Source organism: Dermacentor albipictus, unplaced genomic scaffold (genome assembly GCF_038994185.2).
Source record: "Dermacentor albipictus isolate Rhodes 1998 colony unplaced genomic scaffold, USDA_Dalb.pri_finalv2 scaffold_33, whole genome shotgun sequence".
NCBI classification, from domain to species: Eukaryota; Metazoa; Arthropoda; class Arachnida; order Ixodida; family Ixodidae; genus Dermacentor; species Dermacentor albipictus.
The window spans coordinates 1718463-1779410 of record NW_027225587.1 but is presented as its reverse complement, the minus strand read 5'-3'; the positions used below and the strand labels follow the sequence as shown (position 1 = coordinate 1779410).

General features: G+C 46.0%; 1 protein-coding gene and 1 long non-coding RNA gene across 2 annotated transcripts in view; one reads left to right on the top strand and one right to left on the bottom strand.

Annotated features, from left to right (window-relative positions):
• Positions 1-9910: 9910 nt before the first annotated feature.
• LOC139052771 (cytochrome P450 4V2-like) lies at positions 9911-38126 on the top strand. The gene is made up of 11 exons (XM_070529850.1): positions 9911-10004; positions 14304-14413; positions 15345-15433; positions 16160-16359; positions 22734-22803; positions 24242-24368; positions 27643-27831; positions 29982-30155; positions 33490-33556; positions 34890-35069; positions 37759-38126. Exons 1-11 carry the CDS (start codon positions 9971-9973, stop codon positions 37917-37919), a joined length of 1401 nt encoding a protein of 466 aa, XP_070385951.1. The 5' UTR covers positions 9911-9970; the 3' UTR covers positions 37920-38126.
• A 20578-nt stretch (positions 38127-58704) lies between these two features.
• LOC139052778 (uncharacterized) overlaps positions 58705-60948 on the bottom strand; it is an 11372-nt gene continuing 9128 nt past the window's right edge. Inside the window, exon 3 of the long non-coding RNA XR_011510055.1 lies at positions 58705-60948. This exon is cut by the window's right edge and continues 3079 nt beyond it. This is a non-coding gene — a long non-coding RNA (uncharacterized lncRNA).

Genomic DNA, 60948 nt, shown 5'->3' with positions numbered 1-60948 from the left:
TTTTGTTAATCAAGAACAAGTTTGTAGTAGAATACGATGCGGGCAAAAGGAATCGAATTGATCTTAAGAAACATTGGATAATAGTCTGTGATGTCACTAGTAAGAATGCCTACTTCGGGCGGGACTAAAGGGTTAGATAATGCGTGATAAATTAGTGAGCTCGCACCATCGTGAGAGTAACGTGTTGGTTGAGTAATTAGGCATTCATACCGGAAACTATGATAACTGGAATGCAGTTAAGGGACGTTGTGTCATTCAAATTTACGTCCATGTCATCCATAATTATCATGCTCTTGTTTTCAGATGATAATGATTTTGATACATTATCTAAGGCTCTACAGAAACTGCTGATGGAAGTGGAAGGTGAATGATAAATGCAACCGAAAATAAAATTCCTGCTGTCAATGTTAAGCAATGAATGATAGAATTTTACCCACACAGTCTCACAGTTATACAAGTTTAGTGCGAGATCGTGTCGTCGTTTGAATGCTAGGTTTGCCGAAATATAGATGGCTGCTCCGCCATAACTACTTGATTACCTATGTGTGTATTCTCATGTGTAATTGGGGAAGCAGAATATATCTTTGTCATAGTCACAGAGCCAAGTTTCTGTGACACAAATGATGGAAAATGATTTGGTGAACGTAGAAAGAAGAATCTGAATAGCATCATAATGATTTCGCATACTGCGCACGTTGCAATGAATAAGCGAACATGAACTGTTAGATATAAATTGTTATAAATCGGTTGGTGATATGTACGATCACATACTGATTCAAAATCAGTAATAAACGAAAGAGAAAAGGTGTGTCTACATGATAAAAGAGAGGTCGGATTCGCTGGCGATGCGGCAGACTTGGCTATCGGAAGTTTCCCTGGCCTTCCTTAGACAATTGTCACTCTACTGGAACTTCCAATGGTTGGCTTTCTTTAGAGCCAGAGGCTTCGTTAACAGTGACTTGTTTTTCGGCGTCAAGTGATTATTTACGTAGACTGCGCTGTTGATTGCGGCTCTGATGACAAGAACGCTGAGACATAGCTTAGCTTTACGTTCCTATCTGATGAATTCGTTCTTTTTTTAAACGAGCAGAACCGAGCAGTTACGTTTTTTTAATCCTTTACTTTCGTGGGATCGCGGCGCACAATGCCAAGTTCGGAAAACATAAGAGGGCATTCAGTTTTTTCCCCTACTTTCTGCAACATTGCTATAGAGTTTTTTCCCTGCGTGCAGGGAATGCCCTTGATTTCTACATTTTTAATTCTCGAGTACTGTTTGAGGTATTTGACCTTCTTCGAGAGAGCGCACTTGTCGCACTTCAGTTTTTTGTTGTCGGGGGCGAGCACAGCCTTTTCAGAATGTAATGTATCGACAAAGCCATTTACATTTTCATGCTGTGTTTTAAATCATCAATCTCGTTTTCGAGCTCCTTAACCTCAATCCCTGAAAACTGCATGCTTAACAAAACCTTACCGAAGACATCCTTAGCCAAGCGATCAGTCTCCTTGCTGAGTTTCCCTTCGATTTCCTCAATTTTTTTTCGCGAGAGCGGCATTCGTAGGCATACCCTAGCAGGTTCCTCTCAGACAAAAATGTAAGCACCCCGATAAAATTGCACTGGGATAGCAGCAGCGACAGCGAACTCTATAGGAGGGATAACTGAGAAGATAATACCACTAACCTGGGCAGAGGACAGGAATTTTCGTCAAGATGTGTCCGGTGTGCTGTCGCGGCTGCTAATGGAACACTGCCGAAGTCGGTAGCTTTGTAAATGACATTTGGGGGAGTGAGCGAACACCATGGGATCGCAGGTAGCTCCTTCTGGTGGCGCCTGGCTGCCTTCCACGTGTCGACACATTGGGCAAAATGATTCGTTGCGATATCTGCACAGAGGACAGGAATTTTCGTCAAGATGTGTCCGTTACGCTGTCGCTGCTTCTCACAGGAACCTGATTAGACGTAGGAAAGACTCTCGCATATTGATGCAACCATTGGTAAGCATACGTGATGATCACTTTTGTCTTTTACGGAATTATTTAAAAAGTTGCCTGTTGCAGATAACATAATTCTAGTCGTTAAGCTAGGTTATCCAGAGAAGCGGGCATTACTTGCTAGAGAATTGGAAACACGTGCTCAATTAATTAACAAAAAACTCTATTTATATACTTAAATGATTACTATAAAGCACGTATTGCAATTTACGAATTGCAGCCGGTGAGTTTTCAAGGCGTATCCACTTGAAATTAATTTACAAATTGACACCAATTAAGAAATATGGGTCCTCAAACTCGCCGCAATAATGCAATCTCGTTCCATTTACTTTTTTTCCACAAACTGCGCTTTATTCATTCAAACACAAAAGTAACTGGAACGCCCATGTCCCATCCCACACTTTGGGAAACAGTATCTTGAAACTGGTACGGTATAGCCTAGTCAAACTTTATTGAAGTCCTGCAGATCGCGAGTCTTCATGAAGCGGGCCACTCCCACGCGGGAACCGGAAGGCCGAGCCTCTCGACCGCATTGTGGGCTGCGGAGAACCGCCTCCCATCTAGCCGAGCTGTTATCGATGATAGAGCGTGACCGGGTACACAGCCAGAGCATGTGTTCTAACGTAGCTATTTTTCCACAATCGCGGCAAGTACCATCGGTGGAAGTATCCGAATAGATTTTATGTAAGATCGACGGGGATTGAGATACGTACTCGTTTGTAGTTGACGGAGCATTAGTGCTTGAGCTCTATTGAGCCGCGGATGAGGAATGAAGTAGGTTCTACGGCTGAGATAGTAGTGTTTAGTAATTTCGTTGTAGGCGGAGGGCATGTCCCTGTTCTCTGGGGAGTCGGCTTCCGATTGGTCGTGGGTAGCGCGGCGGGCAAGTTCACGCGCAGCCCCGGGAGCCGACTCGTTGAGGTTGGGTGGAGCACCCTTTGTCTTTCCCTGATGTGCGGGAAACCAATAAATGAAGTGGTGAGTGATTGCCTTGCCCCCCAAAAGTCTGACGTCCTGTTTGGAAACGGTGCCTTTTTCAAAATGTTGTAACTGCAGATTTTGAATCACTATAGATGACATTTCGTGAGCTATCCAGCAGGGCTCGGGCAATAGCCATTTGTTCAGCAATTTAGGAGTCCCTCGTCCGAACCGAGGCAGCATTGGTGATTCCTTGCCGACCAACGGCAGCGATGATGGTGAACGCCCGACGTCGCTTACAAGAAGTGGCATCCACAAAGCTGACCTGTCGCTGATCCCTGTGTATTTGCCTAAGGACGTTGGCCGTCCTTGCCCTCATTCTACCACAATTATGATCGGCGTGCATGTTCCTAGGCATGGGCGCGACCATAATGTTCTCACGAATCGACAGAGGAACATCAGAGAACTCTTCCGCTACTCTATCGGGGTATCGGGAAGATATCCGAGTTCCTACAAGATGGATCTCTCTGCCTTCGTTGTAGTGAGGCGAGTTAGCTGTGCGCGCTCCTGGGCCTCTGCAATCTCTTCCAGAGTATTATGAATGCCAAGCTGCGTTTAGCGTTCTGTACAAGTGTATACGGGTAACCTGAGCACCCGCTTAGTAATCTTCCTAAGCTGTGCATTCAATTTATCTCGCTCTGCCCGTTTGCATTGATGCATGGCTGCCATGTATGTAAAGTGGCACAGAACGAAGGCATGAATTAGCCGAATGAGGTTATCCTCCTTGAGCCCATGATGCCGATTTGATACCCTCCGAACTAAACGAATGGCACTTTCAGTTTTAGTAATTAGTCTGCCTATAGTCTTTCCATTTGTACCCCCCTGACTCAAGGATCATGCCCAAGACCTTGATTGAATCGACTCTGGCTATGCGGTAACCGATTCTTGCATATAGGTGAATGTCTCTGTCTTCTAACGATGTCCACCCCTTGTGCCTTGGACCGCGTTTCTTGGGACTACACACTAAGAGTTTCGGCTTCAAGGGCGAGCATCTGAGACCGATGGGTTCATGATAGGTTTCGATAGTGTCTATTGCCTCCTGCAAGGCTCCCTCAACCTGACGATCATTGCATCCTGTACACCATATAGTTATAACATCAGCATACATGGTGTGTTTGATGCCTTCAAGCTCGAGAAGTTTTCTACTAAGGCGAACCATGGCTATATTAAATAAAGAGGGGGAAGTGACTGCCCCTTGTGGCCTGCTCCTTTCGCCAATTTCCAGCAGATGAGATTCAATATCGGCCACGCGGATGGCAGCCTTCCTATTCGAAAGGAACGATCTAACATACTTGTAAAATCTCTCACCCAGATTGAGCCGACATATCGAGGCTAGGATATACGAAAGTAGAACGTTGTCGAAGGCCTTCTCAAGATGAAGTCCCAAAACGGCCCGAGTGTCGCTAGAGTCATTGTCTATGATTTGATGCTTAATCAGTTTCATAGTATCCTGGGTGGATAGGCCTGCTCTGAATCGTACCATACTATGGGGGTAAATGTCGTTATTCTCCAAGAACCGGGAGAGTGGATTGAGGACCGTGTGCTTCGCTACTTACCTACACAAGATGTAAGCGAGATGGGCCTCAACGTGCCCACGCTAAGGTGTTTTGTCAGGTTTGGCGATGAGTACTGCGAGAGCAGTCTTCCAGGCAGTGGGACGGTTCTATTTCTCCGAATTTCATTAATTTCCTCTGTGAGGTATGCGATTGATTGATCGTCCAGATTTCACAACGTCTTGTTGGAGATATCATCCGGCCTTTGTGCGGATCTACCATTGAGTCCAGTAGAGCCCTACGAGTCTCCTCAACGCCAAACTCTGCATCCAGGTAGGAATTGACCGGGCCCTGGTAATCGAGATGTACAGGAGACCACCCTGATCCGACTGGAAGATATTTGTCAGCAAGCGTGAGGATTAACTCATCGTCAGAGGTCATTCCTGCGGCCTCACGTATGGTTCTCGAATGACATGCCTCTGATTATTGGTCTCGTTAAGCAGATGCTTAAGCAATTTCCAATTTTTACTATTACGCATTTGGCCGTCTATGGAATGACAAACCTCGTCCAACTGCTGTTAAGAGAGGGTTATACAATGCTCCTCAATATGTTTGTTAATCTCAGACATTCCTTTGCGTAGCCTACGATTAGGTCGTTGACACTTCCATCTGTTGAGCAACGACTGTTTGTCCTCTAACAGATGCGCTAACCTACTGTCCGTTTTCTCAAGAGGAAGGTCGGTGCAGACCTTAGAAGTTGCACGCCGAACATCCTCTTGGGCCTGACTGATCGATTGCTCTATGGTAGGTCGGGAATCTGAGGGAGACCTCTCCTCCCGAAACTTGCGGAATTTATCCCAGTCCATGTGCTGAAATTTGCGCTGTTTTTTGCCCACGATAGGAAGCTGGGCCTCAAAAATATAATGGTCACTACCAAGGTTCTCAACCAAATTACTCCATTTGGCCTCAGTCACGTTCTTGACAAAGATGAGATCAGTGGTAGAGTCTGGTCGGAAAGTTAGGATCAGTGATCAGCGTCAGGTCCAGATCCATGGCATTCTGCCAGAGGTGATCACCCTTACTGGTATCATATTTATAACCCTAGACATGAAGCAGGGCATTAAAGTCCCCTGGGACAATAAGAGGGCTTGAGCCTGCCAGGTCTACAGCCTTGCGGAGCAGACACTTAAACAGTTGCCTTCTATCGTTAGGACTGCTGTAGATGTTAAGAACATATATGCTGCCTCTGTTGACCCTAACAGGTATGATCTCTACCATGACATACTCAATATTACGACCAGCCATTTTGAGATCATGTGTTAAATGAGTGAGTTTCTTACTAACGAGAGTACATACCCCCCTCCTCTCCGACTGCACGGCGACCGAGCAAAACCCAGTCACCGAGATGCCAGGCGAGAGGGTTTCCTGTAATAAGATAACCTGGGGCTTCCTTTCACAACTGCGCAGATATTGTTGTAGGGAAGTCTTCTTCCTAGAGAAGCCACGACAGTTCCACTGCCAAATTCGGAACGTCTCAAGGGATGGGGCCATCTCTTACGAGTTGGACACCCATCCTAGGTGGTGCTAGAATCGTGGCTACATTGTTAGCTGCTGGGTCAGAAAGACGTATCGGTGGGTTCGGTGGAGCTACCGGGCCCACAAAAAACTCGAGAAAGGATTCCATTTTGGCCAACTGCTGCTTGGTGTTTGGTTCTAACGTCGTCATCTTGCTTTGCATCTCAGTGATCCTTTCACCTAAATGTTTCATACTTTCGTTGAGAGCACCTGTGATTTAGCTTTACGTGACACGTTCTCCTGATCGCAAGCTATTGCCTTCTTCTTCAGGGGTCGTGACTCGTCGTTACCCTCGGCCATCGCGACTTCCAGAATTTCCGCGTATACGATAGCGGTGGGTTTCGAGTGCCTAGCGCCCTTATTCTATATCTCAGCCATTAGCCTATTAATGTTCTACCTCATGAACGCGTTCTTGCTCTCTAATCTCGTGATCTTTTCCAAACTATCATCACGCTCTGGCAGCGACCTCGACATCACCTCCAACGGTCCTCCACGGACCTGATCTACCCAAGTGGGGCGGTCCTCCTTGTGGACGACCTGCTGCTGCTGATGGTGTCCCAGGACTCTGGATCTGGACCTGGATCGGCTTCTGGGCTCGAAGCGAGCCACAGAAGCAGATTGTCCCCTGAAGCGAACACGGGAACGGCTGCGGCATAAATTCCTGGAATGGTGGCGACTCCTAGACCGCGATCTGGAGTGGCGGCGACCTCCCTCTTGGGCTGGTTGCGGGGGGCGATGCTGGTCGAGCTCCGGGAACTGGAGCTGGGCACCGCGGTAATCCGGGGTAGGGCTTCTCATCCGGCTACTTTCGGCTCTGGCTCGTTCTTTTCGACGACGTCGAACGACCTATGGAATTTTATAGAGTTGTCTGCATTCTTTCCCTGCCGTGAGATGCCTCTCACCGCACAACTTTCATTTAGGCATACACTGATGCTGCTCGTCTAGGTTCGAGGCTCCAAATCCTCTGCATATGGCTTCGCTGGGCGTCGGACATACGGCGGCTTGATGGCCGAGCCTTCCGCAAAGGTAGCAGATGTCGATCTGCTTACGATATAAAGTACATCTGACCAATGCATTGCCATACCTGACGTAGTTGGGTACCCAGTATCCGTCAAAGGTAATTATGATGGTCCTTGATCTGCCAGCGACAGGGGGTTTCTTGCATTAACAAACTTGCGCTGCAACACCTCTGGCCCGTCACAACGGGCAACGTCTCGTATTACACCTTTGCGCGTAGCATATGGTGTCTTGCGGTATGCCGCTACCTCGTGCAGACGATCCGCGACCAAAATATTCTTGATCTTGACATACTTGGTTGCATTCTCCTCTTCGGGGGCGCTGACCACGACGATATTCTGTTGATAGTAAGGGCCGATCGTGTCCGCTGCACGCTTCGAATCCTCGATGCAAGCTGTGATGTTGATTGCATCCGCCACCACAGTCGGACCTATCGTGGATATATTCAGGCCACCCCTCACTCTGATCACAATTACGATGTCCTCCCTGGGAAGCGGTGGCATTTTTCCACGACGAATAATGCGGCTCTTGACACCAGCTCGGGTCCTACCACAGTCGTTCAGCCCGGGTACCGCGCTAAGCCTAGCTCCATTGCTGGGCCTTCCTTTCAACGATTTCGTCAAATGGTGTCTTTGGCCGGCTCATTGCCAGCCGGAATCCTCTAGAAAATCGTCGGTGGGAAGTAACTCCCCTTGCACAGTGTATTCTATAGGAAGAAGTCTTACCGAGTGGCCAAAAGGCCGGAAGCGGCTTCCCGCGACGAACTATTGTCGTCCGCCTGCGGCGCGGTCGAAGTGAAAAAGAGCCGTAAAATTTGAAAACGTCCGCTCGTTGGCAACAGTCTGGTATCCAGTTGTAGCTCACAACTTCCCGGATCCGTCGGTAATGAAGTTAGGCACCCACAAGCAAAAAATTCAGTGAGAAACTTCCCCAAAAAACATGAGCTGATGAGGAGAAAGCATTGTGTGTTTTCGTCTTATTTTTCCACAATTTTGTACTGGTGTCTCCTGAAAATTCATTTCAAGCGGATATATCTTGCAATCTCATCAACTGCTATTCGTAAGTTGCAGTATGTGCCGCAAAGTAATCAGTTAAGAAATTATTTAGTTATTTTTGGTAATTCGTCAAACATGTGTCTCCATTTCTCGTGCTAGGAGTCTATACCTCTTCAAATAATCTATCTCAAGGAGAATTATGCTATTTGATACAGGCGATTTTTAAAAATTTCGTAAAACTTAAAATCACTACTCCATTTATCAAGAAAATTCCACGCAGTCTCTCCCCCTCCTCTCTTCCCTTCAACTCCGTGCATCAAACCATTTCTCATTTCTCTACAGAACCGTACCCACGTGTCGGCGTAACGTCAGACTCACTACATCTCAGCAATTGCGCTTCCGACTATGACGCATGCAAATCCACCTGCGCTTGCTTCGACGCCTTAGTTTGCTCAAACTACGCTGCCTTAGTCTACTGAAACCACTGAATAATGTTGTTTATTTTTCCTAGAGACAAGTATCAAGCCGATAGTTATTGCCGTTATCTCACAGTGATGATCTGGAAATTTCGGAGACACTCTAGAGCTCCTCAAACTGTACTTTTGCGATTTTTCAAGATTCAGCTACTCCTAATGACGATTACAATTTAATCAGGTAAACTTTACAATTCCGACTAGTAGCTACGCATACTTCTGTCGAACTACAGCAGCTTCCACGCTGATCTCTTGTTTTGTTCTCTCATGGGAACGGTTAAGCATCGCACATATTAACCTCGAACTTGCCACGTCGCACACTTGGTGGACACAACACCCTAACATGACATTTTTGCAGCTAACGTCATTCAAATGATACGAAGATAGCGGCTAAGTACTTTGCAGCTAACTACCGTTAATGAGCACGATCAGCATCAGCAGCCAAATTCGCAAAGCAATTAATTCGTTTCAGCAGAATGGTTCGCAAGAACAAGCGCAGGCAACTCGTGACTGTTAGCGGAGGACTAATGACCAACGACTCTATTACGAACGGAAAAGCTTGTGGTATCCTGTGTTGGCTTCTGGTTTCGGTTTGGGGTCGTTAACACGAAGGCGCCACTCAGCGCCAAACTCTGTAAGTTGTCTGCAGCGTTTCCCCTCGCGGAAATATAATGATTCTTGGCCTGGTCCGCGACAGGAACATTCCTGCTTTTTCTTGCGGCGCTGCGCGTCCCGGTCGTTTAGGTCTCATGCCGTAGATGCCGTAGATCCTCCGTCCAGCAGCCCCGCCGAAGATACAACAAACTGGCGACGAGGTAAACCATTACTCCGCTTCCTACGTGCCCTTGCCGTACTACTTCTGCTCCACCTTCTGCTTCCGGCATGCAAGACGCCGCAACTACGTCTCCTCCTTCAACCGCTACTCCTCCGCCTTTGTTCTTGATGCCCAGCATGGCGTTCGTACCCCCCATGCCGCCTTTCCTGGAGCTACCCGGTACTCCTGCGGTACCATGGCTCACTGCTACCGATGTGGTTCACCTCACCACGTACGCAGCTTGTTTTCGCTACATGCCAACAAGTGTCAGGAGTTTCAGCTGACCCAAGCGTTCAGCTTCCGTCTCTTACGCACAACGCTTCCTCGGAGTTTGCCCAGCCGTACTCAGGACAATCGGGACTTGTAAAAGGCTTCATCCACGACGTTCATCTTCGAGCTTCAGTGCAACCAGTCTCGGCGAAACTGCGTCCTCTACCTTGGACTTTGCGTGAGCAAGTCTCCGCAGAACTGCAACGGCTGGAATCAGCTAATATCATCGAACGAGTCTCAGCATCCGAGTGGATTTCTCCGCTTGTGGTTCGAAAGAAGGACAATTCCATTCGACTTCACGTCGATATTAGAGAACCCAACAAGGCTATCGTCCTAGACTGCTTTCCCCTACCGAGGGCTGACGAAATGTTGCATCGACTCGCTGGTGCTACGGTGTTCAGTAAGTTGGACTTACAGTCCGCTTATCATCATGTTTTATTGTCCGAGAAAAGCCGTCAGCTTACTACTTTCATCACTCATGATGATCTCTTTCGCTTCAAGCGTTTGAGTTTCGGATTGGCATCTGCGCCCTTCGCTGTTCAGCTGATAATGTCATCTGTTTTAAAAGACTGTCCAAGTACCTTGTGCTGCCTCAGTGATGTTTTGATTTGGAACTGCACACGCACACAAGCTGAACATGATAAAAATCTGCAAACTGCGCTATCCAGAATCTCAGCTGCTGGCATGGAGCTAAATGCAAAGTGTGTATACAGTGTCCCAGAGCTCACTTTTCTTGGACTTAGGTTCAGTGCAAACGGCATTTTCCCGCTGGCAAACAAAGTTCACTCAATTGTTGATGCAGCGCAACCACCTGATTGGTCGCTGCATTCATATCTTGGTCTCACGCGATACTACTCTAAGCTGATCCCGGATTACAGTGAATTGGCGGAACCACTTAGGAAACTGCTAAAGCAAGGGCAACCGTTTGTCTGGGATCAGGATACTGAATACAGCTTCCAGACTATTAAGGAAGTGGTTGCATGCGAATTCGGCTCTTACGCCAAAAGTGTTAAGACGTACGTGGACCATCGTCGCGCAACGGAATGCTATCAATTTCATCCAGGAGATCTTGTCCGAGTACGTACTTCAGAACGCCTGATCCTAAATACTCGCGTCCATTTAAGATTTACTGTAGGGTACGATGCAATACTTTCAAGCTTGAAAATGGCAAACGTTGGAATGTATCCAAACATGTGAAATGCCCTGCACGACAGGATTTTTTTGAGAACCTCACAGAAAAGAGTCACTCTAGCGACTACCCTTTTCTTGATGATTGTCTCCCACTTTTCCTTCCAGTTACTACTGGTATAGGGGATACATTACGTTTCTTGTAGTGTAATCGTACAGTACGCACATCATTACTACGGTACTGACCGCCATACGAATTGGCCTTTCATGCCAAACAATTTTTGAACATTACTTAGTCCTTTAGCATCCTTACGGGGGGCTATCCCAACTTGGAGTGTAAAGGGCCTTTACGCACAATGTTCACTTCACGACAGCCACAGAGCTGCCTCGAGTGAGGCTCAGGGCGAATGAGCCACCCATCAGTGCTGTCCCAGGGGGTACACAGACGTTTGTACTGTCTACTTTTGTGCTCTGTGAACCCTTTTTCGTGTGTCATCTGTGTGTGCAAGTCTGCATCTCATCGTCTTCCCAAGACGGGTACTGAAACTCCACAGAACTGTAGTGCAATCGTGTTCATTTTCAGTTTTCATGTTGTGTGTTTTTCTTAAAGTGGGGAAGCCAAAGATGTCATTTTCTATTCTATAAAGATGACATCACCAAACACGCGTGTTACAGTGCTAACATGTGTTCTTCTGCAACTCATGACTTCCTTTTGTTGCGAGGGGAGCGAGTAGCGCATTTTCCTCTCAAGGGAGTGGTGATGTGGCATCCTGTGTTGGCTTCTCGTTTCGGTTTTGGGTCGTTTACGTCAGGGCGCCACTCAGCGCCAAACACTGTAAGTTGCCTGCAGCGTTTCCCCTCACCGAAATAAAATTATTCTTGGTCTGGTCCTCGACTGAAGCAGTCCGGCTTTTCCTTGCGGCGCTGCGCGCCCCGGCTGTTTAGGCCTCATGCCGTAGATCCTCCGTCCGGCCGCCCCGTCGAAGCTAGAACAGCTTGTAAATTGTGAATACCATGAAATTATGACGGGTAAAGTTATAAATACTCTCTCACTCGTGCTCACGAACCGGTATAGCGCAGGAAACTACCCACATATTGTTTCCTACGCTAGACCGATTCGTAAGCACAAGCTCCGGCTAGTCGTTATTGCGAAGATATTATCAGTGAAGGCGACACGGAAACGCCTATACTGCCTACACTTCTAGACCCGGTTTGAACGCGAATAACTTCGTTATTTGTCGCTGCGTGTGAGTCGCAATGACATTGAGACACGGGTCGAACGCACTTTCGAGAAAGCTTCTGCGAACGAACGAATGACCACATGCACGCGCTTGACTGGCGTGTAGCAGATATGCATCGCTGCTACTCATCGGTGAGTAAAAAACGCGCCAGAATTCCTTAATAAGAACGGCTTTCAAAGGGACACTAAAGAGAATTGAACGAATAGTTAATGGCCTTTATTGGCGCAAGGGCCAGTTCTGACCACTCTGACGAAAATGACAAACTCAGAATGGATTGATAAACGAACCTTTAAAAACTCTATTTTCGTTAGTATCGTGGCAAGAGTTTGATAAACAGAACATAAAATGAATGCCCAACTTGCATTTCTTGAACTTCGCGCCGAGAACCAAGCGTGAGCATACCATTGTGACGTCATGAACTTCGAGTATTTTTAGAGCGCAGCTCTTTGGCGTCCGTTCCTGGGTTTCGCGTCGTCGTCGGCGTTGTCGTCGGCCTCGTAAGCAGCTCCGCCCCCCTTTCATCCCCCCAGCGCTAGCAGCGACCGACTGATACCGCTGGATGCCGCTGACGCCGCTAGAGAGTCAAGATAACGTGACTGCATAGAACACCGTCGCCGCCATGCAGAAAGAGGAGGAAAGGGTCCCCCCCCCCCCCCCTGTTCTTGTGTGGCGGATAGGGTGCTCTTCAGTTGCCGACGCGCCGGTTATTTCACGTAGGCCCCGGCACGTCGACGAATACGTGACCACCTTCCCACGGCTAGACCTGGTTCTTAGCGCTGCGGAAGCGAGGGTATCATATTGTTTGTGTCGGCATCGGCGGCGTTGTCCCTGAAACCAACTCCGCAGCTGGGGTTGACTCACTATCGGCGTCAGCGGCATCAGTCAGTCGCTGCTATCTCTTCCCTCCTCCTTTTATCGTGTTGTCCGCTTGCTGCGCGCGCTTCTGCCCCCATCGTTTGCCGCTGGGTGTACACGCCGCCCCCCTCCCCCCTCTTCCTGCGAGTCTCCGGTTGTCAAAGCGCCGGCTCGAACTTAATTCCTTTCTTCGCTCCTCCTCCAATGCAATCCCTGTGCGGTGGCAATCAGAGAGCCAGATCGGTGGCGGCGGATCTGTATATGTGCACCGCCCGAGCCGAAATTGCCGCTGCCGTTCGCCCTGTGCGGTGGCAATCAGAGAGCCAGATCGGTGGCGGCGGATCTGTATATGTGCACCGCCCGAGCCGAAATTGCCGCTGCCGTTCGCCACTGCGAAATTATCTGCCAGTTCTTTCTGAGCCATGAGCGAGACGACCGATGGAAGTCCTCCGTCTGCTGCTGCTGCTGCTGCTGCTAAACGAGCTGCCAGAGCAGAGGCCCAGCGCCGTCGCCGTCAGAATCCAGAGGTGCGTGCCGCCGAAGCAGAAGCTTACCGTCGCCGCCGTCGAGATGATCCAGGAGTACGCGTCGCCGAAGCAGAGGCTAAGCGCGGCCGCCGAGAAGACCCTGCCGTTCGCGCCGCCGAAGCGGAGGCTCATCGCCGCCGTCGAGAGCAACCAGCAGTAAGCGAGGCTGAAGCAGAAGCGAATCGCCGCCGCCGAGAAGACCCTGCAGTTCGCGCCGCCGGAGCGGAGGCTCATCGCCGCCGTCGAGAGCAACCAGCAGTAAGCGAGGCTGAAGCAGAAGCTCATCGCCCCCGCCGAGAAGACCCTGCCGTTCGCACCGCCGAAGCGGAGGCTCATCGCCGCCGTCGAGAGCAACCAGCAGTAAGCGAGGCTGAAGCAGAAGCTCATCGCCGTCGCAGAGAAGACTCTACCGTTCGCGCGGCCGAGGCCGAGGCCAAACGCAAACAAAGGCTCGCATTTGCTGCGCTCAAATTTCGCATTAGGAAGTAACGTAATCGTCGGTAATTTCTTTCGTATTTTGGCACTCGCGGCGACAGTAAAAGTTTTCGAAACTTGCCAAGTTCAGCGTCTGGCTCTTCTAGATTAGAACATGTGTTCCAATAGTCGCCGTTGGCGGCTAGATGGACAGTCAAGCAATCAGCGGCCATCTTAAGTATAGTTCCAATTCTGACGAAGCCGGATTAACAGATAGCTTCGCGAAGAGAGTATCAAAGAAAAAAACGAAGCAGGCGACGTTGCCGCACGAACAAGATGGCGGCTGAGCAGAATGGTCGGAAACTCAATGGGAAGGTCGTCTGATGGAAAGGGCGTGATAAGAGACGCCCATCACTGGAAAACTGTGTGTATTCAAAATTAGCATTGCCGTACCCTGGTTCAGGGTCTGATGCTTTACTATATTTGTACCACAACCTAACTGTTGGCAACATAACTGTCCTTCTTCGCTTCCAGCTATCTTCAGCGTTATTACTGAGCTGTCCAAACTATACGAAGGCAAGACGTTCAAGGTGTACCTGGGAATCATTCCTGTCGTGGGAATACACACGCCTGATGCTGTGCAGGTAATTATTTTCGTACTTTTGTTTTTCTTATATGAAGACTTTATTATGCACTTTACACTGCTGATAGGCACTTCATTCAAGAATCCTACGCCCTCCTCAGGGATCCCCAAATGAGACAATATATTGAGTCAGCATTTATAAAACAAATCGCATGTGAAGATGGCTCAATGGTTATAGTGCTGTGCTGTAGAGACCAACGTCGCTGGCTTGATTACCGACAGCAGCATTCCGATGAGGGTGATTGCGATGCCTATGAGATATCAAGACCCAGTATATTTTGTCATCACAGCACCCCACTTGAAACTGCGGCAACACCCGCTATCCCTGTAGTATCCCGGCTGAAACTTCGTCACAGTGATCACCTCCTCCTCTCCTAGTGCGTGGCGTCAACCGCATGCGCGCCAAAGAATTAAGTGCTTTGCTCCCCTCCCTCTCTCCAACTGCGCCCTCTCTATCGTCTCCCTGCTCTCCTCGCGGTTTTTATTGTGCAAGATCGGCCGACGCACATCCAAAGTGAGTGAAAGTCTCACCTTGGCACACCCATTCTGGGGCACTGGCCCAATGACGGGCACACACTGATATCCCATACGCAGAGTCAGAGTTCCCTGTTTGGGCGCATACCCAGTGGCACATACCCAGAGACTCAAGTTGTCTACTAGGCCAGCCAGCAGCAAATTGTGAGCAAGAGCCAAAGCAACCTATCGCTTTATAAATAGCCCTAGATTTACATCTCGAGTGCGGCCCTGATAGAGCTCACTGATGTGGAAATTAAAAAGAAGCTGGTGGGAATTTAGGCCAGTTGGTAATACACTGAAATAAATTGAGGTTGCACTTTACGTTTACGAAGTCTTATTGTTTTTTTTCGGTGGTATACATTTACTAAATGTCTACACGAGGTTTTCCCTACTCTGTCCTTGCTTGTTTATGCCAGGCTGTTCTCACGGGCAAAGTGAAGTCTGACAAGCCCTTCCTGTACAAGTTCCTAAAGCCGTGGCTTGGTCATAAGAGCCTGTTGATGATGTAAGTGACTTCCTGCAATCATCATTATAATTTTCATTTGTTATTGTAAGAAATGGAAGGTAATAAAAACGTGAGAATGTGCACCAAAATACTACACATTCGCTTATTAACCAAAATCACCCACTGGACTTGACGGATGTCTTCCAAAGAGCCAGATAAAATTCCTGTAGTGCTAGTTTCAGTCTCCAGTCTGCCTTAATCGTAGCGCCACACGTGCACCTGGAAAGATGCGTCGACCACCATGGCCATTTCGAGCGCACTTTTCTCCTTTATACTTACGGCTACTTGCAGTGCCAATCGCACTAACTCATTTCACCGCCAGTGGCTTGTGTTCGTGATTCAGTACTATTCGCTCCGCTTACCATTCGCGACGTCACATGGTACGTTATTAACCGCAACACATAAATTCCAGAGTGAAATAAAAGTAAGGCGCTTCATATTGCTAGTCGCAGTCTCATGTTCTTCAGCGATTACTGAATTGCTTCAAAGCAGCTTTCGCAAGCTGGCGATCTCTGTTGTTATTAAATTAACGCAGTAAAAATATCACAGTGAGTCTGGGGATAAGCAAGATAACTACGACACAGTATCGCATATTAGTCAACAGAACAGTGGGGTACGAGAAGGTATCAAAAAAGCACCTAAATAGTCATTGTGAAAGGAAAGCAGAGGGAGGACTGCTGTTGTGGCTTGACTTGAACAATACATCTCCTTCGCATTTCAACGCAGTGGCGGTGATCCATGGAAGTCCAAACGCAAGGTGTTTATGCAAGCTTTCCAAGCAAATGCCACGCAAAACTACTGCGACTTCATCGGGAAGAACGCCGACTGCCTGGTGGCGCGCATAGAGAAGATGCTGAAGGAGGCGCCTGACGAGCCCATACGATGCCTCGACAACGTGCAAATGTGCGCCTTGGACATTATTGGACGTGAGCACGTAATGAGGACACTCTCTATTTAAGCACGCATGTGCAGCCTAAGCGGATTCCTTATTCAGGTGGTCTGCTTACATTATTATCCACCAATTCTCTTGGCTGTCATTGCGCTTCACTTTGCAACTGTCACAATTTAGAAACATGTTTCTGTGCTAACGTTTGCGCTGTTTGAATTGAAATGACACTTCATGCGTGTCATCCTAATTGTGAGTGTAATGGTGGCGATGGACAAATAGATATCAGTGATCAGGAAGATGGGACACTGGTCGATCCAAGAGCATGCCCTGGGGGCCCCGAGTGAGGATATAGAACAGCTCTTCAAAGAAAAAGGAATTAGTTTATTTATTTCTTAATTTAGATCACCACATTTGCCCGGAGGGCATTATTACTACTTTTATCAAATAGCGCGGAGGGCATTAATGTAAAAACAAAACAAAAAGAGAAATAAATAAAACAACAATGGAAGAAGTGATAAAGGTACAAAAAGGAATGCGATGGTGGGAGGGACAGGAGGCAGTAGTTGAACCTAGTTATAATCAAACGGGATATAACAAAACAGACAGAGAAATTTATTATAATAGAAAAGGCTGAGAGTTTAGCCTGAACTTCTATATTCCGGAGACCGCTACTGAACGAATACGTCAAAGTAATAGACATAAAAAGGAAATAACATTTCTGTTCAAATCATCGCAGGAACGCGTGTCTATATTACCTCCCATTATATCCAAAGAAAATTTCTTTCAAACAGTAAACGAACCTTTTTTTTTTTCGCGACACAAACATCAAACCAGACGTTTCGGGGTGTAAATGGCGCCCCACATGAACTCTGACACCGGGACCTGCAGCGATTCCTTGCGCTCTGAGGCTGCATCACCACCAGTCCCGTGAGGCGGTTTTACGGCGATATGCTAGCATTCTTTTTTCCCGTTTGCTTTTTCTGATGCGAAAGCACTAAATGACCCATTGAGCGAGAAATCCCGCGTCCGTAGCAGAGAAACGGCACCTAAATTTCTATTGGCTGCAATTTCACATCACGAGCACGTCTCGACGGAGCATAGCGGGTGAAACGTAACGTCTGGCACGTTAGCGCGCCAGGTGTTGCGTGAGGGAAGCGGGCACCACCACGACGTGGCTGTTTTTCAACCCCAGTTGGCTTAGTTACTGCGTGCGTATGCCGGCCTTGGCGGGTGGCGTTTTTACAATTGCTAGTAGGTACAGCGGGGCGTGGCACTTTTCACGGCACTCGAGGTTTCTGCGCAGGCGCGAGAGAGAAAATCTCGGGGCCTTTGCTCCTTCAATGTGTGAGTCTGCCTAGGCACAACGGAGGATGTTTCTAAACGCGTGTTGTATGCTTTTGTCCCCTAGGCATGCTGGCATTGCGGAGTGCGGTCCAGTTTGTTTACGCTCCGCCGCTGGTTGCCCGCGCGGTGAAGCCATGGGCTCAAACGCCCCATTTGGTGATCGCTGTGTCTGAAAGCGCAAGGTTCTGACTGCGCGGGTCGCTTTTTTAGTCGTGACGATAGATTGCATTTTTTACAAGCACTGCTCCAGGAGGGCATATGTAAACGACAAATGGGGACCCCAGGAGAGTAACTGAGGTTATATTAAAGCAGGCGGCGTAGGATCTCCGGGGCACCCAAGGGGTAGCGGGGGGATCAAAGCTGGAAGCAGGGCGGCCCGTGGGTTGGGGCCGTGGTGGCCGAAGCGTGCCAGGGGATGTTCGCATAAAAAAATTGGCTGTGCGCGATAGCGGACAGCCGATCTTGTACTCCCCTGGCACGCGCAGGCCTCTGCGAGCCCCAACCCACGGACCAGTCCGGGTTCTAGCTTTGATGTCCCCGTTGCTGCTTTGGTGTCCTGGAGCCACCACGAATAATGCGAAATAATGACACGTTGTTTTAATTAGTAAAAAAACACGCTTGAATAAATATAATTCTGTCGAGCCGCCAACTTGCGATGCTACGTTCAGCACTACCGCGCCCAGCGACTTCTACCGGCAGGCCTAGGGACAAGCGCATACAAGACGCACTAAGAAGCTCCTCGGTAATAATGCCTAGGCAGAGTTGTATATTCAAGGAGCAAAAGTCCCTACATTTCATCTCTCGCACCCACTCTTACTCGCGCGCGCGCGCAAACGTCCATCGTCTCCGCAAGTGCCACGCCCCGCTGTACCTACTAGCAATTGTAAGCACGCTGGCGGGTGCTGCTGCTTCCTCGATCTCTCGTCGCGGAGGACGTGGGTGGCATGCACCGATAGCACCGTAGGCTGCTGCTGCTTGGTGGATTGAGCAGCACGTACCGCTATGCATTCTGAAGCATCTACATCGTCGGACGCGGCAACCCTGGCAGTAGCGGAACGTGGCTTTAGAATTCCAGCACACCGTAGACAAAATAAGGGCGCGGAAGAACGCAGCAAAATGAGCGAAGAGGCAGAGGCACATCGCAGCGTTGCCCTCTTCTCTCACGTCACACCTGGCGCGCTGTCATGGCAGCAGACGTTCGGTTTCGCTCTCTCAGCTTCGTCGAGGCTTGTATGTGCGGCCCGTGTTTATCAGGCACCGCATTCAGCGATAAAAGAACGTGTGCATGCGCACTGCCCCTGTGTTGGAATTCGATGCGCTTAAAGTACTCCCCCACGTAGCACGGTGCGAACGTAGAAACTGAATAATAATAATAATAATAATAATAATAATAATAATAATAATAATAATAATAATAATAATAATAATAATAATAATAATAATGACCCACACCAATCTAGTCGCAAAACTTGAATCGGAGTGAAAAACTCGAAGGACCGCTAAGCTGCATTCAATTGTACATAAATGATTTCGCATGACTCGCGACAAAGCGAGTGCATTGAGGTGCTTGGTGAGCGCCTCCTAGACAGCACAAAGCCGGTGCACTTCAATCCGTGAGGTCATGCTACCTTGCCCGACTGCCATATAATCAAATAAGGACGCCCCCGAATAAGCTGCGGTGATTTTTACGTCACCTTTTTCGTCTCGCCGGGCTTGGCAATGGAAATTTCAGACCAGTAGGATGATGTGATAGAGCAGAGTGCATAGGCCTACCGCCTAGGAGGCGCTCTGAGCGTGGGGTAGTAGGTTCGAAGCTCACTTCCACCAACGTTTTAGAGCGCAGTTGTTAGGAACTTGTTCCTGCGGCGAGCGTCGTCGTCGTCGCTCGGTGTTCTCGTAACCGAGCGAACGAGGGAAGTGAAGGATGAAAGAGCGAATGCGTATGAAAGACGGCGATAGTATAGAGAGCGCGAGGAAGCAAGCGGAGCAGGAGGGCATAGTAAAAGCGTGAAAACAAAAGCGTAGTGCCGCGCAAGACTTGCTCTACGGTGACGATGGCTACGAGATGGTGCCAGAGTAGTGCACGTCGTATGATCATCGATGCCGCCAACGATACCATATACGAAAAAACGTTTCGAGGAACGCTAAGCTTCGCCTTTGTGTGGAACGTGATAACATTCAATATCCCTGGCTGCTTCTCACGCTTCCCCGAACTGGAGCGTATGCAACCGTATTGTGTACCGGGAAACGCTGATCGCGAACGCTATGCACGAAGGCGGGCTTTCTGGTAGAAACGCGGCCTCTTGCGTGGGCAGCGATGCAACGGAGGCGAGCGCCAGCTGGAGGTATTGCAAGGAACCGGGCCTACCTCTCCAAGGCCCCCGAGACACCAACGCGCCGGCGCGTGCAAATGGCGCGCGCCGCGGCTGGTTTGTGAATGGTAGAAACGCTGGAAAATTGGTTTCTCTGAGTTTTGGCGAAACAGAATTATGTTTTCTCGTATAGACCAGAACACATTAGTCTCGAACCGGATGGGCTGAGCGCGTACTCCGGAACACAGCGACCGGCCGCCATGTTCCCTGAGCTGCCAAGATGCGTTGGCGTGCATGTAGCGTGTGTGTGTTACGGCGTGTTCAATGTGTAAATATGTCTGTGCCCGCAACATCCAAGTACAGAACACCATCGGGGCGTCACTGTGTCATATATGGATGTGCAAATAACCAGCGAAAACGAAGCAGATTGCAGAGCACCGTTTGCGAGGAACACGATGTACGTCGAGATCTATGCCGCTGTGGCATATTCAGCCGTTCATGTCCTTTTGTCTCTGTATCTGTGTATCTTTGCCTGTCTCTCTATGTGTACGTGTATGTGTATGTCTACGGGTCACAATTATACAAAGACCTGAGGTGGACTTCGTACAGCGGCTCTCGCCATAGAACTACGCAACTGATTCACAAGTAAATGCCGCGACAGTATTCACACCACTATAAAAATCTGACGGTCATGACAATCGAACTCATGCGTAACAGGTTGAATTTGTGCACTGGCGTTAGTCGCCACGGAATTTCGCAATACCTTTCAGCAACTTTTCGAAACCTTTACGTGTGAAAGCTGGTTTCTGTTGCTTATCGTAACTACTGGCCAGAAGGAAAAAGCGGCGATGTTTGTTAAAAAAGTATGCATACATTGCACAGTAGATCCGACACGACTGAACTAATGTTAATTCATTTTTCTGCCATCCCAAGACAAAAAAAAAAACGGACACATCTGGGCATCCGCGCACGTGCGCTACGCTTAGTCCACCCTCCGGCATGCCGCCTGTTTTCAAGGTGCGGACCACGAGATTTTTCTAGGCACTACAACGCGGAGGTAAAGTATATCGCGTGCTGCAAGGCTTTTACTAGTTCATGACGTATTGTCAGACGTGCAAATCAAAGTGGAATAGCCGCAGAACCAATGTTTCCGCATGCAAAGGTAACACGGATTTACCCGAACGATCCGCTCCACCTGCGGACGTTGCGCTTGCCACAGCCATTCCGATTTGCAGCACAATCTTGCCGAGACGCTGAAGTTCGCTGACTAAATTCGCTAGCTAAAATTCACCATCCCGTTCCTTCGTGAGAACTTCAAAGAAATGTCAAAGGGCAAGCAGCGTAAGCGCTGTGTCTACGTGCGGTCGCCTCGCTTGGCAGCTCGGAGCCGTTGGAGCAGCAGGTGGCGCCATCGGGCTTTGAAAATTGTGCCACTCAATTTTTTACTGTGTTCTGTTGTATAGTCCAATTACATCCGAGAGCTATCATGTCTGTAGGTTGTGTGTGAGTCATAGTTTACGATTTTCCCACTTATTTTAGCTTGAGATATTCAATTAGTTCAGTAAATTTCTTGTGTCACATGGACTGCCTGGGTATGCGTGGTACGAAAATCTTTTCACCGAGACGACGTCCGACGCCGACACCGGATTTCTGCGATACAAGCTCCCTAACGCTTTCGCGTTAAAAAGCGCGGCATGAGCGGAGATCTGTCTGCAGCGGCTGCTGTGAATCGCACCCACTTCTCACCCACGCGCTGCCTCACACGATCTCCCTATTAGCGAGGCAGTCGCGCCACATTTCGCTCCGTCTGCAATGTGCCGCACGAGACAGATTGTCCGCGTCAGCCAATAAATATACCGCGAAATGAAAACACGCATATAGCTGCCCTCAAATTTCGCTTTAGGGAGTATCGTAATCGTCAGTAAACTTTTCTTTTCGAATTTGTTCTGTCTTTTACACATTAATTTCTTTATAGCGACTATCGGGGTGAAGTTAGAACGAAGGCGAAAGCTTGCGCGGACAAGGAACGCGCGGATCACGCAGGCTTCTGAGAGCAGGGGTGACGTGGCGTCGGGGCGATGTCCTCTCCCCTCACGCAACATGTGGCGCGCCAGCAGGTGTTCCGTTTCGCTCACTCTGCTATGTCGAGGCGCGCACCTGACGTGGCCTCGCAGCCAATGGGAATTTAGGTGCCATTTCGCTGCTACAGGCGCTGCCTTTCTCGCTCAATGGGCCCTTTGAGGCTTTCGCATCCCAAGTAGCAGTTCCGCCGAAAGGCGAAGTATCGACTGCGATAGCAATTAAATTATCCGACAGCTATATATGGTGGCTAGCCACCACAGCTATACGAAGGACAGTAGCTTTATCGGCCATAGAAACTTGTAAAGATTCGCTTGCTAACTAAATTGACAAGCATGATGTCATGCGCGCACAGGCATACACAGACATATCTCACTCTATGAGCGCGGCCACTCGCTGTAAAAAAAGGCTGAAGTGAGGAAAAACAACAGCAGCAGCGAGCGAGTTGACCTTCGTACTGCCTCTTTCTTCAACCCGAACTAAGCGGCGAGAACAGAGTGAAAACGAAACTATCCACCCTCGACGCATCTAGATTCTGTATCCATTGTATGCAGGTCACATTCAAGATGGGGCCCGCGCTCAGCCGCGCCACATGCGGCCCCCGACGGAGAAGAAAACCCCCTAAAAGAGCTCACTGAGCTCCCTATTTCCTTCTTTTTTTTTTCCTCTTTCGCAGGTGTTGCCCTTGGGGTAGACTTGGGTGTTCAGGGAGAGAAGCACGGAAACTACGGCACCTACTTTCATTTGTGAGCCATTATTTTGTTCACTCTCCTGGTGTATAACTTTATTATGAATTGTAATAGACAACGCATATAAGTGCATACATTAAACAGTTTGATCGCTATGGAGACATGCACAAAAATTAAGCTCTGCCATTCCGAATTCCCCAATAAAAACCCTCACTGAAATATAAATGAAAGGTAGGTAATAAAATAAAGAAAAAGAAATAAAAACAGCATTTGGCTGCAATCTGGCTCGAGGATAGCTCTTTTCTCAAGACCGATGCTATGAAAACTTAATAAGCACTCGCCTCCATGATTGAGGAACATATTTGGAGTGAACCATTTTTGCGAGAAGCTCTGTTAACCTATGCTGCATTACGTCAACGTTTTTTTTTTGTACGTGCGATTTTAGGCCCTACATCTTTAGGCACACTGCCATAGCAGCAGGTACAGCATGTGGTACCAAGTGTGGCAAGCTCAAATGCTGAGCTTACTCTGCAGGCACTTAGAATTTCGTGCATTTTTTAAAGCTTTTCTTGCGGAGTAGAAAGATTGTAATATGGCATTTTTTCCCGGAAACTACAGCAGCAAGTGTCCTTTTCAAAGGGTGAATACATCCAATCGCTAGTTTTCCCGTACTTTCTCGTATTACAGGTGCGCTATTTGGTGCCAAACAGTGTCCATTGAATTATGCACATATCGATATATACCACTTGAGCGAAAGGGTTTGCCGTAGGCATCGAGTTGGCTTTTATTATCAAACGATGCGCAACTTTATTTTAATGTGTGTCTGAAATGAAGATGAAACAGTGCATAGCGCTAATAACACTTCTTGAATTGTTTATGTGTGCGAGTTGCTGACATAAGTCGCTCCTCTGATACTCTACAGAGTTGACATAGACTTGCAAAACGTAATATTGGTTCCTTGAAAAAAAGTAAAAAAAGGATGCTTCATTGAAATGTGAACTGTGTTTGCTTTCCTATCAGCAGTGGACTGGACTAATGCTTAAGTAGAGGATATGATGGGCTAAGTTCCCGTACGCCGATGTTCGTTGTCACCTTCATAGCGTTCATTCCTGCCGCATTTCTATACCTCGTCTTAGCGAAGGAAGGCATATTAGCGCTAAAGGAAAAGAAGCACTTAAAAAGGAGGGAGTAGATATAAACCGAGCAGGCGCTAAGCTTCAACTCTTTATTCAGAGATTCATGTGAAATAATTGTAAACACGTATGCGGGCTCTGATCACTTAAAAAAATGAACAGCGACGCACATCTGCAGCTCATTCGCAAAAACTACAAACAGAAGTGTCGCTAACGCAGTTCGTGTCTCTTGTATTCATTGCATTGTTATGCGTTCCTTAGTGTTCAATGAACTCGCCCAGCAAGACGCTTTAGTGAAGAGCCATTGGACAGAGTGTGTAGATTGAGTACGATCTCACCGCGTCTCTTTGGGTACCTCGCAGGCTTACAGTGCTGGTGAGCATGAGAATCTTTCAACCTTGGACTTGGCTGGATGAGCTTTACTTCTTGACGCACAATGGCCGCCTATTTCGGGAAAGCCTTCGAAAGATAGAAGACATCGTCTACGGCGTAAGTTCCCTTAATATAGCTTGACATTGTTGCTATGTTCCATTGACGCGAGCACACCTTACCTGAGGAGCGACGCTCTGTTACACGTTGCTTTAGGCGCCGAATGCTCGCAATTCTCTAGATATCAACTCTTTGTAAGACTAAATTATAGCGGCGATAAAGTTAGAGAGGTTTAACCGAATAACTTAGGTTTATGATCTGAAGAACTACGAGGCCTTCGGCTCCTAAAAAAAATAAAAAACTGTACCTAACAATGTGTCGTTTCTTTTCTTCGGGCAGCGAAACAGAGCTCCAGAACTATGGTTCCGCGTACGCTGTACACGTCGCGTTCATCTGTCGAACACGACTCGCTTTGCTGGAGTAATGGGCCCGCCGTGGTTCCTTAGCGGCTATGGTGTTGGGCTGCTAAGTGCGAGGTCGCGGGATCGAAGCCCGGCCAGGGCGGCCGCATTTCGATGGGGGCGAAAACACCTGTGTACTTAGATTTAGGTGCACGTTAAAGAACCCCAGGTGGTCAAAATTTCCCAAGTCCCGCACTGCGGGGTGCTTCATAATCAGAACGTGGTTTTGGCACGTAAAACCTCATAATTTTGTTTTGTTGGAATAATTCACATAATGAGGAATGCTTCACGTGACACTGGCCATGACATGGTCTGATGTAATGATGACATTAGGTGCAGGGAATATGAATACATCGTCATGTCTCTCGTTTCGTCGAATGGAGTGAGAATGAATACTATACCAGCTGAGGGCACTCTGACATGTCCATACACCACGGCCCCCACATGCCCCATAGCAAAAACCAGAATAGCTATAACCAAAAAAAGTGTCCCGGATATATATATATATATATATATATATATATATATATATATATATATATATATATATATATATATATATATATATATATATATATATATATATATATATATATATATATATATATATAATCTACCGGGAAGCTGTCGCTGAACTTTGACATTGATCCAACAATGGTTTGTACTTCATTTTGAAGATAATAAATGAGAAGTGTCAGCGAGGCTGCGATGCAGCGCTATTACACTGACGTTCTATGCACAAACAGGTCCAGTTTTTACTTTTATTCTGGAGATTTCTCGAGCCTAATTATGAAGTGCTGGTGGAATATATATTACCGGTTTTCACGCAGAGGACAATAACACCACATGACATGAATGAAATTATATGAAATTTAGCCCGCTTGTTTTGAATTCGCAGAAGCGGACTTATGCGGTGATTAAGGATAAATTAAAGATACGTGGGCCTATGTCCACATACTGAGTGTCACTATTGCGCCAAGCACCGACGACGCATAACGTGACGGTGGGAACAGCAACCACTGGCTGTACAGCACCTCGGAGGAATGCCATGCGATTAATATTCAAAGTGTCTGGAATGCAAGCCGCATAGACTTATCGCAGTAAACATGTTTGCACCTTCATGAGTGTTGGTTATTCTCATGACTAACACTCTTACAGTTAAGTCTGTAAAAATGTTATTGCAGGTGACAGCGAGCACAAATTGTCTGTGCGATCAGAGAAGCCGTAGATGAATACTGTGCTAGTTTCGATCGCCTGGTGCGCACCGAAATATTAGACACGAAAGTCTGATTGTAGGAAGCTACGAAGCTGCACAGTGGAAGCTATATTTCATGCAGCTTTTGTGGCCTCCCTTTTTGTATTGGATCATTTCGCATCGTCACGCTTGCTTGTCACAACAGTTCGCCAAAAAAAAGAAAACTTCATTTGTCTGCATTCAATGCTACCCTTTCAGGGTGAGTGTGTTAGCCACGAGAGAAAGCAGCACCCTCAAGGGTGCAAACATTACTGCAACACGCGCGAATGGTGCGCGCATGCGCAATTCGCGCAAGTGCAAGTAAGGTGGGACGATCAAAATGTTTCAAGACTGGCTCTCGATTGAAGGCAGTAAATTATTTATGTGCATGCAAACACTGTCACCGCGGAAATGGTTCCACTGCACATGAATACAGGGCTTGCAGTTTTCCTGCTGACTTGTGAACATCCTCCTGTGACCCGAATGCAGCTATGGGGCATTATCGCTTTCAAGCTGGTTTTTATTGTCTGCTGGTTAGTTGCGAACGTGAAAGGAATTTTTTTTTATTGATATACCATGGTTTGGCGACAAACGTTGCATCCCCATGTACTTGGAAGAGGTAACCGTCTCCTCATGTTTGACATGGTAAAAACTGTAGTTCATAGGCTTAACGGAGAAATTAAATTGGAACGAGGTGTATTAAATTGCATTGCTGCTGCTGCACCATAGATTGTCACGCAATATCTAGGAATTCAAAACACACTTCAAGGTTGCTTCCCACCGTCTGTGACAACACCGAAGTCTAGATCACTTTAGTGACGAATTTCTCGACAATGAATGATAAGAATATGAGTAGACCACTTCTCTACAGTTGCACATGCACATGACTTCATATTCAGGATGAATATGTTGAGTAATCTATTCCGACATTATTTTGAAAGAATGGTTCAAGGCAATACGCAATAGAATGTACAAGGGGTATTTCTAGAATATGACCGGGAAGTCTTCTTTATTACAGGCCGAGCACTTTCTGAGATTTGTGCTTTACTTCAGCACTCGTATCGAAATAGCGACTGTTCAGCTTTCAGAATTTGATTGTGAGGCACGCCGTAGTAAGGTACTCCGGATTTTTTTGATCGCCTGGGGATCCTTAACGTGTCCCCCATGCACGGGACACTGGCGTTTTTGGATTGCGCCCCCATCGCTATGCGGCCGCCACGGTCGGGTGAAAAACAGAATTTACAAGCGTCGATGTTCGGCCTTGTTGGTAAGACATACTTGGGATTGTTTAAACGTATTCAGACAACGAGCACAAGCAAGTGGAGTCTCTCTCATTGACCATGCAGGACGCTATAAGTGATATTTAAAGTTGCTCCCGCTGTTTAGGACCCTTTGTAAGTATACTCGAATAATATATTGCCGTAAAAATAATTGAAGCAAACAAACGCATCGAATGACGCCCTACGTTGTAGACAAGTATTCCTATTATGTGTGTCAACTTGTTTGTCCTCGTTGCTAATGCACTATAATTAGCTTGAGTATGACGAAAACAGGGCGCCGTCCTTCCGTTTATAGGTCCTTGTCAGCCTTTGTGCTGATCAGTTACTGACGTGAACATATATCAACGAATGCTACCTTAATTTAGGAAAGAAAAAAAAACAAGCACTACTTTGACAACATGTGCGTTCTTGTTTTCAAGGTAATGAACAGACGGAAGGACGAACTGCAGAAGCTCTCAAGTCATACCGGCGACGGCGAAGCTCTTCAGAAGAATCGCGACGGCAGCGGCTCGTTGTTCATGGACAGCCTCCTGTTGGCACACATGAAGGAACCTTCTTCGTATACGCTGGACGACGTCAGGAAAGATGCGGACTTCATGATGTTTGCAGTGAGCTAGTCCACTTCTCATCCTCGCCTTGCGCCATTGCGTTTAGTAATCTCTTAGTCTCTCGCATTGACCATGCAGGACACTATAAGTGATATCTAAAGTTGTATTCGCTGTTTAAGACCACTTGTAGGTATACCCGAATAAGATATTGCCGTAAAAATAATTGAAGACGCAAACAAGCGCATCAGATGACGACCTACGTTCTAGATGACATACTACGATGCTACGTTGCTCAAAGCGATTGAAGTATACATACAACGTCAAATGTGTACGAGTGGCACGCACCCGCATGCACGAACAGACCGAAATAGTCGTGTGCTAGCACAACGGATGCGAGAATCCACCGAAACGCTCGCGCGAACGTGGTAAGTTTAAGCAGTTGAAGTACTGGAAAGTTGGCCTTTTCACATTCTGGCAGAGATGCTGCGAAAAATGTGGCGGAATCGGCTATATTCAATGAGACGAGGATTATTAAATCTCACTATTGTAGCGGTCGCTTATGCTTTGCTATCATTTTCGAAATCTAATAAAGCAGCATGGGTTCTCACTATCTTTTTACGAAATGCACGTTATATGGAGTGTCAAACGGGGTTTATATTACAGCGAAGCTGTTTATGTGGACTCTGTGCCGTCGTTATCGGACTTCGCTAAAAAGGGGCCACGTGACTTAGCGGGAGAGAAAAGGAACAGCTCAACAGGGTGAAGGGGGTTAGAGTGACCCCTTTCCCCCTGTGAGAATGCCATCTTTTACGCGAATATTATGCGGTTGTCACACGGTGCATTTTCGACGATCGGGCCAGACTGGCATCGAATTTATCGACGATTGATTCCACCACGTTGCGAAAGAAACCAATTTATGCTGGCGGTTTGCGGCCAACGAACAGTGCCCAGCGATCGAAACGCGAAACTAGGAGCGCGCGGCTGCCGGCACTTCTTGCGCCGGCAGGATATGCCAGCAGTCACGTCAATCGTCAAACCAATCCAACCAATCGTCAAAACGATAGCAGCGCGTGCACCTCCAGTGGTGGCCCTTGCGCCCAATATACAGAGCTTTGGGTAGTGGCTACGCACATTCTATCGCAGCTGCAACTATGGAAAGACCACGAGTAGTGCGTACTCCTGAGGGAGAAGCTGCCTACCGAGAGCGTAAGCGAGAGCCGGCTCGTGAACAGGCTCGTCGTCATAGGGCCGACCCTGAGCTGCGCGCCAGAGATGCCGAGTTTAAACGGCAGCGCTGGGAGGCCGATACCCAAAACTAAGGTGCCTCGATGTAGCGCGGCGCCGGCGCGATACATCGAGGCACCTTAGCAGAAACGCATGGCAGTGCCGGGAGGTGAAAGAATGGTGAAACAAAAGATTTGCAGTATCGACTGCTTGAGAAGTTTGACTTGCATGGTGTAACAGTCGATGTAACTAACACAGCTTTGCTGTTCGACCATCTTCACAGAATAAAAGGGGCGGTGATGCTTTTTTTTTGCCGAGTACGGAATAAGGAAGAAATGAAAACAGTGTTTGACCATGACCTTGTTTAATTTAGAATGCTGTATTCTTCATATATCATAGCCGTATATACTGTACAGATGAAAGAGCTGTTCATGCCTGTTTTGCGTCTCAACTTATGCACGCATTTAAGTTCATAATATTGACTATGCAAATAATAAAACTGTTTCTACTATTATTGTATGGTAGGGTAACGATGTCCTTTGCATTGTTATTAAGCTCTTGTTACTAGGTACTTGCCACTTGTTAGCCACTTGTTAGGTCGCATAACAGACACTTCTTTGCATACAGACTTCTTAATACTTTTCGTGATAAAATTTTGGCTTAGATAACGTAAATGTCTGTAGAATTCCTGGAAATCCTCAAACAGAGTACGCTGGCGAGACTGTTTTATAAATGTATTGACTCGGTTTAAAAGCAGTTGGTATGCGATCTCGTATGAAGCGGGCTGTAGAATCGCTAGTTGTAAACAGTAGTAAAATACTCGGGTAAACTGGTTATGGATGGAGACCAGTAGGTTTTTTTTTCTCTCCTTTTTTGAGCGAGACACAATTCCTTGTAAAAGGCGTCGTTGCGTTCTGCTCTGAAAAATGTAGTCATAGTTTTGGCAGACCGACCCTGATATCGCTTGTACTAAACAATTATTGCAGGGCAGTGATTCTAGCACGTGTGCGATCAGCTGGACCATCTATATCCTGGGGCTGCATGTGGACATACAAAGGAAGGTGCAGGAAGAATTGGACTTCGTTTTCGGAGACCGTGCAAACACGGAATGCACACAGGAAGATCTGAAACGTCTACAGTACATGGAGTGCTGCATAAAAGTAGGATGTCGCTTTCCCTTTTCATTCACAGTCACAATCGTAGAACATATTAGGTATTTTAGATAGTCTGTCAAACTGGTTCTTTCTGTTGCCTGTTTGACAGTCAAGCACTGGAGTGCAGTCAGGTGCAAACTTGGGCCAGTAGGTTAAAGTTCATATGACGGCAGCGCTTGTTTGTTGGAGGCTTGTCTTGCGTCGTTCTTTTTTTTTTAGAGCGCAGCTCTTTGGCGTCCGTTCCTGGGTTTCGCGTCGTCGTCGGCGTTGTCGTCGGCCTCGTAACCTGCTCCGCCCCCCTTTCATCCCCCCAGCGCTAGCAGCGACCGACTGATACCGCTGGATGCCGCCGACGCCGCTAGAGAGTCAAGATAACGTGACTGCATAGAACACCGTCGCCGCCATGCAGAAAGAGGAGGAAAGGGTCCCCCCCCCTGTTCTTGTGTGGCGGATAGGGTGCTCTTCAGTTGCCGACGCGCCGGTTATTTCACGTAGGCCCCGGCACGTCGACGAATACGTGACCACCTTCCCACGGCTAGACCTGGTTCTTCGCGCTGCGGAAGCGAGGGTATCATATTGTTTGTGTCGGCATCGGCGGCGTTGTCCCTGAAACCAACTCCGCAGCTGGGGTTGACTCACTATCGGCGTCAGCGGCATCAGTCAGTCGCTGCTATCTCTTCCCTCCTCCCTTTATCGTGTTGTCCGCTTGCTGCGCGCGCTTCTGCCCCCATCGTTTGCCGCTGGGTGTACACGCCGCCCCCCTCCCCCCTCTTCTTGCGAGTCTCCGGTTGTCAAAGCGCCGGCTCGAACTTAATTCCTTTCTTCGCTCCTCCTCCAATGCAACCCCTGTGCGGTGGCAATCAGAGAGCCAGATCGGTGGCGGCGGATCTGTATATGTGCACCGCCCGAGCCGAAATTGCCGCTGCCGTTCGCCCTGTGCGGCAAGAACTGTTAGTGGAGTCTTTGTTAAAGGAATACGTGTGAAAAAAAAATTCTGTGATAGCGCATACATGTGTTGCTCGATTTCTTTGCCTCAATCTATCGAAAAGGTGAAACAGCTTATTTGCTGCGCTCAAATTTCGCATTAGGAAGTAACGTAATCGTCGGTAATTTTTTTGTCTCTGTATCGCCGTCCGCTTTCAGGCGACATGGTGTTCCAGTTACTTTCTTAACAAAACGTCGTTTTATGCATTAAAGCAGGGAAGTAACAGCAACGCCAATGCATTTCTTAGTAAAGTTCAGGAATTTATATCTCGAAACTGGTGTCTTCCTGACAATTCGGTCCAAGTGAAACCACCTTGCGAACACCACGGCTAGAATTTGTAAATTGCAATGTGGGCCATAATGTAATTAGTTAAAATTTTAATTATTAAATTTTTGTTAATGCGTCGATTACGTATTTCAATTTTTCGTGCAAGTAGCGTGCGCCGCTTCGAGTAGACCACCTTATGAACTAGAATTGCGCCAGATATCAGCCACAGGCAACCTTTTTAAGAATTTTTGAAAGGGTTCCCTGAAACGCCCTGTATAAGTAGGCTTCTGCTAAAGGGGGGAGGGGGTAATGCGAGCGGACGAGGCAACGTTATCGGCGAGGGCTTAGAATTGAAAAGAAAGGTGTGTGCCTTTCTTTTCAATTCTACACCATCGATCACCGCTAACACACCCTCGGTAGTTGCGTCGCCCCCCGCCTTGCCCTCTCTCCCCTTTGAACAACCGTACCTATATACACTGTGCCGAGGAGAGCATATGTCACCTTGAAAAAGACAAGTTCACTTGTCGAAACGTTGGGTCCCGCTTTTGGCTTGTTTTCGTTTTGCCCATCGTCTTCAATTTCCATCTCCCGCCTTGCCCGCGTTTTCTCTGGATACCTGCATGTAAGGCCTTCGAACCCGTATTGTAGAGGAGAGGAGGAGAATAGAGGTTTCAGTAATTATTTGCGAAACTTCTTACCAGATCAAGGACGCAAAAAAATTCTCAGACATCGCACTCAGCATGATCACTCCTCCCATTCCCACGAAATATAAACATGTTGCAACCTACAGCTATGTTGGGACAACGGAAAGCCGCTGACAGCGGCCGTGTCACAAATTCTGAAACTTGATGAAAACATTTTCTTTACAAAAGATGCGTTTGGACCAACACATTTACCTTCGCACAGAGATTTTTCTTATAGCGTTCCACGAATTTTCGCTAAATTTATTCTCCCTGGCATTTGTAGTTCAACCAATGCAACGGGCTGAATTCTGCCCCGTTCGTGAGACACACTCATGCCACTCTAGAGTGCTTGCATACGTAATTTATTACCCCATCGCCAATTACTCACCCATTTTGAACTTTGCCTACACATCACCCATTACCTCGGCCTCACTATTGCGAAACATAAGGTAGCTGCCTCGTTTAGCTCACTCAGTACGCCAGGGGAACCCAACATACATCTGCGTATCACGCATAAAAAGCCCACAAAACACAGTGTATAATCATTATTAGTAACGCCTCTAAATAAGCCAGAAATGTTAAAGCATCGCAAAACATTGCCCTTAAGCTGCGACCATTTCTTTTAAGCATTAAGTTTGTCAAATGCAGAGTTCTTTAGAAAATTTGGGAAACCTAGCTCATAACGACAGCTCGACTATTCCGAATGCTCGCTTAAGATTACAAAAAATACATACAAAAAGAAATTTGCAAAAGCTGCGTTTAATCAACACGCACTTAACGTAGCGCACAAACTTGGCATATTATTCCTCCAATGTTCGCAAAATTTTACCTCATCTGTAATTGTAATTATGCTATGGCAGCGGTGTAAGCATTGAGCTGGTCGTAAACCACACTAATAGCGCTCTGGACCACTTGCACACGTAATCTATAGTAAAAAGGCACATTTAACCCAGCTACTTGGAACGCTGCCTACACATTACCCATACTGTGCCCCTAATTTTTTCCAATACGAACAAGGCACCTTGTTTAGTTCACCGAAAACAACAAACAAACAAACTGCGAGTCTCGTATTTCACGAACAAAATGGGGAAAAACGAGAGTTAAGTAATTATTTACAACGTTGCATTTAGAGCAACTACGTCATAGTTCCGCAACGCATTACACTAAAAATCCTCCCTATTTACGCGGAACTTGAAGATTGTACTTCGTGCTGTTGTTTTAGGTGTTTGAGCAACATTTTGAATAACGGCAGTATGACACGTCGGAAAATAATGCTATGAAATTATTTTGGGGTTCTGAATCTTACAGTGCACGAATTTGCGGGTTTAGGGCGCTTTAAAAAGACACTCTTGTACTCTGAATCTCTTAGACGGTGATTATGAAGCTTGCTTGTATTCATTTTCAGGAGACCTTGCGCATGTTTCCTCCATTTCCCTACATCGGAAAGATCCTTGACCAAGACTTGACACTCGGTGAGCAACGCGCTGGTCACAATGCTTCTTGACTTTGAAACAACGATGTATGCAGCCGTTCTTTTTAGGTGAATGATTCCAACTAACCTGAAGAGTGTACTTGAGGGGTGCTAAATGTTTGAAGAATGAGCTGGGCATCCTAAAGCTGATGCCTAATTTCGCCTCATGGGTTACCTGATCTTTCATCACAGCTTAATTATCAGTTAGGGAAAGACACAGCTCCAAATATGGTGTCATCTGCTCTATGTACGAGGCATTTATAACGCCAGAGGGGTTCGTAAGAACGAGTACCGGGTAATATTGTTAGCGCACGTGTGATCAGTTAAGACGGCTGGTCAATTACAGAGTGTCCAGGAACGAAAAACCTTGTGAAGTCGACCTCTGGAACAATATATGAAACTAAGTAGCTTTTGCACTAAATGAAAATAACTCCCGCAGTTGGTCATTAGGTCACCTCTAACTTGCATACTGGGAACATCAGACACAACACGGGCATGCATAGCCTGCAAACCTACAGCCTTCTGATGATTAGGTGCTACTGACTTGGCTGCTACTTCCCTACTCTCGGCATGCGGAAATGTGACTGCACTATTTATTTTTGATTGACTCGCGAGCAGCTGACTACCTATTCTAGCTTTAGACACTGTGCGGCCGTATTAGCGCAATTAAAGATATCTCTAATTAAGCGAAAAGTGCTTTATTGTCGAAAGGTTACCATGTCTCCTGATGTTCTCATTTCTTATTCATTAAACTGTCTTGTGGAGAAGCCAGTAATCCAATAGTTGCTAGTGCTCCCGTTTTCATACAAATAAATCAATCATATAAATCTCGCATAAGGAATACTGGAAAAGATCAAGGCGAAATCTCCGTTGTCTAAAAAATAAAAGACGACCAAGCTTTTTTTTTCTCTTATGATGGTTTTGACGGGACACACGCACTCCGTGACATTAACAAAAAAAAGTTGTTTAAGAACGAGTGGGATAATTGTAATGCATTGTGTAGCTCATATATATTTTTCTTCTGCGAAAATGATTTAGGGCACCCTTACAAAATCACTTTACAGTGTTGTCTGCCAAAGGCGATATCGTAGTGTCAAATGCTGTGATGAATGCGACACATACATCATCATCTGGATAGTTCATTTAGCGTGTCCCCAATTTTAGGTGTTACCGGTTAAAAGTGTCCTGCGCTATTGTTGTTGAACTGAGTTGTCACCGCGCATAACCACAGTGGGGTATTGGCCATGAATCGGGTGTTTAAAAGAAACGGATAAAAGGACATGGGAATTGACAATTTGGAAGTTGAAACTGCATTACAACTTTGTTCTCTTCAGATGGGTGCATCTTGCCGAAAGGTCTTTCGTGCTTTATCAACTTGTACAGCCTGCACCGAAATCCAAACGAATTTGATAGACCAGAAGAGTACGTACCGGAGAGGTTCATGTCGGAAGAAAACAGCCACCGCCACCCCTTCAGCTACGTTCCCTTCTCTGCAGGGCCAAAGAATTGCTTAGGTAAGCAAGCTGACCTACTCCAGGGTCCTCACGCTAGTAACGTATAAGGGTCTTTAAGGCAATGATCTTCCGATTGGCTGTTTATGCCATAAAATCATGCTAACCGCGATCTCAGCGTTACAATTTTCTAGCGCTTCACTAATTGATGCAACATGCAGGAGCTAATTTGACTTCTAACTATTAAATATGAAGATTACGGCAATTGCTACGAAAAAATGCAAAGCACATTCAAATGCAATAACTGAGTAAAATTCCAAACAGGAACGCGTAACAGGGGAAGAAACCTTGCGGAATCGTGTGGAGCGGATGATGGTTGTGTAAATCAGGCCTTATATTTTGATGCGCCGTTTTGTTTTGTCGGCTCATAGCAGCTTCACTTGCGTTTGTTTCCCACAGTGCGTAAGATTTGCATAATTTTTATGCAATGTATACTTGAATGTGGGATCAGCAGTCAGCACCGCTGTTGCCACGCCTGGCTAGCTAGCTGGACCGGAACTACAACTTACGCATCTCACACGGGGCTATAAATATCAGTTTTGTCATACATTCTTATGCAGTGATGATTAGTTAAGCTAAGCCTGGCGCTAATGTCAGCGCGCAGCCGCAGCATGGCGGTCATCTAGCTTGCATGATAGGCAGTGCATAGATGTAGCTAAACTTCTTCCAGCTGATTTAAAACTTGCCTCTTCCTTCTAGTAAACGGCATTTGAGCGAATATTTTAAATGCTTAATTAAAATAGTGCGTTAGGTATCAAGAGCATGTTGTTTCGGGGGCACACGATTCCTGCTTCTTGACATCATGACCTATACTCACAGAAAGTTGATATGTTGAAACTGTCCCTAAGTAAGGGGCTCCAGTCAGTCGTAATGTCGGGCCTAGCGAAGGCGGTCGGACATCGGCAAACAACACGTACCAACGAAAAGCTTTTTGGAATACGGACGCAGAAGTTATGCAGTAATCACCAATTAATTTTCGAATTCGAATGAAGTAACTTGCAGTTAATTTACAAAAAAGTACTGCAGTTTTAATACTGAAGGCGCTCAGTGGGGAAGGTGCGTCCACTTAATAGCTACGCTGAAGCGCATGAACGAGTTCTGAAATAGCAGTACCCTATATGTACAGCAAAATGCATTGGTCTTCCACGCATTAATTTCTTAGGAACCTTCGTTTTGCGTACATTGTGGGACAATGTTGCATGGAACACCAATGTATCTCGCGAGGAATTTCGGTAACATATCAGGAAACTAGTTTAGTGGATTTGTGTTGAGAGCTGCGAGTCGATAATTTCAAATTTGCAATAGTGTCATTTACGTGAGTAATGTCAATTCACGTAATTAGACTATATAGGTAACTAACTAAATGACAACCCTTTCCCTACTGGGAACAGGGGTGCAAGCGAAGCGAGGGATCCGCGGCTCTTCGTTGTTGTAACGCCTGGCTTCGCGCTCACTCACGGCGAGGTCGGCACGTCGACGACGAGCTCTTACTCGACTGAGTTCCCGGAACCGTTCATGAAACGCCGCCTGTTCTTCGGCCGAAAGCACCACGCGCGGTCCACTCCTGCTGCCGTTCCTTCAAGGCAGAACGAACCAAACACGGCCTCATCATGTGACTGCCGGGCCTGAGCTGGCGAGACACGCCGGGCGCGAATCGAGCGATCACGCGATCACACTCTTTTCCTCATCCTCCTCCGAAGAGAGGGGACGCCTGTGATTGGTTAGCGCCTTGCGCTGCGTCTACTTCTCCATGCATAAAAAACCCTACTTTAAAGGGCGCGGATGACGAATAGACAATGGCTGAATCGGTTAGCGTGGTGGTGTCGCAACCCGTCAAGCGACTTTTATTTACAGCAATACCGACGCCGACATGAGTGAGGCAGTTCAAGCTTCGGTTGAATACAGTTCGTCTGGGCAGCATGGTGTGGGCAATGTTCTGCGCAGATGTGTAAGCTGGTTATCCTGCAGTGCGTTTTCGGCGCTCACGGACGAATCAGTGAGGCATAGACAGCTTTGCCTTAATACAAATAGTCCGTGAATACAGGAAGATTTCCGGTGTTTCCGGCACCACTACTGTGTCGCCGTATTAAACATAATTACAGCGAAGCTGTATACCTCTACCGTCCAAGGAAATTTTCGTGTCGTTGTAAGCGAAAAACTCCAACATACGTGGGCTGATCCCAAAGATTGCGCAATGCCGGGCCGACCGGCGGCAGAGGTGAAGCAGGCGCTAAGCACATGCCATACGTGGGCCGATCCCGAAGATAGTGCAATACGGAGCCGACCTGCGGCGGAGGTGTATTTCGCCATTAAGGGGCCCACATACACAGCTTCGCGGGTCGTCCTTCTTCACAGAGTGGAAGGGCACTGAGTTTTTCAATTAAACAGTTACGCAATCACGCCTTGTCGGCGATGTTCATATTTTGGCTTGTGTTGTAGGGTTACTAAAATTCAAGGCAGGAGAAAGGTGACGGAAGGAGAGGGGAAGATGTCAACTGATCGTTTCTAATGTCCTGTAATGACTCCTGGCCTCCGTGTATGTGTCCAGAGAGAGAAATAGAGATATATATTTTAATAGAGGACCTCAAGAGCCTGAACCTTTGCAACGGGAACCTAAACTTAAGAACACGAGAGGTATTGCGTTTGATCCCCTATCTCTAAATGCTCTGAAGGCGTCTTTTACCTCTTGCAGGTCAAAAGTTCGTTATGATGGAGATCAAGATTGTGCTTGCCAAGATATTGTCGCAGTTTACTGTCGAATCCACGCGCCCACTACAAGAGGTGGAGATGACGTTCGATATTGTCCTTAAATCCAAAGGAGGACTGCCTGTGTTGTTCCACAAGCGTAACTAATCATGAATAAAATTTAGGCAACTTTGACAAAATGATAGACTCTTTATATTGGGGGAACACCCATATACATTGAAATGCAGCAGCTATCGATGTTTATTAAATGATGAACAAGTGGCAAAATGGGCTACCGAAGAGCCTGCTAACCCAACAATAAAAAATAACTCCAGTGACTAAAGAATGTGTTAAAAAATAAATCGAAAGCAAAAGAAAGTGGGAACGTGGTTCAACCTATAGTTGACGTCGGTGAAAGACAATGCCGTCCTGAGCTAGTTGGTTGTGAGAATGAAGCGGTGGTGGTAGTGGTGGTGGTTGTGGTGCAGCAGGCGGAGTTAGCCTGGCATACATAGCCGACAATTGTTCCGTCTGTGCCTCCTATGTGTGTCACTATGTCACTATGTGTCACTATGTCACACTCATCAGGTGTCGACGAGCCCCGTGTATAGCATGAAGGCAATCAACAGACGTTGTACGCTCTTCCTGATTGCCGCAGGCCCTCAGAGTAAAACGAAGTCTTCAAAGGTCCTGTGCGAAACACCGTTCTTTCGCAGGCTGTCAACCACTACTTTTCTTTCTGTGTCGAACTGCGGGCATAACCAAATGAAATGTTCGATGTCGCCGATGTCACCACAGAAGGCGCGGAGCGCGGAAACGCATCGTCCAGTCTTGAATAACCAAGCCAGGGTATACGCAGACTCTGCTCTGATGTGGTACAACTGCGTTGCTTCTTCGCGAGTAAGTCTATCTTGCCATGAGAGTAGCAGGAGCGTCGCATTGCTTAAATTTTTTGCTTCACTGTCTGCGGGATTGGCGTCGATTTTTAAACAGCACATAGCGAGGGGAACGGGCCACATTTTAAATTGTCGGGGGGTGGTTAGATCACCGTCTCCGTTGGACATTAAAGTTTATTCTATCTCTAGATTGCACTATTCCTTTGGGACTCGCCTACATTTTTATAGTGCACAATCTCCGTGAGCGGCCCACGAAAGAGACTAGAAACAGATACCTGACACGGGAAAGTGAAGGTAACTCGCTAATAAAGGCATTGCCTGAAAAAAAAAACAGTAAGGAAAAATAGTGAAAGAATGGAGTATCACCTAACTCCAGTGTATATGCTATACAATAAATATCGCGCTGAATCGGGTTCATACGAGCGTCCATTCGCAACAAGCGTTACAAAAACAGTCTGGATCCGTAGTCAGAACACGAAAAGCAAAACACAGTGAAAGAAAAAGCGCAATTTACTTGCACAATTTTTTTAATGCAGCTGTTGTTGATGAGTAAACAGTCGCTGAAAGTAATCAAGTTTGCGAATAAACCCTCTGTCCTAACGAGCTCCGTGTATACATTCTCAGACACTTCACATCTCACTTCTCATTCTCAGAATAATAAATTTAAAGTATAAAACCGTCATTATAGTCAGACACTTGAGTATAATCTGTTCATAGAAGTGACCCAGCGTGGTTGCTCAGTGGCTATAGTGTTGGGCTGCTCAGCGCGAGGTCGCGGGATCAAATCCTGTTTACAGCGGCCGCATTTCGATGGGGACGAAATGTGAAAACACCCGTGTACTTAGATTTAGGTGGACGTTAAAGAAACCCAGGTGTTCGAAATTCCCGGAGTCCTCTACTGCGGCATGCCTCATAATCAGAAAGTGGTTTTGGCACGTAAAATCCCATAATTTAATTTAATTCATAGAACTGTTATGTTCGCCATCGCAGTTATGCTGAAGATGCTCAAGTGCAACTGTAACTGTATAGTTTGTGACTCAATAAAAGATAACCCGCGTCCCTGCGCAATGCAGAGAAGGTTGAGAGCTGTAGCTGGATGCACCTGTTGTGATTAAACAGAGGAGCAATTTAAGTCACGTAGGCTGCTTGACTGTTTTGTAACTTTTAGCCATCACTACTGTGTTCATCCTTCTGCACGTATCATTCTGCACAGTCGCTTCAACTCCAGCATGCCGAACTGTCCTGGCTGGACGTTTTTTCGTTGGGCACATCCATCGTGGCTTTGTTTGTATTGAAAGGTGGAGGGCCAGTCAGGCGAGGGCCTGAAATCTTTCAATCGGCTTAACAAAACTTGTCGCTGAGCTAGTTGGTTGACGACTTAAAAACAACGGTTACGGCGCTAAACTCTAACTCACACTAGGCCGACCCGACACCGATTTCGGTCTTTTTACCTTCGTGTCATTCTTTACCTTTGTGTCGGCGCCTCTGTCACACTGTACCGGCGCTGACAATCTGACGACTGTGGGCGGAGAGCTCGGCGGCGACAGTTCGAGGACTTCATTCCTACTTCGTAATTCCTATGCTCAGGAACCTGCCTAAACCACCACCATCCACCTAGCTTCACGACAGCTGTCTCTTTGGTGCTCGCTTGTAAATAAACTGTTTGAACCCAGCGCCACCCATTTATGTCCACCTAAAATGCCTGCTTGTGCTAATTTATTCGTAAATAAACTGTTATAAAGTGTCTGAATTTCAGTGTGCTCGTATTATTATTTGCATGTATAGACGACTTCTGCTTCTTGACATAATATATTTCTGTCGACTTTTCCTAGCTACATTCAACGCAGGCAGTATCGGGACAATTGCTATCAAAGATGCCGCTAGCAAAACGTTTGCGGTAATAATGGATGCGTACTGTAATTTAGAAGGGTGTAGAATTGGGTGAAACATGCTTTAAAGTTTGAATATGACTGCAAGAAGAGAGAACTGAGCGCTAACATAGCGCTCTGTTCTCTCTTCTGTCCCCTCTGCTGTCCTTGCGCTATTATTCAAACATTATAGCCTACTGTAGAACCACCATATTTACAATATTTATCATGCAAAGGGCATTTGCTCAAAGCTTTCATTAATAATGGCAACGATATGGCTTAGCGCTAGTACTAGGATAGAAACACAGTGGCTGCTGCACTGGCATAATATTCGACCAACGTTCACTTTTAACTCAGAGCCAGCATTGGATTGGGTTGCATTTTGCCAATGTACCCAGTTGAAAATAATTTCCAGTCCCAGCCTGATTATGAAACAGGGAATTTTTCCCAGCTAAGAAAATTCCAGCTGGAAGTGACGCAATTTCCAGCTGGAAGGAATTTTATTCCCAGCTGGAAAGCATGCGAATTCCAGCTGGGAACCATTAATTTCTAGCTGAATATGCTGTATTCTCAGCTGGGACCAGTAGACATTCCCGCTGGAAATTGAACCTTTTCCCTGCTGGAAGGTTCAATGGTTCCAGGTGGAGCCAGGAAATGTTCCTGCTACTTTTCCAGCTATAAACCACAGACCACCCACTTTGCTGTTGAGCCATGTCCAGGTAAAATGCCAGAGTGTCAGTACGCATCAAGCGGGATATAAGATGACCAGAACTCGCACGGATCTCAGCTCGCTGCTGTCGCAAGTCACAGTTGGTTCCTTATATGATTGGCCGCAGGACCAGCTGGTCCAGAGAAAATAAACACAGCCAGAGCAGCATGGTGCAGAAACTTGAAATCATTTATTTGAACACTTGCAGCAGGGACTGTGGAAGCATATCTTGCGTCTCCCTCAAGATGTAGAATGCACTTGCAGATCTCCATGTACACCATCTGAAAGAAATATTTAGACGCAGTGAGCGAAATTTAAAACAATCATAACTTTAATCCACTCAGTTCGACTAAAGAGTGACCTTTACCAAAATCACGTGGATTGTATCAACAGCCTTTGAACAGTACCACAGTGTACCTTCATCACAACCTTTTCTACAGTTTCTGTGGCGCAAGGTGTCAACCTGAGCTCTCAAGAGGCTCTCAACCTGAGCCGCAGAAACCATGTAATGATTGTAAAATTGTTTAGCGCCATTGACAATGGCTTTAGTGTAAACAGAGTTCTAATGAGCTCGCTTGTATTTTGATGTGGGCGTGTGATGTAACTCGACAACCTCCCAAGCATTTTTCTGCTGAATAATGCAGGAGCTTGAGGGCCAGTCTTTTTATGTTATCGTTGTTTTGCACCAGTTCAAATGCCTGACATTCGAGGCAACGCGTTTGAGAACATGCACTGGTAGTGCAAGCACGCCATAAATGTACTTGTATTGCGTTCGGCACATTGACACATGCACACTAGTATTTCATAGGTGTATGCGCAACATTGGGCACAAGCACTGCACGACACTACTTACAAGCGCGCTATGGAAGATAAAAGGGGCTTACGCGAACTGGCAAGCACTTCGCACATGCAGGGTGATAATTTTTACATTTTATGCAATTTTTACAAAGGCCTGTTGAAGATACCATAATTCTGGTCTTTGAGCTGGATTCTTCAGTAAGGTGGAGATGACTTGCACAAAAAATCGAAACACATACTCAACTAATTAAAAAATTCAATAATTATAACTTGCTAATTTATTACATTACGGCATATATCGCAATTTACGAATTGTAGCCGATGAGATTGTCAGGCGTATCCACTTGGACACAATTTCCAGAATGACACCAGTTGGAGATATGCGCCATTAAATTCCCCGTAAAAGTGCACTGTTCGTATACTTACTTTTTGTAACAAAACACTCTTTTATCCATTGAAGCACAAAATTAACTGGAATGCCCATTTATTTCGCCTCGCTCTTGAGAAAATAATATCTCGAAACTAGTGTAATTCTGGAAATTGATTTAAAGTGGGTGTATCTTGCACACTTACAGGCCACAATGAATTGAAGTATGTGCAGTAAGGTAAGTTGTTAATTTTCTATTTGTGCTAATTACTTAAAGATGTGTTTCGATTTGACGTGCTAATAGTGTCCGCCTCTTTGAATAATCGAGCTCAACGATAAGAAATATGCTCTCGGCCACAGGTGATTTCTACAAATTCCGTAAAACATAAGAATGCATGATCACTCTGTATACGAACATCACGTACAGCACGGACATAAGGTACCATACTCAAGCATGCCAACATCTAGGATAACAATAAATATTAACATACGCTCAAAACATAAACAAGTGAAATAATTACCCCCGAATGGTAGAATCAGGGCTGCAGAAAACGGTGCTCTTCGATCCGCACTGGCGAATCCACAACACCACAAAGTACAGCAATAAAAACCGTTGAAATCCGCTTGCCTGTACTGGTAACGCCGTCCAGAGATGACACTGTCCAAAAATAATTACTCCATGCGCAAGATCATGCAGGTTCCTCATATAAACTCGCTGATCAAACCAACACGCATACGCGAAAGTCTCACTGCCTTGCCATAGCTCGCCGTGACAGCTGCCGCCATGTGCTGTACGAAACTGGAGCCACTGTGGCGTCGCCATATTTTATATATTCCGCCTGCGTCTCTAATGCTGCTGTATGCTATGAATAAAATCAGCTTTTTTTGCGAATTACTGATATTGTAATACCAGCCTATTGTTTTATTATTAGTGTCAAAAGAACACATCAAGCCAAGACACAAGACTAAGGCTAAGAATTCAACAAAAATGGCGGCAATTGTAGCGGCGTCATGCAGGAAGGAAAAATTATGAGCAGGGGTCATTGCAGCCTGATAACGGCTGATGGTGCCACATGTTAAATTCCTTTTTGCGTAGGGAAGTAATTGCTATGCTATAAACACTAGTCGTTTGCGCGACGGCCCATAATGACCAATCGTGCGAGCACCTAGTGTAGCACGATTTAAAACAATGTCGATCAGGTGCGAGTCGCTTTTGTCTGCTACAAATAATGTTCAATAAAAGTGGCACGAGATACCACTTTTTGTGCCAGTAAGCACGGGGTCGCGGGATCGAATGCCGGCCACGGCGGCCGCATTTCGATAGGGGCGAAATACGAAAACCCCCGTGTACTTATTTAGGTGCACGTTAAAGAACCCCAGGTGGTCCAAATTTCCGGAGTCCCCCACTACGGCGTGCCCCAGAATCAGAAAGTGGTTTTGACGCGTTAAAACCCCATAATCTATTCTAATCTACATGCGGCATTATCCCCTCTTCCGAACCAAAGCCATCGTCTCGATGCTGTGAAATAGGCGTAAGCAATAAAAACAAAACAAACAAGAAAGATACCACAACGCTGACAAAGCGACAGTACAAAAATGAGAGAAATTAGAGAAAAAAAAATTACGAACTCGTAGTACACGGTTTCACTCGCACAACACAAACTATGCTCGAGCTCGGTTGTCTTTGTGTCCGGCTCAGCGTCTGTGATTATCCGTGCAGGATCACTTCGTAGTTAACGTCAGTGACGCGGCTTAGTACTTTATACGGACCAAAATACTGCTCATCAACGTTTCACAGAGGCCACGGCGGCGAACGGGGGTCCCCACTGAAACTTGGTCCCCGGGGTTGTAGGGCACGTCCCTGTGGCGGATGTTGTAACGTCGTGCGTCCGTCTGCGCCGCTGGCCAATGCGCAACCGCGCGAGCTGCCGAGCTTCCTCGGCACGCTCAGCAAATTCATCGGCGTTAGTTGTCAATTAATAGGCGTCTTGACACGGCAGCATAGCATCCAGCGTCGTCGGGACTTCGCGACCGTAGAGGAGGCGAAATGGTGTGAATCGCGTCGTCTCTTGCACGGCGGTGTTATACGCGAAAGTCACGTACGGCAAGGTCCAATCCCTTGTTTAGTGTTGAACGTCGATGTACATGGATATCATGTCTGTGGTCACCTTATTCAGTCCGTTGGTCTGTGGATGATACGCGGTCGTCGTTCGATGCCTGGTGTTGCTTCATTCAAAAACTTCATCCATAAGCTGGGCTGTGAATGCTGTCCCTCTGTCTGTTATGACAGTGGAGGGAGCACCGTGACGCAGTATGATGTGGCGCATGAAGAATTGCGCTACCTCTGAAGCCGTGGCTCGTGGAATCGCCTGCGTCTCAGCATAGCGTGTTAAACAATCAGTCGCGACGATCACGCATTTGTTGCCGTCGGCAGAAAGAGCAAACGTTCCGAGAATGTCCATGCTGGCTTGGTAGAAAGAACCCGCCGTGGTTGCTCAGTGGCTATGGTGTTGGGCTGCTGAGCACGAGGTCGCGGGATCGAATCCCGGCCACAGCGGCCGCATTTCGATGGGGGCGAAATGCGAAAACACCCGTGTGCTTAGATTTAGGTGCACGTTAAAGAACCCCAGGTGGTCTAAATTTCCGGAGTCCTCCACTACGGCGTGCCTCATAATCAGAAAGTGGTTTTGGCACGTAAAACCCCAAATATTATTATTATTATTGGTAGAAAGGCGTGTGAGGTGCTTCGATTAGCTGAAGGAAGCCAGCTGGCCAAACCGATGGTGCGTTTCGGCGCTGGAATTCACGACAACCTTTAACGTAGAGTTTTACGTTTGCCGAAAGCCCGGGCCAATAGTACATCTCGCTTACTCTAGCGAGTGTTCGTCAGAAACCTAAACGGCCAGATGTGGGTTCGTCATGGCAAGCGAAGAGGACGTCGTCTCGCATGTCTCTTGGAACCACCAGGAGGTAAGCACGCACGTTCGGGCGGACATTCTTCTTATACAGCACGTTGTCTCGTAGACACAAGGACGTCAACGAACGGGACAGATGGCGTGGTGTGGCCGTGCCGCGGCCCTTTAAATAAACGATGTTTGGTAGAATCTCAGCGTCGTCACGTTGCCGTCTGATCGAGTCCGATGAACTAATGGCGCCCAGGAAGCCGTCATCGTGCTCTGTTTCAATTGGTGCGTGGTACAGTGTATCAGCGTCTTCGTGCTTACGGCCAGGCTTATAAACGATGGTGACGCCAAATTCCTGTAGCCGCAAGCTCCACCGTGCCAGTCGTCCTTAAGCGTCGCGTATGCTTGCCAACCAAGATAGGGCATGGTGATTCTTCACTACTATGAAAGGACGACCATAGAGGTAAGGGTGAAACTTGATAGTCGCCCACATGATTGCGAGGCATTCTTCCGCCGTAGTCGAATAATTCACCTCGTGACAGTGAGCGGCTAGCATAGGCTATAACTCTTTCCACTCTATTTTGACGCTGGACGAGTATTGCGCCAAGGGCAATGCTACTGGCGTCGGTATGCACCTCTGTATCGGCATCATCGTCAAAATAGGCAAGAACAAGTGCTGACTGTAGGCACTGTCGTAATTCAGCAAAAGCTGCCTGTTGCTCATTACGCCAGACAAATCGCAGTCGTTCCTTGTAAGGCGAGTAAAAGGCGCCGCTATCTTCGAAAAGCCATTAATAAAGCGGCGATAGTAGGCGCACAAACCCAGGAAGCGTCGGACGGCCTTCTCATGGGCAGGAGCTGGAAATGCGGCCACAGCGGCAAGCTTGTCTGGATCAGGTCGGACCCCTTTGGCGCTTACTACATGCCCGAGGAACTTGAGCTCTTCATAACCGAAGTGGCACTTTTCTGGTTTAGGTGCATGAGGTTTGCCGATCGGATGGCTTCTAGCACACTCCGCAGGTGCTAGAAGCCATCCGATCAAGATATCATCAAGATATCATCAAGATACTCAAGACAAGTCTGTCACTTCAGTCCAGTGAGGACAGTGTCCATCAGTCGCTGGAAAGTAGCGGGGGCTGAACAAAAGCCAAAAGGAAGAGCTCGAAATTCGTAGAGACCACCTTGAATCACAAAAACTGTTTTCTCGTGGTCTCGTTCGTCTACCTCGATTTTCCATTAGTAACCTTTTAAATTGAGAGAAGAAAAATAGTGAGCACGCCATAGCCTATTATATAACAAGTCTTCGATACGCGGCTGTGGGTACACGTCGCTTTTAGTCACGTTGTGAAGCTTCCGGTGGTCGACACAGAAGTGGAGCGTTCCGTCTTTCATTGTGAGTTCAATTTACGTTTATTTGCATCACCCTGGCAGGCGTAATCAGGCAAAATTGAAATAATTTAATTAGAGGGTGCCTGAGTACTCTGTGTAGATTACGTACGACAATGATCGCAAAAATACAATATTATTAGAGAATTGCATAAAAAATAAGTTCAGTTATTTATGCAGCGTAGTAAAAAAGAAGTACCTTCCCAGTATAGCTGTGGAGGGCGCAAATAATGAGCAGGCTCAAAAACAGTTTGGTAGGTCTGTAGTAAACTTCTAACTTGCTCCTGAAGGCAGAAAGTCTAGTGGGAAAGTCGGCGAGTTGGCTCTCGATGTTTAGAAATCTCGCAAAGGACACGATGACGCCACGACGACAGGCCACTCTACGCCAACCCATAAAGACTTTTCTAAAGTGAAGTTTTATTTGCTTCTTCCTTCGGCTTTTCCACTGATGTTGTTGTTGCCTTGCGCGCCGTGTCGGAGGGGGGGTTTAGAGCGTACATATACATGGAAGGAGCGTGGAAAAGAGGAAAGGTGGCGCAATAAAATCGTTTGCGCCTTTCCATCGCATCACATATGCACAGTGCCCTCTAGAGCTCCCTGGTCATCGTCCCATTAGCCTCTTGACAGCTCTAATTATCCGTGACCCGCCACAACAAGCATTGCAGAAACTGCAGCGCTTACCCTTATCCTAACATGCATGTCCTGAAGAGAGGTGGATAGAATGGTAGAGAAGGAGCAGGAAGAAGTGGCAGAAAATGGCTAGAGCCGGGATATTCGTGAAACGTGCCAATAACACCCTTGCCGTTCTTTTCTCGCAGTTCTCATACAGGGGGGAAGTACCGGACAAGGAAAAGGCAACCTGAGAAGATAACGAAACTCTACTAATGTAGACACGAAAGTGGTTGCGGGCGAAATGAAAGCACAGTACTGTACCTTTCTGCTATTTCTAAAAAATAAACACCATGCAAATTTGTCAAGTGGACAACTGAGGCAGGGCGAGCAGACGGAAAGCCACAATTAATTACCGTGTGCATAGGTGACACTATGGAAATGGTCGCACGTCAAATGAACACTTATGTGCCCGCCACAGTAACTTGACGACTATGGCATTGCTCGAGGTCGCGGGTTCGATTCCCGTCACGGGAGCCGCATTTCAACGGGAGCGAAATGCAAAAACGGTCGTGCTCTTTGCTTTCGGAGCACGTTAAAGAACACCAGGGTATCAAAGTTAATCCGAGTACGCCACTACGCCGCGCCTCATAATCCGATGGTGTGTTGGCACGTGGAGCACCATAATTTTACCAACACGTCTGATTCGATGCGAGGTGCCATGTGAAGCAATGACAACGCTCACAGGTTACAAACAATGGCGCACAACAACGCCTCAAGCAAACACGGCTCGCTGTATGATGTGAACTACGCCGACAAAGAGCAGTAGTGCATGCAAGGTAGCATTTGGCTATCAACTCACCACTCTCTGCAGTATACGCTGAAGAAATCATACATTCGCAGTCAGCATTACCGCTAAATAACGTCAATGAAAACAAAGCCTATAATTTGTTATCTAACATTCTTTAAGCACTCGTAGAACTCTTGAATACAATGTGCGCGAGGTCTTTGAGTATGTGGGTAGCCTTTATGGTGTTCGTTACCTGCTGGTCTACAATGAGGCTATATTAAAAGGGCGGGACGGCAACATGATAGACAATATGGAGAACAGACAAATCCCGCATATATTACTGCACAATAATTTTAAATACTGGTCTTCCTTCACAGATGTGGATAACCGCGTAAGGAGATTACTTTGGGAACTAACTGCAAGTACTATATATGTCATACCCAAAGGTGTACCTGGCCCAGTGACCAGTAAATGTGATGTATTATTACGAGCAGCTTCGGCCAAAGCATACTAACGGAAGACGACACAGAGACAGATTGAACAATTCTTGTGTCCTGCCTTTTGCCTCAAGGTACAAAACCAACTCATCCGTGTGTCCATCTTAATACTTATGCACATCTCGATTTGCAGCTGCTGCGGTAGCCCATGACTGCGGATTGCAAAGTCGCTAGGGAAATAATTGGGGGCACCTTAACGAAATCTGTAGGTCAAAGGCAAAAGCCATCCACGACGGCGCCTCTCGCAGACGCTGCGCGATGTTCGGACCTTAAGAATTTTGCCGACTGAAGAAAGGCTGCCACGGAACGCTTCTGACAGTTACATAGCTTGTTTATTCCGTAGCATCAATAAGAAAAAAGGAAAAGAAGAAAAAATATTCGCATCAAAAGCCCAGAATTAATCATCGCTCGACGCGAGTAAACACTCTTAAGATGATAAGTCATTTCCAGGCGACGAGCGGCTACACTTTATCAAGAACACTGATAACGCCGCTGGGACAACCATTGTGGCGAAGTTCAATGTGCAAAGATAGCGTTTATTTTGTTTTTGTTTTATTGACAATATCCCCGCGTGGACCGCGGGAAACTTGAAAAGCTTAAGGTCAGTACGCCACGTGGTGGCACTCAGGCGAACTGAAGCCTCGTGTTCAGAAAAGCTGGATACATTGCTCATCCTTCTGCACTAATTATTGTGTAACTGTGTGTGTACTACATCTAGCCTTGGGTGTTTAAGCCACCGTCCCTTATGACCATCGTGGTGGACGTGGAAAGCAAATCGAACCAAAAGCGTCGCATAGGTCTCACATAGCACGTGTGGAACAAGACACATCCCCACTCTAACATATGTATACATTATATCCCTCGTTTCAGCTACGATTGCCTTCCTTCCTTTTATTAACAATAATGTAAGGGAGCAACTTACCGCTCAGTAGTATAATAAGAGCCACAGCGAATAAGTTACCATCGTTTCTTCAAAATGATTTCTGTGCTTTGATTCAAAGTCAAACTTTGTAATCATCACTACACTTTGAGGGTTCGTTAAGTGTACTTGCATCAGTCATGCCACTACTGTTATGTTTCTGTATTTGTAGATACTGGTAACAAAAAAGGTGATTTTAGCAGGGTGCTGACACAAAGTCAATCATCAATGCTAAGCATCGGTGTACAATTGGGCTCCTGCGAACACAAAGAAACTCACAGGGGTTTCATATCATGCTGGAGCATTGTGGTACGCACAGGCACAGCAAAATGTTTACACTGCTGAGAGAGTAAGTGAGCAGACAATAATCGCAGGGAGCAATACAATAACAGTGTATAGGTACATAACTACGCTGTAGAATAACTACAGTTCCTCAAGGCTACACTGAAGCAACTCAGTACATCAAAACAAGAGATACAAGAAGAATATATAATTTAAAAATTTAGAACATTATTCTTTTATATTTTAATTGCGGGCTTCAGGATAGGAAGATGAAGCTAATAATGACTGTGCTGTCACCATATCTTTGCTAAGCAGATTCCCGTCTACTATTGCACGTGGAAATTAAGAGTACTAGAATGTACTGCTGCGTGTATAAAATGTAATGATTGTGAAGTTATGCCTCTGTCTCGTGGCGTATAGCGTAGAAAATGAAAATATTTTAGTCACATCGATCTCAAAATAGCCAACGGCCATTTGATATAAAAATTTCAGCCTGGAACAGCGATTTCATTATTCGAAAGAATAAAATTTGGCTTTTTTAGACATCCGTCACAGATGCCCTTAAGAAATTATTAGAGAAAAAGCGTGCAGCGTAGCCAAGCAAGAGATTTGTAGGACAAAAGTCGGACTGGAGGAACGCTAACTTTAGCGCTCGCCTCATAAAAAATCTCTTGTGGTTTGCGTATGCGAATACATAATTAATATGCTTATTTTAGCTAAGATTGCTCGAGATCTAAAGACCTAAGCTTTTATAGTTACTTAATATAGTATTACGTTTTCAGAGGCATATTGAAAGCGCAGTTGTTGTTTTCTGTGTAGTTTTCAAAAACATCCTTTTCGTAATTTGCCTCTCTTCGCACCACAAAGCTACTTTCTGCAGAGCTTGATATAGCAGTATATGGTTGCACTTTCTATCAATTTCCGAGTATAAAACGCAATCATCTGCATAGAGTTTAATTTCAACCGGAATGTTTTCCCTTATGTCATTATTATATATAATGAAAATAGGGGCGAAGAACAGAACCTTGGGGAACACCCGAAAGGACTTTCACTGGCTTGGACCAGTGATCACAGAAATATGCATAAGGCTGTCTTTCTGTCAGGTATGCCGAAATCCTTTTTATTACATGTTAATTGTCAAATATCATGTCTAATTTAAAATTTTGTTTATTGCGTGAAACTTTATCAAATGCCTTTCAAAAATTCATGAACAATACATGAACCTGTTTGCACCTATTGATGGCTTTTGGCAAATCATGTAATGTTTCAAGGAGTTGAGCACAGGCCTACAGGCCTCTTCTAAACCCATGTTCGCATTTATTGAGAAAACGAATGCTGTCAAGGAACGCTACCATATGTTTATCAATTATGTTCTCCAAAACTTAAAGGTAGTTTAAGTCAAAGAAATAGATCGGTAATTCATAACACTATTGTTTTTGCCCGCTTTTATATTGGTCCATATTTGGGTGTTAAGAAATATATCAGAAGTTTGCCTTATTTGACCGGGTATACAAAATGTAAGGATAGTTGGAGACCCATACAGCATATTTTTTTTCTGAAATGTATTGGAAATGCCTTATGGATCAAGGGCTTCTTTAACGTCGAGTTTCAATACCATATTGAGGATACCATTGTCTGTGACGTAGATGGTAAATAGGCATTAAAATTGTGTAAAGAATGGTTATCGCTTGTACAGACAGAATGGAAGTGCTCATTGAAAGGGTGAGAAATTATGCTGGAGTCATTAACTTGTCTGCCCTGTATTTAGAGACGTTTCGCAAACCTCGGACTTCGTTGGCACCACACGCCAGAACTTCTCACGTGGCGTTGCAATAAAATTAGGCAATTCCTTCTGCTAATTATTTTACTTGTCATGGCCCACGTTATTCTTAAGTTCAGAGGACACTTCAAATTTTGTTTTGTTCATTATGCAAAACATTATGCAAAGTTTCTTGCTCTATATTATTTGACTTCCTCTTAAATTTCAATGCCTCTCTAGAAATCTACGCATTCTTACTGTTTGTTTTCTTTATAATAGTTGGAACAAAGCGCGCCGTGCAACCATTCACAATGCCCTTAAACAATTCGCAGAGGTAATGCACATTATATGAGGAGCAAGCGAAATCGTCATAATCGAAACAAAGTTTGTCCAATATTGATATATCATGTGCCCTACAAAAGTTGCGGAACAGGAATCTCACGGTACTACTCTCACGGTACTACTACGGTACATTCCAGGTACTACTTTACAACACCTGTTCTTGCATCATCATCATCATCATCATCATCATCATCATCATCATCATCATCACCATCCTGGTTACGGCCACTGCCGGGCAAAGGCCTCTCCCATACTTCTCCAATTGCCCCGGTCATGTACTAATTGTGGCCATGTTGTCCCTGCAAACTTCTTAATCTCATCCGCCGACCTAACTTTCTGCCGCCCTCTGCTACGCTTCCTTTCCTTGGAATCCACTCCGTAACCCTCAATGACCATCCTTTATCTTCTCTGCTCATTACATTTCCTGCCCATGCCCATCTCTTTTTCTTGATTTCAACTAAGATATCATTAACTCGCGTTTGTTCCCTCACCCAATCTGCTCTTTTCTTATCCCTTAACGTTACACCTATCATTCTTCTTTCCATAGCTTGTTGCGTCGTTCTCGATTTCAGTAGAACCCTTTTCGTATGCCTTCAGGTTTCTGCCCCGTACGTGAGTACTGGTAAGACACAGCTGCTATATACTTTTCTCTTGAAGGATAATGGCAACCTGCTGTTCATGATCTGAGAATGCCTGCCAAACGCATCCCAGCCCATTCTAATTCTTCTGATTATTTCAGTCTCATGATCAGGATCCGCAGTTACTACCTATATTAAGTAGATATATTCCCTTACCACTTCCGGTGCCTCGCTACCTATCGTAAAATGCTGTTCTATTCCGAGACTGTTAAACATTACTTTAGTTTTCTGCAGATTAATTTTAGACCCACCCTTCGGCTTTGCCTCTCTAGGTCAGTGAGCATGCAATGCAGTTGGTCCCCTGAGTTACTAAGCAAGGCAATATCATCAGCAAATCGCAAGTTACTAAGGTATTCTCCATTAACCCTTATCCCCAATTCTTCCCAATCCAGTTCTCTGAATACCTCCTGTAAACACGCTGTGAATAGCATTGTAGAGATCGTATCTCCCTGCCTGACGCCTTTCTTTATTGGGATTTTGTTGCTTTCTTTATGGAGGACTACGGTGGCTGTGGAGCCGCTATAGATATCTTTCAGTATTTCTACATACGGCTCGTCTACACCCTGATTCCGCAATGCCTCCATGGCTGCTGAGGTTTCGACGGAATCAAACGCTTTCTCGTAATCGATGAAAGCTGTATATAAGGGTTGGTTATATTCCGCACATTTCTCTATCCCCTGATTGATGGTGTCAATACGGTCTATTGTTGAGTAGCCTTTCGGAATCCAGCCTGGTCCTTTGGTTGACGGATGTCTAAGGTGTTCCTGTTTCTATTTGCAATTACCTTAGTAAATACTTTGTAGGCAACGGACAGTAAGCTGATCGGTCTATAATTTTTCAAGTCTTTGGCATCCCCTTTCTTATGTATTAGGATTATGTTAGCGTTTTTCCAAGATTCCGGTACGCTTGAAGTCATGAGGCATTGCGTATACAGGGTGGCCAGTTTTTCCAGAACAATCTGCCCACCATCCTTCAACAAATCTGCTGTTACCTGATCCTCCCCAGCTGCCTTCCCCCTTTGCATAGCTCCCAAGGCTTTCTTTACTTCTCCCGGCGTTACTTGTGGGATTTCAAATTCCTCAAGATGATTCTCTCTTCCATTATCATCGTGGCTGCCACTGGGACTGTATCAATCTCTATAGAACTCCTCAGGCACTTGAACGATTTCATCCATAATAGTAATGATATTGCCGGCTTTGTCTCTTAACGCATACATTTGATTCTTGTCTATTCCTTGTTTTTTTTATTGCTTTTAGGCTTCCTCTGTTCCTGAGAGCATGTTCAATTCTATCCATGATACTTCCTTATGTCAGCTGTCTTACGCTTGTTGATTACCTTGGAAAGTTCTGCCAGTTCTATTCTAGCTTTAGGGTTAGAGGCTTTCATTAATTGGCGTTTCTTGATCAGATCTTTCGTCTCCTGTGATAGTTTACTGGCATCCTGTCTAACGGAGTTACCACCAACTTCTATTGCATATTCCTGAATGATGCCCATATGATTGTCGTTCATATCTTCAACACTAAGGTCCTCTTCCTGAGTTAAGGCCGAATACCTGTTCCGTAGCTTGATCCGGAATTCCTCTATTTTCCCTCGTACCGCTAACTCATTGATCGGCTTCTTATGTGTTGTGTCGGCTGGCGCTCATGTTGGTAAGAGCACTCTGCGAAGTGCGCATGCGCCACTAAGTGTTAAAAGCAGAGTGCCCCTTGCTAGCGGCCCTCTCTTTCTTGCCGAGCCTCAACCCAGAAGCATGGGTTAATAAACGTCGTTCACCCGGAACTTGTCTGCTCCTTTCGACACGCCTGGCGCAAAACGTAACACGTGGCGACGAAGAAGGGATTCTGAAGAGCTGCGCAGCGTCAAGGAAGGCAAGTGTTCTCGGCATTCACCCTCTGTTCAGTATCGACGATTGAAGCATAGAGAAAGGAATACAACAAGAGCGGACACTCCCATAGAGCCTAGCAGCCGAATTGGCTGCAGCGCACCAAGCCGTAGATGTTAAAACCTGAAGCACACTTCCGGTTTCGGTTTTATGCGCGCGCGTTTTGAATACTAGCTGGTGCGTGTCACGCCGGCACCACCTTTTTTTTTGCTTTCGCAGCAAATATTTAATTATATATTCATTTTTTATTTATAAAGTATTTATTTACAAATAATTTTATTAAGTAAAAATGATTGCGAACTATTTCAAAAGGCTCCATTGAATATGTACCACGCGCAATTTCATAAGGACGCAAGACACCTTGTGAAATGAGGCAAAATTAACGTTTATTTTATTCGTTGTAAATGCTCGTCGCGGGCTTTTTGTGCATTCATCCAGCGTTGTGGCACCAGGTAAGCATCAGCAGTTTCCGCAGGAAGTTCCACCAGACGACGTGAGCTGAAAAAATTACAAGCGTTAATTTGGTATGAACATGTATTAACATGCCTATAGAGGCGAAGCGTGCGAAAGTGGTGAGTGGGCAGCATTACAAACAAAAGCAGTTCGTATTTACACACACGGCGTAGAAAATACCCGACTCATCCCAAGCAATACCGTACATACCACAAACACATTCTAATTCCAAGCATTCCCCTCTTCCCAATACTTATTTCCTGCACTTTATTAGCACGAATGCGCGGGCAACGGCGCGTTTCGCGAACTTGGCTACAACCGACGCCATAATACGCTACGAATACACAGAGATGGCCACAACACAGGCTCTCAACGAGAGCATGCTGGACGATCGCAGAATTCCTTCTACTCGCACTCAAGACAAAATGCGCGGGTGCCGTTCAGAAGAAAGAATTTTCGAGTTACTAGTTCCTGGCTTATCTCTCGTGCGTTCTGCAAGCGCAAGCAACGCACTCCCGTGTTATCACTCTTGACGATTGCTCGTCGTGTTTTCGACAAGCGTGGGTACCGAAAGAAGGCTTAAATTGTTGCGGGGACATAAAAATTGCCACAAACTTGTCGCAGTAAGATTCAGTAGGCGCCAAACTAACTGTTACCCCGGCCGAGCTGCTTTTCGCTAACCGAGTTACAGCGTCAGGCGCGCCCACTGCGCTCGTAAGGTAGCCCGAAAGGTAATTAAATTAGTTTCAATAATGTTGGCAGTCAAAGAAAGCGCCAAAACTTGTCGCAGTAAAATTCAGTACACGCGAAACTGCGTCACAGCACCCTGTGCGACTAGCGTGCCCAAAAACTACCGAAATTAGTTAAAATAATATTGGGGCTTATAGGAAGCGTCGCAAACATCTCCCAGTACGATTCTGTAATTCAAATTAACTGCTCCACAACGGCCACGCTGTTTTTCGTTAACTGCGTCACAAGTCTAGCCAACGCCTCCTCTAGAAAGATGCCTGCGGCGTCGTTCGCTTACCCATTGTAGCCGTCGCGCCTTGAGTTGCGGCCAGTCGTCAAGAGATGGCGCCACTTACGTCCCTATCTCCGCCAAGGGGATTGGGGCGGTGTGGTGTCGCGGCGGTAGCGGCGGCCGCGCCGGCCGCACTGCCATGCGGTGAAGTGCGCATGCGCACATGTGTTGCAAGCGACCACCGCAACGATCGCTAGCTACCACCTCGAGTAAAAAGGAGGAAAAGGGGAAAGGTAAAAAGAGCATGTTTTCGGCGCACACGGCAGGCATCTTTTTAAAGGAGGCGTTGGTCTAGCCTAGGTGCCAGGCAGTAAGCCTAATTGCTTGAAGTGCGTCGCTGACTGTCGAACGAAGTTGCTCACCTTGCCGTGGTCCAATAGTGCAGTGCTGCCATGTCGAAGTTCCGAATGAACGCAATAATTCGCCGGGAGGCCACCAAACCAGGCTAAATCCCAAAATAGAAAAACAGGCAGACGGGTGCCCGAACTGTCCAACGCTCAGATGCGCGGCCGGTCTCTCTCGCTTCGGCGGTGTGTCTGACGAATGACGCAAACATCTGGCTCGTCATTCGCCGGTTCGCCTGTCGCTAGGCAACGGAAATAAGCCACAAAGTTTAATTTAATTTATACGCAGATATTTTTAATTTTTCCGGGAAAGAATAGAAAAATAAAACAATTTCTGTTAATCTCATTTCACATTCTTCTTTTTTTTTGATGCTCGCGGCCCCAATTCGTCGATGTTAATACTATAGCGTGACGTGTTTCCTGTTTCCAATTTTCGCCGAGTGTCCGCTCTTGTTCAATCCCTTTCTCTATGATTGAAGAGTGCTGCTTTTTCTTTTCTTCGCTGACTGATATCATGAACAAAGAAGCCCGTGCAGGTTCGACGCAGTTTGCTGCTCAACTGGGCCAGATGGAACCATTCGACGTTTCCACGAATGACTGGGCGTCGTACGAAGAACGGCTGACGTCGTTTCTTATCGTCAACCGTGTTCCCGAAGGTGACAGAGTACAGTCGTGAACACGCTTAGCGTAAACACGGGAGCGCGTGCCGCACTGAGCTATCAGCGATCCTGCCGGCGCGAACGCGAAGTTCTGCACATGCGCAGTGCGTTTGCGGCTTGAATATTTTACCACCGCGCGCATCGCGTCACCGGAAAGCGCCTTCATCGTCTGCTATGTTGCGCGCCGGCTGCCGCACGTTTTATGATAAAGATCACGCCACCACCGAGCATACCATGAGCAAATATATAAATAGAGACGCTGTTTCTGAACGTCCCACAGGTGACGGCATACTGCCATGGCTAGGGTTCCCGAGGAGCAGAGGCGTGAAATTGTGCATCTTGCATATAAGGGGTATACCCAACGTCAAATCGGAGTATTGGTTAACAGGCCATTGAAGACCGTGAATAGAATAATTCAGGCTTTTAAGCATGAAGGACGCATCCGTGACGCCCCCCGGGCGCCACCACCAAGATCTACGACGGAGGATGAAGACGCGTTAATCATCGCAGCCGTGGTCCAGGATCCTTTCCTTCCTGCTAGAGCAATTCGTGAAGCCTTAGACCTCGACGCTTCAGATTCTACAGTTCGCCGTCGACTGAAGGATGCAGGGTTTCGCAGTTGCGTGGCAGCACGGAAACCATTACTGACAGCGGCGAACAAGAACGCAAGGCTGCAGTTTGCTTTGCAGCTTGCTTCATGGACAAGCGAGGACTGGAGTCACGTCATCTTTTCTGATGAGTCTACCTTTTCCACGCGGCAGGACCAGAGGGCGCGTGTTTGGCGACTCTCAGGCACCCGGTAGGCTGATTTACTTGCACGTTTGTTCATCATCTACCAGGTAAATTTTCACAAGACATTGTGTTACAGATACGATGCTGAAAACGTGCGAAGTGTGTTCCCTTACAAAAAAAATTGTTGAAAGGTTATTGAGATATCATTGGTCAACGTCAACAAATGACCTTGAAAGATCATTGGCGAATTGTTGAAACATCATTGAGGAAATTGTTGACAAGTGTTGATAATTGGCCCGCGACATTTTGTCGAAACATCATTGTGGCCTCTCAATTTGAAAGATCGTTGGCATATCGTTGAAACTATGGTGTATTTCACTCTTGAAAGCCCATTGAAGCAGTGTTGAAGATGTGTTGTTTGTCAATGTTGAAAGCCCATTGAGGTATTGTTGAAATGTGTAGTTTGTCAATGTTGAAAGCCCATTGAAGCATTGTTGAAGCTCAAAATTGAAAGCCTATTGAGGTATTGTTGAAATGTGTAGTTTGTCAATGTTGAAAGCCCATTGAAGCATTGTTGAAGCTCAAAATTGAAAGCCCATTGAGGTATTGTTGAAATGTGTTGTTTGTCAATGTTGACAGCCCATTGAAGCATTGTTGCAGATGTGTTGAGCCTCAAAATTGAAAGCCCATGGAGGTATTGTTGAAATGTGTAGTTCGTCAATATTGAAAGCCCATGGAAGCATTGTTGCAGATCTGTTGAACATCAACACAAATTACGTTGACAGCCCTTTATGCCCCACTGGGTATTTAGCAGTTTAAACCTGCACTTACCTTAAAATACTGCTGAGCTATGTTGCATATAATTACCTTTGATGTCACGGTGGCATGTCTGCTGTGAGAGGATAAGGATAAAATTTAAATACAGGCATTTTGTACCGCAGACCTCTGTCACCCTGGGCTCAAAAGCATGCTCCTAGATTGCCTGTAATAAACCATATTGTAAAACTGCTAGCAGTACTGTTATGCCACTTTTTTCAATTGTCAGAGTGAATGGTCCTCCGAAAAATCAAGAGTGCTGAACTGATGCAGACAAAAACCATTTTTCTAGGTGAACTGTTTATTTGTAACCAAACATCTCTGTAAATGTACAACCCTTTGTAGTTTGAGATCAGAAACTTCTTAAAAACTATCGCACAGTACAAACTTCCTGCAGCTTGACACCATAACAAAATTGAATACTGAAGATGTAGTCAGTGTGGCTCTCAAGTAAAACACATTTCCCAAAAGAAATAAATTTTAAAAAATAAATGCCTAAATAAATAAATGTACAAGCAGACTGACATGACTGTAAATAAGAACACTCAAAAAAGGTACTTGCTTTCTCTAGCCAGTGGTACTATAACCATGGCACAATTTGCTTGTGCCCACAGCACTCAACTGAGACCTGATATGCAGGGTGGTTATCTTTAAGTTTCATGGAACTTATTGAAGACTGACTGTTGCAGCTAACATAATTCTAGATACAGAGTGCCAAACATTACTTGCATGAGAAACAAGACACCATAGTCAGCTGATTAACAAAAACTCAGTTCCTAATAAAGTTTTTACAAATTGTGGCCGGTAATTTTACAAGGTGTATGCACTTAGAATGAATTTCCAGAATGACACTAGTAACGAGACACATGCCATCAAACTGGCTGTAGAAATGCACTGCTATACATCGAAGTACAAAAGTAACCGGAATGCCCTTGTATTTCTCTCACATTTATGGAAAAATATCGAAACTGGTGTCATCCTGGAAATTAATTTCAAGTGAATGTCTTGCAAACTCACTGGCTACAATTTGCAAACTGAAATATGTGCTGTGATGTTATAAGTGAATTAATAAATTTATGACAATCAGTTTAATGTTTCCATTTCTTGTGCTAGTAATGTCCACCTCTGAATAATCCAGCTCAAGAACAAGAATTATGCTACCTGGCAGACAACTTAAATATCTGTAAAACTGAAAAAGGATCACTGTACAATCCTTATTTGTTGGTTGAATGGTGTGTGCCAATTTCAGTAAACCTTACATACTTTTGAAACATGGCAATCACAATAAGTGATGCCTATGGGAGCAGTTTATTATGCCGCATTGCTGTTGCATGATCCAGTTGTGTTTTCTGCCATGATAACGTTGCTGCGCAGGTAATTCCATATCAAGCGACTTATTCATATTGACTGCTTCAGATTTTCATATGAAACAAAGACAGCTATTAGTGATGTGCTGGAATACAGCAAAGTTACTCCTTGTGCGAGTTCCATTTCAATTTTATTCGCTGCCACAAAAAATAACGAAAGAATTCAGAAGATATGGTTTTATGCAAACATGAGAGGCACATCATTGCCATTACTGGAGATGTTTTGTTGCATAATAAATTTAAGCCGACTTATACCTATTAATTTTACTCATGTATTTTAGATAGCAATAAACCATTTTTACAAAGTTATGTAAAATGCCGTTCTTACTGAACTCTGGAAATGGCACAGATGCACTTGCAGGTATGCAATTCCATGCCGAATCGACAAGCATTTTTTTCACACCGCACATAAATCTGAAACATTGCCATATGTTTACTAGAGTTCAAAGCTTGTTACCCACTTTTATTTATTTCTGCCAGATATTTTGTAGCATTTTAGGTGACAGTTTAGTTTTCCTGTTCAGCTGAGCTAGAGGCATCAAATGTCCTCTAGCTTTTCATTTTTTTTTCAAATGCTTCAAATGCTTTTTTTTTCAAATGCACATTGTATTGATCGAGGCCTTCAAAAGGTGTGCGTGAAAATATGGTGAAGTGATGCAACTGCCAAAATAGCCAATTTTTCAAATATTTGCATAGTACAATTGCTTTTGGCACCGGCAAAAATGAGTCAAATTGCAATCCGTTAGTTTTTTTTTCGCAAGAAAAAATTCACAGGACAGAAATTAAATACAGAATGGTAGCCCAAGTGACATAGTATAGCAGAAAAATATATGAAGCTCTGAAGGTTCAGCTGATCGCCTGTAAAAAAAAATTCTAATCTTTTGCAAGAAGCTTCATGTTCAAGGAAAAAACAGCCTTCGTAGTTGGCGAAAAAAATGTGACACATTATTGGATAGCTCTACATGTCTGCTATGCATGTGTGAAGTTAAAAAAGTCATTTTTAAAAGCGAGAAATTCCTTTTTGAAATTTTGTCAGCACTGACTTTTCTCTGATGTGCGCACAGCTTGCTGGCCGGGAATGCAGACGACAAAGCTGGCTTCGTATGCACAGATGACAGATAAGCGGTGTTAGGGTCTGCATTTTATTGCTAAGGGACACA

Coding starts and splice junctions, on each gene's coding strand:
- LOC139052771 (XM_070529850.1), top strand. CDS start 9,971: ATGTTGCATCGACTCGCTGGTGCTACGGTGTTCA. Junction 14,414..15,344: donor ACACGCCTGATGCTGTGCAG/GTAATTATTTTC, acceptor TGTTTATGCCAG/GCTGTTCTCACGGGCAAAGT. Junction 24,369..27,642: donor TAGAAGACATCGTCTACGGC/GTAAGTTCCCTT, acceptor CTTGTTTTCAAG/GTAATGAACAGACGGAAGGA.